Raw genomic sequence first — 72,089 nt, 5'->3', positions numbered from 1 at the left:
CATTCGGAAGTTCTGATGGCTTTTGCTCCTTTATCTCGCTAATGTGGCACATTTCTGCACATAATGGACTTTGAAGCCTGAAATGCATAAAAACACGTAATCAGTATTAACTCTTACTTATTATTCACATAATTGGTCTAACAGTATGATTATTAAGGGGTTAAAACTACAGTTTTGGGCTCTTATCACAACCAAAATAAAAAAAAATATAATAAAAATAGAATACATCACAATAAGAAGACCACCCACGCCCATTGTGAAACACCAATCTTCCACACAATCCAACCGTTTCCACCAAGAAACCACCCCAATTCAAGTTTTCGAACCCGCCAATAACCTACCATAACCACCACTGTTGGTTTAGTTAGTTTTCATCAAACTCGAATCCACCACCATCTACAAACCCCAAATCAGTTCAAACTTCAATGGCTTTTACGACGTAGAATTCTGCGCGGAAAACGCGTTTTTCGCCCGCGGTTTTAGCTCCATTTTATGATGCGGAGATGTTTAAGAGAAATTGGAACGGACTGTGGTATTCGACGAGAGGATTTCTATCACTATGATTTGGTAGAACAGTTTTATAAGAAACGAAGTGGAGGGAAATAGGATTTTCATTAGGATAGCGAGAACGCGGAGGAAGTTACGAGGACGGTTGTTGGTGAGCTATTAGGAATCACGCTGTAACCAACCTAGATATTTGACCATTCGGGAACCCCAATATCTGCAGTTCTGTTTTGATGAAAGATACGGTCATAGAGGGTGAATATAATCACGATATCTCATTCGTTAAGCGGGCGACCACGAGAACCAATCAAGGGTCTTCTCGTTGGATTGGTAAGAACGTCTCGGGAAAGACAAAGTCGGCGACGACATCGGACTTCGGTTTCGCGCGTTCTCTGGATTTTGCAAACGAATGAGTGTAATTTCTGCATCCTTGATTTAATTTTGAATGTGATTAGAGGAGTGGGGAAGAGCACGGCCTCTTCCCGTATTGATCACTAAGATTATGCTCTCATTTAGAGCCGTCGCTAAATCTGCTCCTATTAAGATCAAATTGCATTCTAATGCAAGTATTTATAAGGAATGCATCCAAGAGACTTGGCGTTGTCTGCGCAGAGAATACTGTTGAGTTGAGTCGAATAATGAAGGAAGATATGACATGGTTGGTTGAGGATAATTTCGATAGTCATACTTCTAATTTAGAGAACGAATGATAATGCCGCAAACCGGGTTCGCGATCTGCGGTTATCGTATCTGTGAAGATATCCGACATAGACAAATTGTAATTGAAATAAGCAAAGCGAACTTTCGGGACGAGAGTTGAAATGCTCGAAAAGGGTCGAAGATATCTTGTCTAACTTGGAGATTATCCACCGAATCACCAAGCCCGATTATCGCGATGCTTCAAGATCGAGATGGAAGCACAACGCTTGTTCGGGATAGAGATGCTTTCGGCGCATGCCACTTTCGTGGATGAGTCTGTCTCGGTGAAGTCCGAGAGACATGAGCGTCGTCGCCCATGAGCCAAATGGCTCAAGCCATTCGTCACCACCACAGCCGATCTCCATCTCGGGGACCATCTTCTTCACACGCCTAGGTGTTCACCATCGGTTGTGTCTGTTATTTCATCGTTTTATTGTTTTGTTAGTGGAATTTTATTTCAGTAGTTAGATTTAAATATTAAGTTGTTTGTTTTAGATTGCTTGGATTTCATATTATTTTAATATAATTTATTTTGATCATCTTTAAAGGTAAGGTTGTCTTGGAGTAAAAGTTGAAAATAGTGGTAGCATGATATGTAGGAGAGTTTAGATACCAGGGTTGTTAGGAAATCAAAACTATGGTTAGTTTCCGGTTTCGGGTTTGGCAGTTTTCTATTTCCGGAAATTGCCTTAAAACAATTTGGCAATTTGCCGATTCGTTTTGGAAACCCAGAACCTATTTAAACTTCCATCATACTACACTCACAACCCACACTACACACCACAATCATCTTTCACTTTTCACTCCAACCTTTTTTCTTGTTTTTTTTTTAGAAACTCACTTTCTCGCACCTCTGGCCGCCTAGAAGCAGAGCGCGCTTTCATACTATTACACCGTAAATCGAAAAATCCCTAGAGAAGCGTGCCAGCAAGCGAAGCAGAGCGCGACTCACCCTATTACATCAAAATCGAAAATCCCTAGAGCCAGCGCCAAGTAAAGCGCGACCAGCGCCAAACACCGAAAATCGAAAAAATCACCGAAAAAATCAGCGCCCAGCAAGTAAGCGACCACCCGCTAAAAACAATGTAATTTCAAAAACCTAAGAGCGCGACTCTTCTATAACAGCGCCCCTCTCCGATAATCATAGAAATTTTCGATTTTAAAGGTTCTTCCAGGTTTTAAGCTATTCTACAAGTAGTGTTGAGATGACACCACCTATAGTGATTCCTGAACAGTCTTTTGAAGACTTGATGGGAACCTATACCTATGGAGCATCGTTCCGCGAGCGGATCGTGCAATTAGGATGGCGGCATCTTCTGGTGAGTGATGACGATTCTTTTTCACCTAAGCTAACTGAATTCTTCTATAATAATATTACTTTTTTTGTACCCAAGAAGGAGAACAAAAATTTTCCCTTACTATTGATGGTACGACTATGGAATTCAATAAGCACTTGATAGCTTTGGTTTCGGGATTGCCATTACCTGACCCTATGCACACGTGGGGATATATGACAGATAACTCATACCTATATGAATATGCCTATTTCCATGAGTATTATGGGGGAGGGGTATTTCGTATCATGGACCAAGACCAATATAACATAAATACCTGAGTAGCCTATCACTGAATGTAGGCACAACCATGTTGTTCATCATGATGAACATTCTAGAGAACGGCGGTTTATACGCCAATAATAATACGTGGTGACGTTTTCCTTGCTTTAGGCGAGGGGACGTCGTAGGTATGACATTCCCCGAGTTTTAGTTGCTACTACTGAAGGCGAGCCCATACCTTGAGGCATAAGTACCTTCTTATGCCTGTCTTGGTTTGCCGCATTATGCGGCTTGCCTACCGTATTCTCGTACGCGATGCGCAGATTGGGGAAAGGGTCGAAATCATGAGACCCACCAATCGCGATGGTAAAGATCATTCGAGCCATGACTTGGCGGGATGGCGGTGCAACCACATTTGGTTGCCCCCCACACCCCTTCGGACCAAGTAACCCTAGAGAGGTTAGCACTAGTTGATGATACACCCACGGAAGGCGTGGCAAGTTGTTATGGCATGGCGGGATCTGAAAAAACCTCATATAGAAGAGGAGGATGACGAGTAGATCTTTGGGGTGCGGGTAAGTTTTAGTTAAGTTAGTGTGCGCTTATGTCCCAAGCAATTTAATTATGTTAACCCCATAATGGGTGGAACTCTTATAGAGTTGCGTCAGTATTTTTATTACTATATTTGTATGTTTTAACCTTGTTTTGCAGATGTTCCTGAATTTCACGCGTTTCAATGGTATTTTTCCTACCCTCTTTATTTAAATGCTTTGAGGACAAAGCATGCTTCTTGTTTGGGGGGGGGGGGGGCATAGAAACACGTGTAATTAAGACATCTGTTAGGATATAGATAGGTATAATATGCACTTGTTTTCTAGTTAAAATTTCAAAAACTCAAAAATAAAAATAAAAAGTATGCTATACACTTAGGAATATTGGTATTGTTTTCTTTCTCTATGCTCTTAACAATCTAGAAGTCTCACGTAGCTTTTGCATCAGAATAATAGTTAGGAACTTAGGTTAATATGTAGGTAATAATCTTTGCATCTATCTATAAATATATTACATGAGTATCTATGATTGTTTGGCAAGATAAGTTTACGAAATCTAGGCTAGAGTACTTATTCTACAAATCCTGTGAGAATATAGCCTAAAGCCTTATATGAGTGAAACATTTGAGAAATGACACAAGGGAGAAGTAAAATCGGATAGAGAAATCACACGTCCACTTGCTTGATCACTAAACCATATCCTAAGCGAGAATTTAGGCCCTCTTTGGATCGATATAGCCAGAAATTCAAACCTATGAATTATTGTCCGCTAGTAAAGCCCCTCGAGCCTTTCTTTAGCCTTCCATAAACCACAATTCCTTTACCCCTTTACAAAAACAAAACAAAATAAAAAAATAAATAATAAATCAACCTACCCAATCTAGAATAAGTCCGAGAATAGAATGAGTGAAGAAGAAAAGAAGAGAAAAACACAGTGTAAACAAAAGTTAGTTAATTGCTTGAAAAATAAAGAAAAGAAGTTTCCATCCAAAGAAAAGAAAAAAAAAAAAAAAAAAAAAAACAAAAAAAAAAAAAATGAATAAAAGGAGTCAAAAGCCAAAGAAAAAGAAAAAAAAAATATGGCTAAGGATGGAAACAAAGTGTAGAAGCAAAAGTAAATAACAAGGTTTTCTCTAGTTACATAATATGAAGACTCTATTATCTCAGACTTGTCCTTTTTGAATATCCATTTCCTTCCTTCTTAAACCATCTCCTAATCCCCGCAACACCTAATAAAGACCTCTAGCTCAATTAGGAATAGGTTAGTGGGATAGTAAGTGGCAGATGTGTTTGATCGACCCCGGCTTCCTTGTTGTCATTGAGATTGTAAGGTAAAGTGTGCCCACTACACACTGGAGTAGCGAAACTTGAGTGGAAAAATCAAAGTGGTTTTTGTCTTGACATTTATGTGAGGACCTACTTAAGGACGCTATTCCGAGTTTTCATAAACGGACCTGCTATTACATTTCATAGTATTACTCATTGTTATATGTTTATTTTAGATGATTGATTATTATGCATATATTAGCTTAGGGTGCTGACTGGGTTATTCTTATGTATTTGCTAGTGAGACGTATAGATAGTTGAGACATGAATGAGAAAACAATAGTTTTATTTCTTAGTCGTTGTAGTATAGATGAAGTTTGTGAGTACCTTCACTTTGGAAAACTCTCCGAGAGGCTATAACTCGTCCACTAGGGAAATTCCTAGTGGTTTAAGGCCTTGTTGCATATGGTCAATGCAATCGCACTCAGGGAAACGAGAGTAGTTAGAACTCCATTTTTGGTCACTTATTCTAATTTCTCATATTTGCTTGAGGACAAGCAAAATCTTTGTTTGGGGGAGTAGTTTGATAAGAGCCCAAAACTGTAGTTTTAACCCCTTTAATAATCATCTTGTTAGACCAATTATGTGAATAATAAGTAAGAGTTAATACTGATTACGTGTTTTTATGCATTTCAGGCTTCAAAGTCCATTATGTGCCACATTAGCGAGATAAAGGAGCAAAAGCCAGCAGAACTTCCGAATGCCATATCTTTGGATTCAGACCTCGGAATTGGGCCTACCTTATGTCAAAACGACCGGCTCGGAAAGAGCTTTGCAATGGTCCAAGCCTTGACCCAATCAGAGGAGCAGAAGTGGACGAAAAGTCTGTGGAAGCCAACTGCAGCTGAAGAGGCCTTTTGAATTTGAAAGAATTGGGTTTTGGGCCGATTCTGCAGCCCAAACCATGGCTCCAAGCCCATGCACGAATTTTGGATTTGGATGTATAAAAACAAAAAGCTTAGCTCTTTGTTAATGGTAGCTAGTTAGACCTAAATTAAGATATAGAATTCTAGATCTAGTTTTATTAATTAAATTAAGTTTTAGTTCCATTTAAATTCTTGTTTTAGATTAAATCTCTGAATCATTGTTCTTGATTGATTAGATAAATAAAGTAGTATTTTTATCAAGTTTGAATTTTGTCATTTCCAGTCTAGATCTAATTTCAATTCTTGTTCCTATTTCATTCCACCATTAAGTTAGATTCATTATTGTTCAAATTAAGTAAATCTAAATTTCTTACATTATGTTTTGTTTAGATTCAATGGGAAATGTTAGATTGATGATTCAAGGCTAAACCTCCATTAGAGGGGTTGATGAAGCCTTGATGAAAACTTAGTTGTTTAGTATAGAAACGTTTTAGCATCTATTCCACTCTAGAAGGTGGAGTGTTTAAGCCATGAGAATGGGTGGGCGACCTCACATGCTAGTTAGTACTTGGTAGAAATGCCATGAACACTAGGGATTAGACTCGGAATTCTTGCCGTGAAAACGTAAGAATCGAGATACCACAATCTATACTAGGTGATTAAGTTGGATTCGAGGTGGATTCAATTCCCCTCTAATTCCTTTATCTAGAGTCAAACAATAGTATTTCCATAGCATTTGTAGTTAATTTCTAGTAATCATCTTAATTAAGTATCGTAGTATAATATTTCGTAAAGCTCTCATTGACTTAAGAGCGACTAGTTAGACTTAGAAAACAATCCATGCTAGGGAACTAGGAGTGGAACGAACTTCGTACTCCATTTAGTGCAATTCGCATTGAGAGTAGAAGCTTTGATAATCAACCACGTAAAAGAATAGTTCTAGTTTACTTACGTTGTGAAGTCATAGTTCATTTCGTAGGTAGACTATTCATTTTATAGTTATCATCCCCCTTTCCTTGTCTTTGCCATTACCCCATTGCACTTTCAAATTCTGTGTCATTTGTTCAACTTGCAGTCCGGTCAATCTCAAAGGCTGTTCTCTAAGCTCTTCAGTCTTGTTAAAGGTGTTTGGTCTAGTGTCTATCCTACTAGCATCCGACGAGGCTAAGAATCATCTACTATCTATGTAAGCAAATTTCTGGCCATGTTAGAGTCTCAATGAGGAGGTATTTGGACCACAAATGGGACAAACATATTTGCCATGGGTTTTATAACCAGATATGTTACCTAACACAGGAAAGTCATGGATACTTCATAACAAAACTGTGAGCATATTGAACATCTTGCCTCTGTTGGCGTCCTTCACAGTCACCCCGATATTCCACAAAGATTGTAATTCACGAACTAGAGGCTGTAAATATATGTCGATATTCTTTCCTGGTTATCGTGGCCTTTCAATGAGTAAAGAGAGCATGGTCAATTTGGGTTTCATGGGAAGCCACTGAGGAAGGTTATAGGCAACACACAATATAGGCCAAGAGCTATATAATGTGTCACAAGTTCCAAAAGGATTGAAACTATCTGTCTCTAGTCCTAATCGAACATTACGAACTTCAGATGAAAAGTCGTTATACTTCCGATCAATTAATTTCCAATTAGATGAGTCAACTGGATGCCCCATCTCTCCGCCTTTCAATCGATTTTCCGAGTGCCAACACATTTCCTTTGCCACCCATGGTACGCTATACAACCTCTTCAACCTCTCCATAATTGGAAAGTATCGAAGTATCTTTGCCGGAATCCTAATATTTTTCTGCCTTTGTTCGATATCAACATATTTGTACCTCGATGCTCCACATGTAGTACAAGTATCCCTCCAATCATCATCTCTCCAAAATAGCATGCAATCATTTGAACAAGCATCAATTTTCTCATATTTAAGGCCCAACTCTTTTATTAATTTTTCTGCCCTATAAGTATTCTCTGGAGTCTTGTTGTCACGTGGAAAAGCCACACGAAGTAATTCGAGGAGTCCCATAAAACTCTTGTCTATCCACCCATGTGTAACCTTTAACCGAAACAACATGACGACAAATTTCAAAACTGTAAAGTCCTCACAATCACGATATAAGTGACTCAAAGCCTCACGAAAATTGTCGGACTCAATTGTGTCAGGCTCTTCCTAAACTATTCCTCGAGCACCATCTGTTGAACATTGTTCCATAACAACATCCAAGTTATCACCATCAAGTTCTTCTACGATGGTGTTGAATGCAACATTCTCCTCAAAAAAGGGGAAGTCCCCTCCCACCTTAAAATTAGTGGAATTTGACCTTCCACCCCTTCCAAATGCCACACTTGGTGGTTGACTTGTTTCTCCATGCATTCTCCAAAATGTATATTGTTCGTAGAAACCTTTTTAGTGCTCGACCCCTATTTCTATAGTTATCACATGGACATAGGATCACATCCTTATGGTGACAGTTATCCCTTGCAAATTGTACAAATTGATTAACACCATGAATAAAACGATCGTCCCTTTTTGGTAGATCAATCCAATTTTTATCTATCACCCCAAACCCTTCCATAATGTAGTTCTTGCAATACGAATAAATAAAAAATAGTTAGAGCTGAAAAAACAATGGCAGGTAAACCATACACATAATAGACCACCACATAAGTAAATAACTAACTCCACGTTGGGGAGAGACTAAAATAGCACAAGTACTACATCCAACAATTAATCTAACTTAGTTGCATCCATAAATTCAAATAAATTGGAAGCACATAAAAAAATGGATCGATTGAGGCATGCATACGAGAAGAACAAACTACATTCTCACTTCAAAAAGTAAATTGAAACTAGAAAAAGAACAGTACCAACAAAGATGATATCATATGCAACCAAGTGGGATGTTATCTAGAAGAAATATAATTATACCGCCCACATTAGCAGCGTATTTGACTTAACCCAGTAGTAATATCTTAACTTGCATTCAGTATAATATAGAGTAGGAGCATAAAAATAAAAAGAAGCAAGTAAGGGTTATCCTACTCACTTCTACCAACTACCACACACTTCAACAATAGACTCGATATTAAAACGATTACTTCTTGAGACTGCCATGAACACTAGGCTTTGGTTTAGAAGAAGTATCAATAACAACAGTAACATCCAAGTTACTAATCTTGGTATCGACAAATGGATTCTTAGGATGATTAGAATCATGATGAATTTGTATGTGAGACACTCTCACTTACAATGTAATAAAAAATTAAATATATTAAATTATTTCTTCTAAAATGAATAACAAATCGATATATTTGACCTTACAAAACATTGATTTGAATTCCATAAATGCCCAATACTTAGCTAATCAACACTACAACTTACTGCAATTAACATTCTGAACTACACCTTAGGCACACAGATATAATAAATAGAGAACATAATGCAAGTACGTCAAGTTAACAAGTAGCAAATATCTATCATCTAGTAAGTCATATACCAAACAAATGTGATTTTATTGAACTTAGTTATACCTAAAAAACTCAAACGACCAACACAAACCCATTTCAACTTAGAATCAGGACTAACATATAACAAGAACACAACCCCATTTGGTGATAGAATCAGTACTAACAATATCTATAACCAAGAGAAGTAAAACAAAACAAATTTCAACATTTCTAGAAAAAACCCATTTCAAGTTAACACCAAACCAGAGATGGGAAAAAAACTCACCTTGATGTAAATGAAAAAAACAATAATCCGGACCTATTCACAACAAATATCATAAACCATGAGTGATATTATTTCATTTTAACTAAATTTTAACAAGACAAACCTTACAAACACTACCTTTTCATTGAAATTCGTAAACACTAACCCTTAAAAAGCAATAATTATGAGAGGGGATAGAGAGACATGAGGGGAAAGACGAAAAACAATTACCTAGTGATTAAAGATGAATTTTTTTCTCGAAAAGATGACGATTTAGAGATTTTCAAAGTGAGATTAGCAGAAAAAGAAGAAAAAAAAATAGATAGAGGGTTACCTGAGAGAGAGGGGGTGGCGTGTATGCGTCACTGCGTGAGAGAGGAGTGGGGAAGAAAACTGAGATAGAGAGAGTATTTGTTGGGCGGTTTACATTAGGTAGAATTTTGGGCCAGCTCATTTCGCACTCCATCTAATTTTCATTAAATCAATGGATAAGAAAAACACAGGTCTATATCAACGGTTAATAGAGATAGAAACATTACCGTGGCAAAAAATCCACTTAAACTCAAATTGAACAGAACTTTGGCCACACCTGTCAAAAGTTTTAGCCATGACTAAAGCCCATGGATATTATGCAACAGCCTATGACCGTGGCTAAAGTTAATCTATACCTGTGGCCAAAAGTCATTTTTTTTGTTGTGGTTTTTGTATAAGGTGTTCTCTTCTCTTTTTACCGTTCATCCAATTCTTAACTCGTCAGCTGATCATTCCTTAAATGTGTGTTTAACTACTTTTACAATGCTTCAAATATGCCCTTCTTATGCTTAATAAACAGACAACTCATAGCTTTTGCTACCTTTTGCAGGATACATGCCATTTAGGACTTATACTCCTAGTACATGCATTTTAGCGCAAAAAGGAGTACTATCGACACTGGTTGGGAAGATTCCAGCTTAAGAGAAAAAATGTCGAAAAGTCAAGGTCAAAGTCAACGGTCAACAGTTAGGGACTCAAAACTAAAAGACGGAAGATCATGTCCTTAACGCAAAAGACCAAAGATTATGTCCTCAAGTCAAAAGTGGGCATCCTTAGCAAGCTTGTTCAAGAAGATATCTAAAGCATAAAACAACCCTAATGTAGTGTCTTATTTCTAAAAGATGAGGGCAAAGTTGTAAAGTGTAAAAGGTGTAGTATATAAGCCAAAGTGAGAGGAGAGAGAACTTACCCTAGAATTAATCTTTGGTCATTAGGAGTAGTTTAATATGTTTTAATTAATAATTTAATTGTTATTTACCTTGTTTCCCATTTTCATGTTCTTCCAGCTTTAGTTAATAAACCAAGTTCTTATTTGTCTTCAATACAAAGTTTTCAATCTTGTTTCTACTACTCTTATCTCATTACATCTTTCTAATCTTGCATTCACAACCCCAAACACAAGGTCACTCATTTGAAAAGTTCAAATGAGTGTTGCTTGGTGACTAAGCAATACAAACTTCCTTCCATACTTGTTTTCATATCAACAATCTTAAGTTTTCAAGTTTCCCATTAAATAACTAAGTTTTTACTTTGATAACACCAAAATCAACCCATAGTTTGATTAGAAATGCTTAGAGAGTGAGAGTTTCTATCATCAAAACCATCCTTCTTTACATAGATTTAAGATGAACAACAACACCCAAACCACTACTATCTACAAAACCTCAAATGGCGCCGCCGTCATGGATCTAGAACAAGGAGGAAAATAAAACAAATCAACACTCTCAAACTCTTCTTCTCAATTTAAATTCAATTGTTTTTAAGTTTCTTTCATTCTTCATAACTGATATTTCTTTTTCTTATACTTCCAGTAAACTTCAGAGCAAACGAAGATCGAAAATAGCACGAGATGGTTCACTAGACACTACTGAAGAAAAATGAGCCAAAACGGTGCAGATAGGTGATAGGAATTTAACCGGCCTAAATAAATAGGCTAATTAAATCCTACTTTACTTATACTAATACTCGCAAGCGCACGAGGTCTATGGTAATAGGTGCGCAAGAACGAGGTCGATCCCACAGGGATTGCTGTTTAAAAACAATTGAATACTAAAATATTACCTAACCTAATTCGAACAATATTTGTTAATTTGAATTGATTACTACTAAAACTATTTTACTTAACTACGGTCTAAAATGGAAATAAACTAAATTGGGTTTCTGTTACGTGGAGAGAATACTAGGACTATGACTCCATTTTAAACCATTGATTGTATTTGTATGATTGGATTCTCTATTTCAGTTTTTATACGAGCGGCATGGGCAATGAGTATTGACTGCCCTCTCGATGATATGAACTGTGGTAACTCTTAATCGATAAGTGTCTTCTAATGGTTAAGCACTAAGGTCAAGGTCACATAAATATTCGTCTTCTTACAACACGAATAGTACACAATCTGGACTTAAACAGTAAAAATGTGTTTAACTAATAACAAAAGTGACCAAACAATATCGCATGAATCACATACCATATGAAATGCTAAACCTTTTGCTAATTAATCATGAACAGTGAAGAATTTATATAAATATGAAGCATACTGAAAATTAGAGAACCAATCCCAAACACAAACAACCAGTCCTAGACTTCGTCTGTCCTAGTCTAGAGTTAGCTACGCATGGTATTTCGAATAACCAGGATAGAAGAAAATAAAGTCATTAGTAAAACCAATAACCTGATGTGCTCGTCTAGCTGCGTCTTCGTCTTCGTCTCTTTCGCTCCAAAGCTCTCCGTCCTTCGGTGTTCTCTTCTGGTCCCTACAGCCGCCCTCCAAAACTCCCCTTTTCCTCCGTATTTATCCCTTTTCTTAAGTCATGAAAGTGGTAGAATAGAATTAGGAGTTTCCCTTACGGTCTAGAGATTTTCGGGATTTAATCCCACCAAATTGGAAAGAGACGTGCTGGGGGTTTGTTTTGGTTTTGATTTATTAAAGGAAATACTGGAATTGGAAAGGCTTATATGATCTGGTGGTTTAGTCTATATGGAAGGAATGATTTATGGGTTATGATGGTGTGGGGTTTGATTGGTTTGGTTGATTGGTTCGATTTGGTCGTGGGAATGTGAGAGAAACTTTGCTCCTGTTCCTGAGAAAGAAAGGGTGGATACTGATAAGGTGCTTTAAGATGGACAGTGAATGGTATGGCCTTTGGTTAGTAGGTGTGGGCTTTGCTATTAGTTGGGCTTTGGTATTTGGCCTTTGGTCACTTGGGTGCACTAAGCTAATGGGTCATTTACCTTTTATTCCTTTGTTGCTTAGTTAGGCCCAAAATAACAAAGGCCCAAACCAATAATTCAAGCTGTCTGATGCAATCCAACATATTCTCAACACTAGCCAGCACCTCCACTGAACTCAACAACCAATCTTGCGCCAACCAAACCAGGAACTTACGTATCTCATCAGTTTCGACACTTTTAATCAAGTTAACTCCAATTCCTGCAAAATCACTAAAAACGTACTACTAAATCAAACAGATAAAGTAAATGGGCTAACTGATATAAAATTGGGCGTGAATAATGTAATATTTATGGGCTTATCAAATACCCCCAAACTTACATTTTGCTAGTCCTCGAGCAAAACTAAAATTAAACTAATAACAAAAATAAAAAATTCTAACTCACTTTCATAGGAATCACGATTACACTCAGCATGTGTAGCAAACCTTTTAAACCACTAGGTTACCCCTAGTGGACGAGTTTAGTCTCGTGAGAGTTTTTAGAGAAGATACTCTCAAACTTCATCTATACTATAATGACTAAGAAATAACAGTAATGTTTCCTTAATTTATCATAAATATTCATACTTCTCACTAGCAAGGAATAAAAAAAAATACCCATTTTAAAACCTAAGTTAATACATGCATAATAATCAAATCATCTAAAAATAAACATACATGCAATGAACAATACTATGAAATGCAGTGGCAGGTCCGTTTCTGAAACTTTTGGAATAGCGTCCCTAAGTAGGTCCTCACAAATGTGTCAAGACAAAAATACTCTGACTTTTCCACTCAGGTTTGGCTCACTCCAGTGTGCAGTGGACACACTTTTCCTCTCAATCTTAATGACATCCAAAGGAGCCGAGGTCGATCAAACACATCTACCACTTACTATCACACCAACCTATTCCTAATTGAGCTAAAGGTATTTATTAGGTATTATGTATGGTTTAGGTGATAGTTTAGGAATAAATGGAATGGATAAACAAAATAGACAAGTCTTAGAAAATAAGGTCTTCAAATTATGTTACTAGAGAAAGTCTTGTTCTTACTTTGCTTCTACATTTTGTTTCCATCCTTAGCCCTTTTGTTTTGGCTTTTGACTCCTTTGATTGTGTTTTTGGAGTTCTAAATTTTTATTTTATTATTTTGGAAACTTTCTTTTCTTTTCTATTTCTTTTGAAGCAACTAGCCAATATTTGTTTTTGCACAAGTTTTTCTCTTCTCTAGTTCTTCACTTCATCCTATTTCTCAAACTTACCTGATTGGGTAGGCTATTTTTATTTTTATTCGGTTTTTATAAAGGGTAAAGAATGTGTGGTTTATGAAAAAGCTAATGAAAGGCTCAGTGGGGCAACTAGCAGAAACAATATTCTTTAGGTTTGAATTTCTGGCTATATCGATCCAAAGATGGCCTAAATTCTCTTTTAGGATGTGGTATGGTGATCAAGCAAGTGGACGTGTATTTTCTCTACTCGGAATTAACTTCTCGCTTGTGTCATCACTCAAATATTAACTCGTATGAGGCTTTTAGGCTAGATTCTCATAGGATATATAAAATTAAGCACTCTAACCTAGGTCTCAGAAAAGTACTGCCAACTACACTCATGATGTTCATGTAAGACATTTATGAAAAGATACAGAAACTATTACCTATACATTAACTTAAGTTTCTAATAACTACTCTTAATTCTAATGCTAACTGAGATTTCTAGACTATAATCATCATAGAAAAGAAAACAATACCATTACCCCTAAGTGCATATTATACATAAGTTTTATTTTTCGCTAAACAAAGCATTTGTTTCCACCCCCAAACTTATTTTAGACATTGTCCTAAATGTTGACAGATATGCTCAATTCCAAAAATTAATAACATGGACAAGTAAAAGAATAAGGAAAGAAGTTACCAATAGCTCCATGAACAAAAAATAAAGCTCGAGTCACCTGTAGAAATTAGTACCTCACTAAAGATATAACATTGATAAAATAGAAATGGAACCAATTTACTACGACGACTAACCTGTGGCACATATCTCATTCCATAGAGTTATACGTCTCTAAAAACAAGGAGAAAAGGTGCTAAAGTGGAATGCATGAGATATGCGAAAGGTACACACGACTCAAAAATAAAAACATGGGTTGCCTCCCACAAGCGCTACAGTTAACATCTCTAGTAGACGAATGCTTCACACAACTGATCAGTGCTATGTGGGCTTAGTTTTGAAATTCCCAACTGTTATGGCCATATTCATTGCTCCATCCTGTTCGACGAACTTTTTGTGGTTGCCTTCGCTTGGTTCGGCGGGGTTCGACCTGCCCGGTCAAGTCGCGGGATTCGGGGCAACGCCCCGATTTTTTTCTTTATACCTGAGCGCGCCACACGCTCAGTTTTGCCTAGCATACGGCTCGACCCATGCCCATGCCTATTTTTTTTTGTTTTTTTTAAGAGAAAAATCCATTGCCGTTTCATGCTCTCGACCCTTAATTTTTGCTAAGTATGACGTCAACAACACTTAAAAAGAAATGAAAAGCAATAAAACATACATGATACTCAATCAGTCATGATAAATAGGATCAAGAAGACTTACCTCTTCCACGTCTTGCCCGGCCAAACCGTCAAGGTATGGTTTCTAATGTTGACCATTTACCTTAAACACACGACCATCCGTAGGATCTTCTATCTCAACAACACCATGAGGAAAAACAGTTTTAACAATGAAAGGACCAGCCCACCTAGAATGTAACTTACCAGGAAAAAGACGCAAACGAGAATAATATAGCAAGACTTTTTTATTAGGTTCAAAAGACTTTCGAAGAATAGATTTATCATGAAAAATCTTAGTCCGCTCTTTGTAAATCCTGGCATTCTCATATGCCTCATTCCTTAACTCAGCTAACTCATTCAGCTTGAAGTTTAGTTGTGAACCAGCCTTACGCATATCAAAGTTAAACGTTTTAATGGCCCAAAAAGCACGATGTTCCAATTCTACAGGCAAATGACATGCCTTTCCAAACACAAGCCTATAAAGAGACATACCAATAGGAGTCTTATAAGCAGTTCTATAAGCCCAAAGAGAATCATTAAGACGTTGAGACCAATCCTTACGGCCAGGTCGTACAGTCTTTTCTAAAATCCGCTTAATTTCCCTATTCGATACTTCAACTTGGCCACTAGTTTGAGGATGGTATGGGGTAGCAAGCTTATGAGTAATAGAGTACTTTTTCATTAAAGATTCAAATGCTCGGTGTGTAAAATGAGTACCATTATCACTTATAATTGCACGAGGAGTACCAAAATGAGAAAATATATTATATTTTAAAAAGCTAACTACAACTTTATGATCATTCGTTTTACATGGCACCGCCTCAACCCACTTAGAAACATAGTCTACGGCAACAAGGATATAAAGATAATCGAAGGAAGGAGGAAAAGGACCCATGAAGTCTATACCCCATACATCAAAAAGCTCCACAAATAAAATAGGGGAAAGAGGCATCATGTTCCTATGGGAAATATTACCTGTACCCTGGCATCTATCACAACTCAAACAAAACTCATGTACATCCCTAAATAGAGTAGGCCAATAAAAACCACACTGCGAAACCTTCGCAGCCGTCTTTTTAGGACCAAAGTGACTACCACATGCATGGTCATGGCAAAAAGAGAGAATACTATGAAACTCACACTCAGGGACACATCTCCTAACAATCTGATCAAGGCATGACTTAAACAAATATGGATCATCCCAGAAAAAATTCCTAACCTTAGCAAGAAACTTAGATTTATCCTGTTGTCTCCAATGAGAGGGAAACTGTTTCATTACAAGATAATTAACAATATCCGCATACCAAGGTGACTGGGATATAACAAAAAGTTGCTCATCAAGGAAAGATTCATTCACAGGAAAAATATCAGTAGAAGATTCTACTATAAGTCTAGACAAGTGGTCAGCTACCACGTTCTCTGTACCCTTCTTATCCCTAATCTCTATATCAAACTCTTGCAACAAGAGTACCCAGCGAATCAAACGCGTTTTAGCATCCTTCTTAGTAAGGAGATACTTCAAAGCCGAATGATCAGTAAACACGACAACCTTAGACCCTATGAGGTAAGACCTAAATTTGTCTAAAGCAAACACAACAGCTAACAACTCTTTCTTAGTTGTAATGTAGTTCATCTGTGCATCATTAAGAGTTTGACTAACATAATAAATAACATGTGGTAACTTGTCAAACCGTTGACCTAAAACAACCCCAACTGCATAGTCAGACGCATCACACATTAACTCAAAAGGCTCACTCTAATCCGGCTGGTTGTATGATAGGAGCGGTAGTCAATAAATGCTTAAGCTTCTCAAAAGCTTTCAAACAATCATCATCAAAGACAAAAGCGACGTCCTTACCAAGTAAATTGCATAAGGGACGAGAAATCTTACTAAAGTCTTTAATGAAACGCCTATAAAATCCAACATGACCCAAGAATAACCTAATATCTTTCACAGTCTTAGGTGGTGGAAGACCAGAAATGACATCAACCTTCCTTATAGACCTCAATTCCTTTACTAGAAACAATATGACCAAGAACAATACCCTGTTGAACCATAAACTAACACTTCTCCCAATTCAACACAAGATTTTTCTCTTTACACCTAATTAACACTAATTCTAAATGGTGCAAACCTTCATCAAAGGAATCCCCAAACACTGAGAAGTCATCCATAAACACCTCAAGAAACCTTTCTACCATGTCAGAGAAAATACTAAGCATGCATCGTTGGAAGGTACCAGGTGCATTACATAACCCAAAAGGCATACAACGGTAGGCAAAAGTTCCAAAAGGACAAGTAAAAGTAGTCTTTTCTTGATCCTCAGGTGTAATACATATTTGGTAATAATTGGAATAACCATCAAGAAAACAATAGGACTTATGACCGGCTAACCTCTCGAGCATCTGGTCAATAAATCGAAGGGGAAAATGATCTTTCCTAGTGGCCAAATTTAACTTACGATAGTAAATGCAAAAATGCCACCCAGTAGTCATACGGGTAGTCATAATAACCAGTAAAGAATCATCAAGTCCCAGAAAAACATACTTAAGAGTATCAGGTAATGGTTTTAACTCTAGCTTAGGAGGACTCTCTATAGAAGAGACTAGGGTAGACTCATATGGAGTCAAAGGCTTTATTATGGCTCTCCACGTATCAGTTTCTAAAATTGGGGTTGCATCAAGCAACGTATTAACTTCACAAATGACATCATCTACATCACAACCACTACCAGAATTAGTTAAACAAGACTCAAGAGGGTCATCAGAATAACTCTCCAAGAAAGTCTCGTGAACTAAACTATTAATAAGATTAACATCCCAAAAAGCATCAGGTTTAGGAGGTTCTTGACCCACATTAAACATATTAAGTTCTATAGTTATATTACCAAAAAAAGCTTTAACACTCCATTACGACAGTTAATGATAGCATTAGAAGTGGCTAAATAGGGACGACCTAAAATAACTAGAATATGGTGTTTAGGATCTTGAACAGGTTGTGTATCTAGAACAACAAAATCAACAGAGAAATAAAATTTATCAACCTGAATCAAAACATCCTCAACAACACCACGTGGAATCCTAATAGACCTATCTGCCAATTGAAGAGTAATTGGTGTAGGTTTCAACTTACCAAGACCAAGCTGTAAATAAACCGAATAAGGCAACAAATTAATGCTAGCTCCTAAATCAAGTAATGCCTTCTCAATCATATGATCACCAATAACACAAGAAATAGTAGGGCATCCTGGATCTCTAAACTTAGGTGGGGTTCGGTTTTGGATAATAGAACTCACTTGCTCAGTAAGGAAAGCTTTCTTGTGCACATTCAACTTACGTTTTTGTGTACCCGAATCTTTAAGAAATTTGGCATAGGAAGGAACTTGTTTTATAGCATCAAGTAATGGAAAATTTATTTGAACTTGTTTAAACATCTCCATTATTTCATTAAGATTAGAACCTTTCTTAGCCTGAATCAAATGTTGGGGAAAAGGAGCTTTAGGTATATAAGATGGCACAGGGTTAGTCTCCACATCAGTAGGAGGCTCTACACCCTTCACAGAAGTATTATGACTATTAGATTCACTCACCTCATTCTCCTCCTGCTCACACTCTATAGGATCAGATCTGACCTCAGCATCCTTAGATATCTCAACCCTATTATCAACATGTTTTCCACTCCTAAGAGCAGTGATAGCCTTGGCTAGCTCCTGGTGAGCCTGGTTTAAGTTAGAACAATTAGGATTATATACTAAAAGTATTACTTTTGTATTAACTCTAATTCTTTATATTTTGAATGAGAATCATATGGGCAAATGTTATGCATATTAGTTATATGCATGTGTCTAATACTTTATATTATAGATGATATGATGTGGATACATAAAAAATCATATCATCAGTACCTTATAAAGTATAAGTAATCACAACCTAGATGGATTTGGACAAACCATTGGCACGTGATAAGAGCCCAAAACTGTAGTTTTAACCCCTTAACAATTGTACTTTTAGACCAATTATGTGAATAATAAGTAAGAGTTAATACTGATTACGTATTTTTATACATTTCAGGCTTAAAAGTCCATTATGTGTAGAAATGTGCCATTTTAGCGAGATAAAGGAGCAAAGGTTGGTTACTAAGGAGTTCTGTGATTAAAGGCCAATTTTCAAGAGGACAAAGCCTCTGTAAAGCCCGGTCAAAAGATGAAAAGTCAAAGTCCACGCGGGCAGAAATAGTGCACAAAGTCAGCAGAACTTCCGAAGACCATATCTTTGGAGTCAGATCTCGGAATTGGGCCTACCTTATGTCAAAACGACCGGCTCGGAAAGAGCATTCCAATGGTCTAAGCCTTGACCCAATCAGAGGAGTAGAAGTAGACAAAACGTTTGTCAAAGACAACTCTAACTGAAGAGGGCTTTTTGGACTGAAAGAATTAGGTTTTAGGCCTGATTCTCTGGCCCAAAATATGGCTCCAAGCCCATGCACGATTTTGGATCTGAAACATATAAAAACAAAGAAAAGCTTAGTTCTTAAGTTATCTAGTTATATTTAGAAAACTAGTTCCTTGTAATGGTAGCTAGGGTTAGATTAGAATAGCTTCTAGATCTAGTTTTAATGGTTTTTAATTAAGTTTAGTTCATTTCATTTTTTGTTTTAGAGTAAACCTTTAAAAGTATTGTTCTTCATTGATTAGATAAATAAATTAGTATTATTATTAGTCCTTTCGATTTTGTCATTTAAATTTGTTAGATCTAATTTCATTTATTGTTTGTTATTCATTTTGTAGTTATTGATTCGGGTTGGATTATTGTTTAGTTAAAATCTATAAAGTTAGAATCTTTATATTATGTCGTATTCAATTTCATATCGAAAATGATTGCGTAATGATTCTCGGCTAACCCTCCATTAGAGGGGGTTGAGAAGCCTTGATGAAAGCTTGATTCCGATTATCATAGAGTCATCGTAATTTCTATTCCACTCTAGAAACGATTAATTCACCATGAGAATGGGTTTAATCGTTCACATGCTAGTTATGAATTGGTAGAAGTGCCATGTGTAATTAGGGATTAGGAAGAACCAATTGTTCTGCGTAGTAGTTTAATTCGGATTACGACGATTCATTATTAGTAAGTTAAGTTGAGTTAAGGTGGAATCAATCCCCCCTAATTCCTTATCATAGAATCAACGCAGCATTCCGTAGTTAATTAGTCATATCTTGTGGGTAGTTGCATCGTAGTTTATAATTCGTAAATCTCTCATTAGACTTTAAGTTAAGATTATTTATACTTAGAAAACATTACTATGTGAAAGAACTAGGAGTGAAACGAACTTCCTACTCCACTATATCTGTTCAATAGATAGAAAGTAGAACAATCTTTGATAAACTAGGCACGTAATCTCATTTAGTTTTACTTACGTTTTGAGTTTTATCGTTCACTTCGTAGGTAAACTAGTATTTTTACGTTTATCAGTACGGTTGTAGTATAATCTGGTATTAGTCTATCTTGACTATAGGATTACACTAGTACACTTTGTGTGTATTGAACAGGACCAAGTAAGGTTGTTTTTCTTTATACTGACTATATAAGAGAACAAACACCTCTGTTATTATGGATGCTTGTCCTCTTAATCCGGATATAATAACGGGCACTTATGTGCACTGTACATTGCTTTAAATCATCAATGAGTGAGATTCATTTGTAAATCAACAAACTTGATGGATTGGGTAATGACATTGTATGTAAGGTGTGTTATTGATTATAGAAGGAATCCGTGACCCGCAGAAAGTCGGGTTGATGATGTCCCCTTGAAGAGCTCAAAAAGATTATCATGTAAACCCTGTAGGTAGATTTATTCCAACATGACAATAAGGTTGAGTGGTACTACTTAAGGACATAAGAAGTTGATTAATGTAGTTATCAGTAACTTGACTTAATCAACGGGAATTCGATATCTTAAACACAGGGAAATCAAAGAGCATATAATATAGAGCCCATAAATGCTGACACGTAATTTGGGATTAGGGTGGTAGTGCAACAATGGCCTTTAGTGGAATAAGCCATTTGTTGACGGACTTGGGCCGTGTGTTCTAGGCGAACATGGAAAGCCCAAGCCCGTCTGGAGGCCCAACCCTAATTTTTTCTCATAGTCTTTGTTGTAGCCTATAAATAGAATCCTTTTTCTCTTGGCCAAAATCACTATTCATCAATATTCACTAGATTATAAAAAGAGGCAAGGAAAGATATATCCAAAATTGTATCTAGTTTTGTGAGAAAGAAGGGGGTTGGTAGATCGTTGCCCACACAACGTCCAATCTATTCTAAACACTAGCCGACACCTCCACTGAACTCAACAACCAATCTTGCACCAACAAAACCAGGAACTTACGTATCTCATCAGTTTCGACACGCTTAGTCGAGTTAACTCCAATTCCTGCAAAATCACTAAAAACGTACTACTAAATCAAACAAATAAAGTAAATGGGCTAACTGATATAAAATTGGGCGTGAATAATGTAATATTTATGCGCTTATCAATAGGCCCCCATTTTTTGAATATATGAGAGAGAAGAATAATATATATGTTGGAGATAGATATCCTCACCTCTTAGTTTATGCTAATACCCCTTCATCAAATCAAGCCACGTGTCTTTTTTTTTAGTCTTGACTATCTATGGTGTACACGTGTCCACTAAACCAGTTAGTATATGTTATATATGTATATAGCCCATGCCTATGACACTATTTCAAATTAGGCCCAAAAGAACCACAACTAACCGAATGATAAAAGCCCAGCCCACAAAGGAGCCATTGTTGACCAAATCAATGATGATCTAGTACTCTTTCAAATTAACATTTTAAATTGCACATACCCTATAAGACTTTGGATATGTCATGTCATAATTTATGAGAAATATTTGTAGCCGTCGGATAGGGCCCTACGGGCCCCACACCAAACCTTTTTATTAGATAGATTATATAAAGTAAGATCGAGGAATAATTGTAGGGCTGGTCATCGAGTCAAGTTGTTCATGTGTAACTTGAGCTTGACTCGTCAAAAGCTCGATTCAAACTCGCTCATTCAATAATATGAGTCGAGTTTGAGCACATTTTAAAACTCGAGCTTATTGATATATGTACATGTGTCTATGTACAATCAGCAATGTTTGTTATTAGTTTGTTAAGTTTGTTAGTAGTTAGAACAACTGAAGATTCCCTATAACTGATTTCTGTTTCTCTGTAAATATGGTCTATAAATATGAGTGATGTAACGAGTGAAATCAATCATTGAAATAACAAATTCTTGATCCTCAATTCTTATTCATTAGTTCAACATGGTATCAGAGCATTTGCTCTCAAAGCTTTAAGATCACTTCCGCCATTAATGTCTACTCAAAGCTTCAACAAGCTTTCAAATCTTATTGGTTCTTCATTACATCACTTTTCAATTGAATCAATCAGATTCAATTAGGTAACAAGTATGAAACTCAAATCTTCATTTAGTTTTTTAATTTAGTTCAAAATTACTAGTTATCATCTTCTTTCTTCATTGAGTTCAAATTTGATTCATCAAAAACATGACTACTGATTCAAGTTCGTCATCTTCCACCTCATCCCTTTCAATGAATTATTTAAACAGAACTCATTTTGTTCCTATTAAACTTACAAAAGACAACTATCTGTTATGGAAATTTAAATCACTATTTCTTCCAATACTACGTAGTAATGATTTGTTAGGAATTATTAATGGATCAAATCCTTGTCCAAGAAAGTACATTTTGACTGAGTCTGGAGAAATTGTTTCGAAGGATCCTAAACACTATGCTTGGTTAAAATTAGATCAGAACATACTTATTTGGTTAAATGCCACTATCAGTGAATCTGTGCTCCCATATGTAGTTGGTATTAAAACTTCAAGAGAACTGTACTATGGTCTGCTATAGAAAGAAGGTTTGCAACATGTACAAGGTCTCATGTCATTCAGCTTAAGAATAGACTTTCTCTGTTAAATAAAGGAACAACTACAATTTCTGAGTTTCTACAGCAAATCAAGAAGATTTCTGATGCTCTAGCAACTGCTAGTCATCAAGTACATGACAATGATTAAGTAGCTTAAGTGATGCGAGGTTTACCACCTGAATACAGTCTATTCAATACTTCAATAAGGACTCAGCCTACTGATATCACATTTGAGGAGATGCATTCACTACTTCTAAGTGAAGAGCTGAATATGATTTTAAATAGTAACAATGTGTTTTTAAATTCATCTTAAGCCTCTTCTCTGTCACTAGTCCTCAGTATCATAACAACAGTAGAGGATCTTTTAGAGGCAGAGGCAGAGGAAGGTTATTCTATCAAGGAAGAGGATATTTCCAGAGAGGTTCATATTCAAATCTTTCTCCCTCAACTTCAACCAACTATCCAGTTCAAAACAAATGTGATCCAAATATGCCTCAACGACCACAGTGTCAGATTTGTGGTAAACTTGGTCATATTGCGATTGATTGTTATCATAGAATGAACCACTCATATCAAGGAAGGCATCCACAAGCAAAACTACAAGCTATGGCAGTGAAGTTTTAGTTGTGGGAGTTTCAAAGTTTATTTGAGTGAGGTTCACCATAAATTGTCTGGAGTATGAATGATTTGGGAGTTATAGAAGGAAGTGTAGGAACCGTTATGGTCGTAATTTATAAACCGTGAAAACCATGCGCAGCGGAATAAAGGTTCTCACGATTTTGGTTAGAAATTCATACCTTTAGGTCAGTTGTGATATCTCTGAGAATCCAAGATCTATGAAATCGGTAACCTCTTGATCTTCTGTTATATTCCTATCCTTAGAATGGATGTTGTGTGGGCAACGATCTACCACCCTTTTCTTTCTCTTTGTTTCTCCTTTTCCAACCAAGTGGATAGTGAAATCGGCCAAGAAGAAAAGGTTTCTTTATATAGGCTACAACAGGGACCATGAGGAGAAATTAGGGTTGGGCCTTGATAAGAGCCCAAAACTGTAGTTTTAACAATATTGTTGTTAGATCAATTATGTGATTAATAATATAGGTTTATCACTAATTACGTACTTTTGAGTATTCCAGGCTTTGGAGTTGAATAAATGTAAATTCATTACTAATTAGGTGCTAAAAGGAGCTAAAGGGATTGCTATGAAAGTTCTATAAAGAAAGTCCAAGTTTCATGGAGGAAAAAGCCCTTAAAAAGCCCAAGTCAAAGCTGTTAAGTGAAAGTCAAATCGGATTAGAAAGCTGAAGAAAAGTCAGCAGAACTTCAAAATGTTAGACTCAGACCTCGGATTTGGGCCCATTTTATATCAAAATGACCGGCCCAGAAAGCTATTTCCAATGGTCTAAACCTTGACTCGATCAGAATAGTATAAGTTGGTGAAAACACGTGCTATAGTAACACAACCAGAATGGGAAGTCTTGGATTCAACAAATTGGGTTTTGGGCTCGATTTTTCAGCCCAAAACATGACTCCTCAGCCCATGCACGAATTTGGGGATCTAGCTCTTTTATATCAAGAGACAAAAGCTTAGCTCTTAATCTATCTAGATCTAAACCTAGTTCTAGTTCATAAAATTTAGTTTTGGTATTATAGAATTTGTTTTAATTCATTAAATTAGTTTATATAGATTAATTTAGTTAGTTATCAATTTTATTAGTTGTTAGAACAAGTTTTGAGTTTTAGAATAAAATACTTAGTTATATTTCAATCTTTAATTTCAAATTCAATCTTGCATTCATAGATTTAGTTGTTTTAATTTGATAATTAGTATTCATAATCTTAGTTCTAAATTAGTTTTAATTTCAGTTGTAATCCATTTTGAATCTTAGACTGTTGTTAAATTAGATTAATAAAAGTCAAGTTATTGTTCTTCATTATCTTTTCTTATTATTCATATGTTAATGATAGTCTAATGAATTCTAGTCAAACCTCCATTAGAGGGGTTTGATGAATCTTGGATGAAGACTTGATGTGTTAGTTAGAATTATTACATTTAAGAATTCACTCTAGTATGTTAGTTGATTTGCCATGAGAATGAGTTGAACTTCCTCACATGCTAATTATTAGTTGGCAGAGATTGCCATGAATAATTAGGGATCATAATTAATCTTAATTGGTTATGATTGCAATAATCTACACTAGCATATTAGGAATTTATTTAAGTGAAATCAAATCCCCCTAATCTCTTCTCCATATTCTTCTCGATATTTTATTCAATTCATATTCAATTGCTTAGTTAAATTATTATAAGTAAATTCATATAATTAGTTTCATAGTGTAAATTCATCTCTATAAATATTGCTCTCACCATTGTTCCCTTGTGTTGATTAATTGATTTCTTTATGTCTTGGTAGTTTAGGAGTGGAACGATTTCGTACTATATATATTGCATAAATCTATATGTGAGAGTAGGAAATAAATAATTGATACCGTAAGAATAAGGTTAGAGTAATCTAGTTGAGTTTTTACGGGTTATCAAATGGCGCCGCTGCTATCTTAAACTCTTTCAGGACAAGAATTCAATTGCTTGAATCCAAGGGACAATCCCCCATTCTCTACCCACCCACCCTTTTAATTTTTCTTTCTTGTTTCTCATATTTTCGTTACTATTCATGCTTGAAATTCACTATTTTAATCTGCCCTCCCTTTTGCCTTGCACAAAGCGCGGCCACGCTCCCTTAAGATTGCAGAATCACAGTGACAAATATTGCGGTAAAGGTATTTCTAAATTTTTGAAAATTCTGAAAATGTTCAGGCATAATATTTAATATTTTGTTGGTTTATTGGAATATTTTCAGATTTTTTCTAGTTGGTTTACCTAGTGAACTATTACCATCTTTACACTGCTGTAATTCAGCTTTCACACCGTAAGTGTCGGGAAAAACTGTTGAGTAAGGTTACTTAGGTAGTTCTAAAAATTCTAAAATTTTTATAGGAGTATCTATAATAAGTCAGATGTTTACAGTAAAAGTGTGAAGAGTTTCTGATTTGTTTTGACCACCTAACTAGTGGATTGTTGCCAGTGTGTTTCTGCAGTTTTGCAACACTTAATATATGGAACAATAGCCGATAAGGAGAATTTGTAGAACTCCAATTTCTCTCAAAATTTTACAGAAATACACATGATTTGTCAGATGTCTCCAGTAAAATTTTGGTGATTGTTGGCTCTTTTTTGATTGGTTAACCATTCGGTTGGTTGTATTTTGTCCGAAAACTGTTTTGTAAACTTTGTAGGGCAGTAGAAGGACTTTCATAGCTCTGATTGTTTTGAAATTTTACAAAATACTTACTGAACATCTTAGAAATCTACTGTAAAAATTTCAAATTTTTTGGAGAGCGCAACCTGCGCCCATACAAGGCAAAGTTTGAGCGCGACCTGCGCTCAAAACACTGTAACTCGAGTTCCACCTGAGCGCGACCCGCGCCCTTCACAGGAAAATTCTAAGAGCCCCCCGTGCTCAACTCACTGAAAATTGCATCAGGCATGAGCGCGACCTGCGCCCTTCATAGGCAAATTTTGAGCGAACCTCACGCCCTTTTCTAGAGCAGCCCGATTTTCACAGGTTAGTCCAAACTTCCATTTCTTCAAGTTATTCGATGTTTCTAACTTCTTCAATACACTGAGATTGCCTATACCAGACGTTATTCATACGCGTAGCAAGGAGCCATTCAGCTACTCCTTCCACTCCTCACCTTTTCTGTCAGAGGAGTTTCAATTCTAGTATAATCAGGCTTGTTTATCGTAAACGTCAATGTACATGCCTATCTAGAAATTTATAGTTAGAGTTTTGTTTGCAAATTAATTGTCTTATAATATATTTGTAAAACCAATGTGGCATATCAATATGTAGACCAACAATCATATGATTATTATACAAACCCTTCACCATGTTCATGATGTGGTAGTCCTTACCATTGGGCTTCTCAGTGCCCATCATACCAAGGGTTTGGGCCTACTATAGGATATAATAATAATTATGAACCGCAATTTTCAAACATTTATAGTGACCCATTCAATCAAGAGTTTTCTAGTCATCCAAACTATATAGGGAGTCAAATAGTGTCGTCTACTTCTAGTTCTGTGATGAGTGTGTACAACGAACCAAACACTTTTCTGTGCACAATTTGTTCAGATCTAGATCACACTGACCATTCATGTCCCATATTTATTCAACCTTAACCTATCCCATCACAATACGAGATCAACCAGAGTCACTTAAACGGTAATAACTATAACTATCAAACATCATACCAACAAGACATTTCCACTATACCAGAAATTACCCACCCATCTAGTTCACCACCCTTCCCAGACCGAATTTCTCAAACTATGCTTCAGAACCTAACTATGCTTCAGAACATAGCCCAGATGATTTCCATGATCCCTTCACCTAACAAAGAACTTTCAACCTTGCCAGAGATCGACCCAAAAGTAGAACAACCTATTCCCATAACCACACCATTCAACCTAGTTAAGACCTACCCTAAATTTCATGAACCATTACCTACCCATGACCCTCCCATTAACCATTATGTTGACTCCACACCCTACTTGGATGAGGAAATTCTTGCAGACGACTCTTTAGGACTAGTTTTGGATGACCACTCAAATTTGAACGATGCCTCCGAGGAACCTCCTACTGATCCATCTGAAGATGAATATAAGGATGACACATTAGAAGATATTTATAAAGATGTGACGGAGGAAGAATTTAATAACTATTGACATTCTCTTAATATGAACCCTCCTATTGAGCATGTCTAGGCATTTGAGTTTGCTAACCGCACTCGGCTGGATGATTCCTTGACACATTCGAATGATGCCATTGAGGATACTTATAGTGTTTCAGAGGAAGAAGGTGAGGAAATAGAGATTAACAATTCTAATATAAGGCATGAACAAGGTTGATAAAACATAAAATGAATAGTTTACCTACGAAATGAACGATAAAACTCAAAACGTAAGTAAACTAAACTAAATTATGAGCCTTATATTTATCAAAGATTTCTACTCTCAATCCTATGAGATATAGTGGAGTAGAGTGATTCGTTCCACTCCTAGTCCTTCCGCATGCTGTGTTCTCTACGTATAAGTACTCTTAACTCTAAAGTCTAATGAGAGATTTACGAAGTGGCAACTAAACAACGATGCAACTACCCACAAGATGCAACTAGTCGATTATCAGAACAACTATGGGAATGCTACGTTGATTCTATGATAAGGAGTTAGAGGGGGGATTGATTCCACCTTAACTCGACTTAATCCTATTAACGACGAATCATCGTAATCCAAATTTCAACTGCTTCGCAGAATAATATGGTTTCTCCTAATCCCTAATTAGACATGACATTTCTACCAATTCATAACTAGCATGTGAACGATTAAACCCATTCTCATGGTGAACTAATCGTTTCTAGATTGGAAAGGAAATTACGACGACTCTACGATAATCGGAGTCAAGCTTTCATCAAGGCTTCTCAACCCCCTCAATGGAGGTTTAGCCGAGAATCATTACGCAATCATTTCCGATTAAATTAAAACTAAACATACTATAAAGAATTGAAATTTACTAATCTAAATTAAACAATAATTAAAATCTAATTAATAACTAAGAATTGAATAACAAGTAATAAATAAAATCAGGTCTAACACAATGTAAATGACAAGAATCGAAATTGACAAAATAACTATTTTATTTATCTAATCAATCAAGAATAATGATTCTAAGAGTTTAATCTAAAACAAGAATTGAAATGGAACTAAACTTAATTAATCTACTGAAAACTAGATCTAGAATTCTATATATTTTTAGGTCTAACTAGCTACCATTAACTATCTACCCTATCTACCATTAACCAAGAGTGAAGCTTTTGTTTTTATACATTCAGATCCAAAAATCGTGCATGGGCTTGGAGCCATGTTTTGGGCCAGAGAATCAGGTCCAAAACCCAATTCTTCGATCCAAAAGGCCTCTTCAGCTGCAGTTGGCTTCAACAGACTTTTTGTCCACTTCTGCTCCTCTGATTGGGTCAAGGCTTGGACCATTGGAAAGCTCTTTCCGAGTCGGTCGTTTTGACATAAGGTAGGCCCAATTCCAAGGTCTGAGTCCAAAGATCTGACGCCGGAAGTTCTCTTTAACTTTATGTGTTGTTTTACGCCCATTGCCTTTTTTCAGCTTTTGACCGGGCTTTAGAAAGGCTTTGTCTTCTTCAATCTTGGCCTTTAATTACAGAACTCCTTAGCAACCGACCTTTGTTTCTTTATCTCACTAAAGTGGCACATTTCTACACATAATGGACTTTGAAGCCTGAAATGCATAAAAACACGTAATCAGTGTTAACTCTTAATTATTACTCACATAATTGGTCTAAAAGTATGACTGTTACAGGGTTAAAACTACAGTTTTGGGCTCTTATCAAACCACCCCCAAACAGCATTTTGCTTGTCCTCAAGCAAAGATGAGAAATTAGAATAAGTGACCGAAAATGGAGTTCTAACTACTCTCGTTTCGCTGAGTGCGATTGCATTGACCATATGCAACAAGGCCTTAAACCACTAGGAATTCCCTAGTGGACGAGTTATATCCTCGTGAGAGTTTTTCAGTGAAGGTACTCACAAACTTCATCTATACTACAACGACTAAGAAATAAAACTATTGTTTCCTTATTCATGCTCTAAATTAACTATTCCTCTCACTATCAATGCATATAGAGTAATCAAGTCAAAACCTAAGCTAATATATGCATAATAATCAATCATCTACAATAAACATATATACAATGAGTAATACTATAAAATGCCTAGCAGGTTCGTTTCTGAAACTCGGGATAGCGTCCTTAAGTAGGTTCTCACAATAATAGTCAAGATACAACACTCTGATTTTTCCACTCAAGTTTATTTACTCCGATTGTGCAGTGGGCACACTTTACCTTATAATCTCAATGACAACAAGGAAGCCGGAGTCGATCAAACACATCTGCCACTTACTATCACACTAACCTATTCCAAATTGAGCTAGAGGTCTTTATTAGGTGTTGCGGGGATTAGGAGATGGTTTAAGAAGGAAGGAAATGGATATTCAAAAAGGACAAGTCTGAGATAATAGAGTCTTCAGATTATGTAACTAGAGAAAACCTTGTTATTTACTTTTGCTTCTACACTTTGTCTCCATCCTTAGCCATATATTTTTTTTTCTTTTTTTTTCTTTGGCTTTTGACTCCCTTTTATTCTATTTTTGGAGTTTTTATTTTATTTCTATTTCTATTTTTCTTTTCTTTGGATGGAAACTTCTTTTCTTTATTTTCTGAAGCCATTAACTAACTTTGTTTACACAAGTTTTTCTCTTCTTCTTTCTTCCTCATTCTATTTTCAGACTTATCTAAATTGGGTAGGTTGAATTTTTTATTTTGTTTTGTTTTGTAACAGGGTAAAGGATTTGTGGTTTATGAAAGGCTAAAGAAAGGCTCAGAGGGGCGACTAGCGGAAAATAATTCATAGGTTTGAATTTCTGGCTATATCGATCCAAAGAGGGCCCAAATTCTCGCTTAAGATATGGCATAGTGATCAAGCAAGTGGACGTGTGATTTCTCTATCCGGTTTTACTTCTCCCTTGTGTCATTTCTCAAATGTTTAATTTCATATAAGGCTTTTAGGCTATATTCTCACAGGATTTGTAGAATAAGTACTCTAGCCTAGAGTTAAGAAACTTACTGCTAACAATCATAGATACTCATGTAATATATTTATAGATAGATGCAAAGATTATTACCTACATATTAACCTAAGTTTTTAAAAATTATTCTAATGCAAAAGCTACGTGAGACTTCTAGATTATTAAGAGCATAGAGAAGGAAAACAATACCACTATTCCTAAGTGTATAGCATTAACTTATTTATTTATATTTTTGAATTTTTGAAATTTTAACTAGAAAACAAATGCATATTATACATATCTATATCCTAACAGATGCCTTAATTACACGTGTTTCTATGCCCCCTCAAACAAGAAGCATGCTTTGTCCTCAAAGCATATAAATAAAGAGGGTAGGAAAATTACCATTGAAGCGCGTGAAATTCAGGAACATCTGCAAAACAAAGTTAGAACGTACTAATATAGGAAATAAAAACTGACTCAACTCTATAAGAGTTCTACCTATTATGGGGTTAACAAGAATGAAATTGCTTGGGACATAAGCAGACACTAAATAGAATGAAAACTTACCTTATCTCCGGCATTACTCATCATCTTCCTCATCCTCTTCTTCCATAAAGAAGTGTGGTTCCTTCGCGTCCTGCCATGCCATGATAATTTGCCAGGCTTCCCGCCATTTATCATCTATTATTGCTAACCTATTAAGAGCCACTTGGTCTGACAGGGTGTAGGGTGCAACCTGATGAGGTTGTATCCTCCACCCTTGCCAAGTCATTGCACGGAAAGATCGAATAATACTATTGGTGGGTCGATGCGATTCGAATCGTAATCCAATCCGTGAAACGTGTACAAAAAATAGGAAAGAAACATAGCATAATACGGGAAATTAAAACAGGCATAAGAAGATACTTATGCCTCATGCTATGGGATCGAGCTAAACTAGACATCAAGGTTCGGGGAAGGTCATGACACATACGTCCCGTGGCTAAAGCAAGGAAGACGCTACAAGTGGCATCATTCACAGAAGAAAAATGCCATTCCCCTAAAATGTTTAGCATGATCCAAAACATAACAGTTCCTATGTTCATGGACAGGCTACCAAAGGCGATGTTATATTCCCCTTGGTCCTCGATACGGAAAATGCCCGCGCCATACGACTCATGCAAAAAACTTCGTAAGTGTAGATATACATATTATCTACCCAATAGCACCATGGGTCTTGTATTTCAGCGGGCATAGCAAGTCCAAGAACAAATGCTAGCAAGAACCTGGTAATTTCCATTGGTTTATTATCAATGTTGATGGAGAACACTTGTTCTCCATCTGGTCTTTCAAAGAAAATGCAGTTATCGTAAAAATAAGATGCTAGTGTTAGAGAATAAAGTGCATCGAGTCTTACCATAAGCGGTTCCGGCCTACATATGTGATAAACCCGCTTCGAAACCAAGCACCGTAAGTAGTGCTTTGGAACAAATCTTTGAAAGACTGTTCCGGTATCAATGCTGGAGATGTCATCTCAAAATTACGCTCTGGAATAGCTGCGAATGATCCGGAAACTACCCGTAGAAAACTAGAATTTTTCAGGTCCACGGAAGTCAGGGTGCGAGTGCGCTCTGAAGATTTGGAATTCCAGTGTTTGGCCGCGGTCGCTCACCTTGAAGCGAGTGTGCTCTGACAAAAAATCTGAAAAAAAATTGCAGAGTCGCGAGTGCGCTCGGAGTTGCTGAAACTCGGAAAATGAGACAAAACATGGGAATCGTGGGAGTGAAAGGTGAGTGATGGAGGTTAGGTGTAGTGTGAGTTGTGAGTGTTGAATGTATGAAGTTTATATAGGTTTTAAGTTGCTAAACCGGATCGGGAAGTTGCCAAAAGGTTTTTACGGCAGTTTCCGGAAATACCAAATTTTCCAAACCCGAAAACGGAAACAACTCATTTTCTTGATTCTAAAACAAACTTAGTATCTTTTAGGTTGAATTTATGATAGAATCTACCTATTTAATCGAGATTTCATCCTACCATTATACTTATTCATAGATATGCCTAAACGACCATATTTTCACCTTGACTCCGCAATAAATTCTAAGACGAGGGTCATATAAAAATCATGCTGGAATAGATAAAACCACCCCCAAACAATTTGGGAAGGTGGGATCAATATTAAACAACCACGCATAATGAAAATAACCGCATTATATTAAAATTTTCATTCGAAGTACATTTCACTACAAAATTCAAATTACGGAAATAAAACTTACATTAAAATAAATGGCAATAATGAAACTACAAATAAAAATAGAAACATCAAACGATACTATCCCTAATCACTCCGGTACTGGTAGCGGAGGGCACACGGTCCGGGGATGGCTCCTGAGCTCCCGATGGGCCAGCACCATTCGTCTTTCGGCGACGACGCTCGTGCCTCGATGGTGTGTTCTCAGAAGGAGAATCCCCGTGAGGTGGGAATTGTGCAAGCATGTCGGCCTGGAAGTGACGCTGAGCTTCTAGCTCGGCCCTCATCTGTTCCCACCTCTCATCCTCTCTCTGGGTACGGATCTCGAAGTTATGATGGATAGTTGCTTGTCGAGTCCGGAGGTCTTCGCAGATAGTGTTGAGCGAACGCATGCCACGATGAATTACGGCCATGCGTTCTGCATCTGACCAACACCTCTCCGGGCATCCGCATCAAAACAAGTCAAGTCCTCCTCATCCTCCGAGGCATTCTCATTTCCACCATCCTCCTCGGCATTCTCGTTTCCCCCATCCTCCTCGTCCTCTACCCTATCCTCAGGCAACCTCCAAACTCATTGGACACACTCCTTATAGATGCGAGGATTTCGGTGTAGGGTGATGTAAGACCTATCGACGCTTTGAAGTGCTCTCAACTTCAAAGATGATCTTGGTTATCAACCGCGGGGGAGAGGTGCAACAGACTTCCATACTCCCCTAATCATGCTAAGCAAAACTCCAAGATACTGAGAACTTCGTGCTTTCTGCTCCTAGAGTATCCATAAAATGTGGAGGCAGTTCAGACCGATGTCGCTGACCTTCTCCTTCCCCAGGACGTTCCGACCAATCCACTGAGCTGCAGCCAGCTGGTTGGTTCTTAGGGATGCCTGGCGAACACAATGCGATCTCGCATTGTAGTTCCCTTCGGTAACTGTCACGTTCATCAGTGGCTCTACCCCATTATATTGGGACTCCTGCAACGTGACATCCAGATGGATTCTAGGCGGAATGCCTAGAATCTCCGCCAACAACCCAGTAGTTACTTCCTTTCTTCTCTTCGCCACCATTACAAAAATTCTAGTCCCCTCCACCTCCTTCGTGTTGTAAAACCATCGGACTAAGTCTTCATGGTAAAAGGCTTCAGTCGGGTACCACAAGCTATTCCAGTCTCTACTGATCATTTCATCACTGTAAAACGGCGCGAAGTGGTCGCCAGTAAAAGCTTGCTCCAGCAAAATTCGACGTTGTTGAGCCATTTTAGTGTTTGGAATGTAGTGGGGGTTTAAATGGGATGTGGTGTTGGAATTTGAATTGATGGACTTAAACAAACTGTGGTGGTGGCGCGGCAGTTCAAAATTTGAAATTTTCGGTGGTTTTTGGTTATTTAATTTGGTGGAGGTGGTGGTGGAAAACTTTTAGATTAGATTGGAAGTAGATTTGAACTGTGGGCGTGGGTTAATTTGGTTTTATTTTTTTATTTTTTTTAGGTTTTTGGAGCTTTGGTAGGCGTTAATGGCAGTTTTGAAAAGATGAACGCGACTGTTGGGCGAAGGTAAGGTAAGGGCGCTATGCGGTCGTTAGGCGGGTTGGTTGGGCCCAAGCCCAATTAGAAATTTTGAATTTTCGATTTTTTGCGAAACTTCAAATCACAATTGCCGCTTCGTTACCGGTCCGATTTTTGCGAATGAGATATGGAAATGATCAGGAGAGAATTTCCAATCCAATAATCCATAAAACACTCTATTCCGACCGTGGATGACATATAAGATAGTGGAAAATGCCTCGAAGTGCATGCATAACGTACGTTATGCGAACGAATGAACTCTAAATTCATAGAGTATGTCAACCCGAATCGAAATACAATTAAACGGCCTACGCAACTCTAATGGGACATAAAACATTCTAGGACGGAAATACGAACACCCCACCCCCAAACAAATTTTTTACAACAAAGCTTAGAAAATTTGTTTTTTAGCAGTGGGTCTTTTTAAAGTCAGATTTCCGAGACTTCCTAGATTTCTATGTTTATTTATTTTTTAATATATATATATATATATATATATATATATATATATATATATATATATATATATATATATTGTTACTTTTTAAAAAGAAAAACAATAAACAAGAAACACATAATTCACCCCATAGAGAAACATGACTCAAAAATCCGAGAAAACATGCAAGAGTGGAAAACGTGAATTATGTCAAACGTGGACTTAAGATCCGGTACTTACAGCCACACACTCCGTAGGGAGGGCCCGGTTACCTTAATGGTGCACTCACCAATATATGGAAATGAAAGGAAATGCACCAAACACAAAAGTTGAGTCGTTTATAGGCAGATACTTGAGACTTTATCTAAACATATGTATGAACATGCAGTTTATCATATATCAACAACCGAAATAGTTGTGGATCATTCCATAAATAAATATCACAGAAAACATATCCAAACACAATCAAGGACCAAGATTTCCTATGACGCAACCTAGTGAAATGAAAGCGAAGTCGGATAACCCTATTACGTAACCTAGCATGCACCTTCTTTTTTATTTTTGAACGAGTGGGTGTTCTAGTAATTAAGTGTGGAAAAGTGAATGGTTGTGGAGAATATGGTGGATATGGATAAGCTGTAGAAGGACAGCATGTAAACAATGAGGATGTGGGTTTAGCACAAAACTCATTCATGGTGTGTGTAGGGACTGTTTCAAGTCTGAAAATGAAGGTGTCAAATGCTTTTGTCTTCTGAATTATTTGTTTACTAGGTGGATTTAAAAAATTCTAAAGCACAGAAGAAACAAAAGGATCGAGTGCAAACTCGAGATTCCTTTGAAAGGGCGGAAGGAGGGAAGTCGAGGTGTATGTTATGCAAAGTAGTTCTTGATAGGGTGATTCATCACCTGCTCTAAGAAACTCATTGAATTCCTCATCTAGATTGGTCATATCCTCATTACTATGATAGTCCTCTACATCTTTGAGAAATCATCTATCTCATCCTCATCCGTAATATGTGTATCGACTAGTGTAGGGATGGAAATGTTGGAGTCTGAACTTCCAAAGAAAAGAAATTTGGGCATATGATTATCATGGAATGTGTTGTTGAAATAATCTCGAGCAAAGCTCTTGATCATGCTAACCTCTCCATCCGTAGACGAATCGGGTAACTGTGTCTTTGTTTTAAAAACATTGACTTCAACAGCAAGATGGCCAAAAGACATGGACATTGAACCATCGCGGCAATTAATGAGCGCATTGGCAGTTGCCAGGAAAGGACGCCCTAAGATGATCGGGACAGAGTCGTTAACGACTTCTGTATCAAGTATGACAAAATCAGCCGGATAATAAAAATCCTGAACTTTTACCAGAACATTTTCGACGACACTCTTAGGATACTTAATAGACCGATTAGCTAATTGCAACGTCATTTTAGTGGGTTGCATCTCGTCTAGACCTATTTGTCTATACAAATAAAATGGGAGTAAGTTAACACTAGCCCCCAAGTCTAATAATGCGGTCGTCGTATAAGAATCTCCTAAGGTGCATTGTACAGTAGGACGACCAGGGTCCTTGTACTTAACAATTCCATTATGTTCAGATAGAGTTGGGAATTGTTCTATTAAAAAGGCGTCTTTTGGTATATTGGTCTTACGCCTAGTAGTACACAACTCCTTAAGAAACTTAGCATGGTGTGGTAGCTTTTTAATAGCTTCGAGGAAAGGAAGGTTTATAGTTAGATTCTTGAAAACGTCCCTAATCTCTTCATAATTAGTATCCCTAGTTAACACGGCTAATTTTTGTGGAAACGGTGGTTTCTTTCTATATTTAGCAATAGTATCACCTGGATGTTTAACCGTGGCTTTCTGTTTCTTAGGTTGTGTTGTAACTGGTACCTCTACAGTGGTAGGCTCTTCAGTTTCTATTTCGGTATCTAGTAAAATAGCAGGTGTAGGGGCTACTGGTGGGGTACCTATAGGCATAGTTACTTTGTTATCAACCACTCTGCCGAGCGAGAGTGGTGATGGCCTTTAGCTCACCTACATTTTCATATTCATTACTAGTATTATCGGTTATCTCAAAGGTCGTACTTGTTGTTTTAGGATTAGGTATTTTGTGACACTGAAACACACCTTTGGGTTGGGCTTTATCTTGAGCCAACTGTTGGGTTAAATTATTAACGGATTGTAGAAGTTGTTGGTTAGATTGAGCCATGGTTTGGAAAAGTTTTTAGCTCACTTGTATGAAGGTGTCAAGACAATCCGGTTGTGTGGGCGTAGTAGTCACAGGTGGTGTGACTGGAACTATTTCACGTGAATTATTTATGGGTGGATTTTGATAGTTATTATTTACCGGAACGATACCTCTATTAGCATTATAATTATTATAACTACCTTGACCTTGTGCTTGACCTTGTCGAGGTTGCACTTGGTTGTTATAATTATTAAAATTACCACGACCACATCGCCTTGTCGTGGTGGAGCTTGGTTAAAACTTTGTGTTGGCCTAACATATTGATTATTGTACCCTGGAGGTGTGACGTGTTGGTTATTTCTCCAACCGAAGTTGGGATTTTGTCTCCGAGGGGCATTAGGTTCACTATTAATGGAACAAGCCTGTTCATAGGCTATAGGACAGTGGAAGTCGGGATGCTCAGGGCTCCAATAGAAACTACATGGATTTGAATTTACATTCATGATGGGGATAGGCTTTTGTTGAACCGAAATGGCCTCTACCTTTTTAGTGAGTGATTCAATTAGAGTTTTAAGCTCGGGATCGTGTTTAATTTCAAACATACCGGCGGCCTTAACTGTATTAGAAGAACTAGCGGAGCGGTGGATATCGTCACTACCCCCCGAGTTGTTATTTCGCTTTAGTTTGATCCTCTAAAAATTTATAAGCCTCCGAGGCTCCTTTGCTTAAGAAACTACCCCCATTCTTATGTCTAGGACTTCTTTATGGTGGTGTAGAAGTCCTTTGAAAAAGGCACGAACTAACGTGTCTTTCGCTAAGTTATGATGTGGACACTCTATAAGGAGATCGGTGAAACGATTCCAAGCCTCTAAAAATGATTCACGAGGATTTTGTCGAAAGAAATGAATCTTGGAAAGCATCTCATCCATCTTTAGGGGTGGGTAAAAATGTTCCATAAACAGCTGAACAAGTTTAGCCCACGAGTCCACAGAATTAGGCGCTTGGGCAGTTAATCAAGACACCGCCTTATCGGCTAAGGTGAAAGGGAATACCCTTAGTTTAATTTGTTCCGCACCAACCGTAGGATAGTGGAATGTTGTTAGGACTTGTTCAATCCTACGCATGTGCTGATAAGGTTTTTCATGGTCTAATCCATGAAAAACGGGTAACAAATTAAAAATATTTGGGGGGATTCGGAAATCCCCCACAGGGTCTGCTAGAACGATGCAAGATTTGGGGCTATCACTCAAGGCTTTATAAAAGTCCAAGAGAGGAGTTTCTCCTTCGTCGGGCATTGTGTCAGGTGGTGTGTGTGAAATAGTAGCTAGAGGTGTAGTGGGTGGTATACTAGATAGACTTGTTTGTTGACGTTGTTGTGTAATTACGTTCGGTGTTTTTGTTCAGCCATACCTTAATCTCATACAAGGCTAAAACCAACCTTAGCTAAACACATCAACACTCCAAACAATTCTAATATACTAGTATAAACCTCTAACAGGAGATGCGAGGTGTGGAAGAAAGGAATACCTGATTGCGTCCTTCCTTCGCTTATGAATAGCGTCTTGTTTTACGATGTTCGTGTATATAACAAGTTAGAACACTGAAAAACTTGAAAAATCAAAGTTCAATCAAAATTGTAGAAATCTGAAAAATCTAGCTTAGGGCGCTGCCGCGCCAGATAGGCGCTGTCGGCTCCGTGTAACTTCAAGTTACAGTGATTTAGGGCGGTTCGCGCTCCACATGGGGGCGGTCGCTCGCTTCGTGCTTATGGGCTAGGTTAAGCTCCTTACGAGCCGGGTGGGCTCAGTGTAATTTCTTGCGGGACTTTTCAACAATGAAACGGAAAACCACAGTATGAATCAAACAAGGGTGGGTGGGTTTAATGGGACTTTAAGAAAATTACTTGTACTATAAAAACAATGCGAAAGTGAAACTAAGATGGCAGTGGCGCCATTTGATAAAACATAAAATGAATAGTTTACCTACGAAATGAACGATAAAACTCAAAACGTAAGTAAACTAAACTATCTTATATGCCTATATTTTATCAAATGGTTTCTACTCTCAATCCTATGAGATATAGTGGAGTAGAGTGATTCGTTCCACTCCTAGTCCTTCCGCATACTGTGTTCTCTACGTATAAGTACTCTTAAGTCTAAAGTCTAATGAGAGATTTACGAAGTGGCAACTAGACTACGATACAACTACCCACAAGATGCAACTAGTCGATTATCAGAACAACTATGGGAATGCTACGCTGATTCTATGATAAGGAGTTAGAGGGGGGATTGATTCCACCTTAACTCGACTTAATCCTATTAACAACGAATCGTCGTAATCCGAATTTCAACTGCTTCGCAGAACAATATGGTTTCTCCTAATCCCTAATTACACATGGCATTTCTACCAATTCATAACTAGCATGTGAACGATTAAACCCATTCTCATGGTGAACTAATCGTTTCTAGATTGGAAAGGAAATTACGACGACTCTACGATAATCGGAGTCAAGCTTTCATCAAGGCTTCTCAACCCCTCAATGGAGGTTTAGCCGAGAATCATTACTGTAATCATTTCGATTAAATTAAAACTAAACATACTATAAAGAATTGAAATTTACTAATCTAAATTAAACAATAATTAAAATGTAATTAATAACTAAGAATTGAATAACAAGTAATAAATGAAATTAGGTCTAACACAATGTAAATGACAAGAATCGAAATTGACAAAATAACTATTTTATTTATCTAATCAATCAAGAATAATGATTCTAAGAGTTTAATCTAAAACAAGAATTGAAATGGAACTAAACTTAATTAATCTACTGAAAACTAGATCTAGAATTTTATATATTTTTTGGTCTAACTAGCTACCATTAACTATCTACCCTATCTACCATTAACCAAGAGTGAAGCTTTTGTTTTTATACATTTAGATCCAAAAATCGTGCATGGGCTTGGAGCCATGTTTTGGGCCAGAGAATCAGGCCCAAAACCCAATTCTTTCAGTCCAAAAAGGCCTCTTCAGCTGCAGTTGGCTTCAACAGAATTTTTGTCCACTTCTGCTCCTCTGATTGGGTCAAGGCTTGGACCATTGGAAAGCTCTTTCCGAGTCAGTCGTTTTGACATAAGGTAGGCCCAATTCCGAGGTCTGAGTCCAAAGATACGGCCTTCGGAAGTTCTGCTGACTTTGTGTGTTGTTTCTACCCGCGTCGACTTTTCAGCTTTTGACCGGGCTTTAGAAAGGCTTTGTCTTCTTCAATCTTGGCCTTTAATTACAGAACTCCTTAGCAACCGACCTTTGCTTCTTTATCTCACTAAAGTGGCACATTTCTACACATAATGGACTTTGAAGCCTGAAATGCATAAAAACACGTAATCAGTGTTAACTCTTAATTATTACTCACATAATTGGTCTAAAAGTATGACTGTTACAGGGTTAAAACTACAGTTTTGGGCTCTTATCAAAGGTCATGTGCAGGAATTAAAGGAAGTAACTTCTTTATCGCAATGTGAATCTCAATCTGGTTTGGCAGCTGAGGAAATAACAATGGAAGAAATAGATGAATTTCTTAAAGATAAAGCCATAAACCACAACTTTATAGATTCAACTAAGCTAGATGAAGAATTCTATGATTTAATAAGAGTATGTGAGGATCTACCAACTGAGGAACTACCAACCACCTAATATCCACCTGAGTTACCACCTCCTAAAATCCAACCATCTATCACAACTAAACCATCCATTCACCCACCATTTCAGAGGAACCTCGAATTTGCGCTTGAGCCTATTGCCTCAAAGACCCTCTATAATTTTTTCAACCCTCACAGTGAAGAGTGTTTGCCTAGCACACAATCCCATGAGTACACCATTCTTGTAGTTGAGAAGCAAGCTTTGAACGACTGTAGTGCGAAACCTAGTTTGTCTTATTTTTCCTCATCGAAGCCTCATGAAAGACATCAGGATCCATACTTCATTCTTTTCTCACTTAAAGTATCACTAATTTATCTTTTTGGTCATTCTAACTCTTTAAAACAGCTACAACATGATGGTTTGTATATATTCTTTGATGGGTTGCATAAGTTTTCTTTCATTCTTCTACATGATTGCTTCCAATTATACAACTTCATTCTGTTTGGAGGTGCATATAGTATCATGTTTTTATGGCTAGACCCCAACTCTTTCAACTATTAGTTTATAGTTGACCACGCATCATCTATTTTGTGCCACCCCAGTTTCTTGCTTGTTTAGGGGGTGTGCACAGTCTAGGGGAATCTGACTTAAAATGACCCCACATTAAGTCTAATGGAATCTTACTTTAAAAGACCCGCATTTAAAACAAATTTTCTAAACTCTGTTCTATAAAATTTGTTTGGGGGTGGGGTGTTTGGTTTTTCCATTCTTGATCACTCAACTTCCTATTCTTATCCCTTCCTCATCTCGTAGCTAGATTTCTTGTTGTTTGTTGTTTTGATGTTGTTTTTATTATTTTTAGTAGATTGGATGTTAAGTTCTTAAATTCAGTAGTTAAATTTGAATTCAAAAGTTAATTGTATTTGAATTTCGATTTTAATTTAATTTGGTTCTTTTCAAATTATGCGTTGATTTTACTGTTAATCCCACCTTCCTGAATTGTTTGGGGGTGGTATTATTTCTTTTAGTATGGTTTTTATATGATCCACAATTTTAGAAATAATTTTGCGATGATTGTTAGGAATGTTGCCGATATTAGCATGTCTATAATTAGATATTATGGTAGGATGAAATGTCAATGAGTTAGGAAGTTACTATGCTAAATACAACCTAAAAGATATTAGGTTGGTTTTAGAATAATGAATTTGGGTTGTTTCCGTTTTATGTTATGGAAATATTTTGTTTTCGGCAATTGCCTTAAATTTTTTTTTGGCAACTTGTTAATTCGTTTAGAAACCAAAACCCTATATATACTTCCTTCATTCTCCACACAAAACCCACACATCTCACTTTCATCTCTCACCTTTCACTCCCATTTTATTCCTCTTTTCTTCTTCACTTTAGCACTCAAGGTGCACGGAGCGCGACCTGCGCCTCAGTTGAGCGTCACCTGCTCTTGAACCACCTGTGACTTGATTTAGTGTGGAGCACGACCCACGCCCTACCCAGACTAAATCTGAGTTCGCCCCGCACCCAAAACATTGTAACTCAATTTGCTTTTGAGCGCGACCCGCGCCCATACAAGGCATAGTTGAGTGCCACCTGCGCCTTTACCTCCATAGGCACGAAAAATTCCAATTTTTTGTGGGTTGTTCCAGGATCATTTGCAGCTGTTTGAGAGAGTTGTTTTGTGATGACATCCCCTCGTCTTATACCGGAGGAGTCTTTTGAAGACTTGTTCCAAAGTGACACCTATGGTGCGTGGTTTCGCGAGGTAATTATACAAGTAGGCTGGGAACCGCTAATGGTAAGACCTGATGAACTTTATTCTCCTGCACTTACATCTTATTTTTATGATAATTGTAAGTTCTTTGATAGACCGGATGGAGAACAAGTGTTCTCCATCACCATTGAGAATGAACCAATGGAAATTACGAGGTTCTTGCTAGCCTTTGTTCTTGGACTTGCTATGCCCACTGAAATACAAGACTCATGGGCCTATTTGGTAGATAATATGTACATCTATAACTATGAGGATTTGCATGAGCATTATGGGGCAGGAATCTTTAGGATAGAGGTCCAAGGGAAATATAACGTCGCCCTTGGTAGCCTGTCCATGAACGTGGGAACTGTTATATTTTGGATCATGCTAAACATTAGAGGGGAATGGCGTTATTCTTCTGCGAATGACGAAACTTGTGATATTTTCCTTGCTTTAGCTGGGGGACGTATTCTCTATGATATTCCCCAGAACCTAATGTCTAGTTTAGCACGAGCCCATAGCATGAGGCATAAATACCTTCTTATGCCTATTTTAGTTTGTCGTATTATGCTATGTTTTTTTCTTATTTTTTGTACCCGTTTCACGGATTGGGTTGGGGTCGACATTGTGAGATCCACAAATTGTATTATTCGATCCTTCCGTGCAATGACTTGGCCGGGGTGGAAGCTACAACCTCATCTGGTTGCCCCATACACCCCATCTGACCAAGTGGCGCTTAACAGGTTAGCAATCATAGATGATAAATGGCGTGAAGCCTGGCAAATCATCATGGCATGGCAGGATGCGAAGAAACCTTATTTCTTTATAAAAGAGGAGGAGGATGATGATTAAATGGGATAGGAGGTAAGTTTTTAATTTCAGTTAGTGTCTGCTTATGTCCCAAGCAATTTAATTCTTGTTAACCCCATAACAGGTGGAACTCATATAGAGTTGCGTCAGTTTTTATTTTCTATATTAGTATGTTTTAACCTTGTTTTGCAAATGTTCCAGAATTTCATGTGTTTCCATGGTATTTTTCTACCCTTTTTATTTAAATACTTTGATGACAAAGCATGCTTCTTGTTTGGGGTGGCATAGAAACACGTGTAATTAAGGCATCTGTTAGGATATAGATATGTATAATATGCACTTGTTTTCTAGTAAAAATTTCAAAAATTTAAAAATATAAATAAAAAGTTATGCTATACACTTAGGAATATTGGTATTGTTTTCTTTCTATATGCTCTTAATAATCTAGAAGTCTCACATAGCTTTTGCATTAGAATAGTTTTAGAAACTTACGTTAATATATAGGTAATAATCTTTGCATCTATCTATAAATATATTACATGAGTATCTATGATTGTTTGGCAGTAAGTTTCTGAAATCTAGGCTAGAGTACTTATTCTACAAATCCTGTGAGAATATAGCCTAAAGCCTTATATGAGTGAAACATTTGAGAAATGACACAAGGGAGAAGTAAAATCCGGATAGAGAAATCACACGTCCACTTGCTTGATCACTATACCATATCCTAAGCGAGAATTTAAGCCCTCTTTGGATCGATATAGCCAGAAATTCAAACCTTATTTTCCGCTAGTCGCCCCTCTGAGCCTTTCTATAGCCTTTCATAAACCATAATTCCTTTATCCTCTTACAAAACAAAATAAAAATAAAAATCAGCCTACCCATTCTTTGAATGAGTCTGAGAATAGAGATAAAGAATAGAAAAGAGAAAGACCTTTGAAATCAAGAATTTGTTAGTCGCTTCAAATAAGAAAAGAAAATTTCCATCCAAATAAAAATAAATAAAAGAAAATAAAGAGTTAGAACTCCAAAAATAGAATCAAAGTAGTCAAAAACTAAAGAAAAAGAAAAATATGGCTAAGGATGGAAACAAAGTGTAGTAGCAAAAGTAAAGAACAAGGTTTTCTCTAGTTACATAATATAAAAACTCTATTATCTCAGACTTGTGTTTTTTAAATATCCATTTCCTTCTTTCTTAAATCATCTCCTAATCCCCACAACACCTAATAAAGACCTCTAGCTCAATTAGGAATATGTTAGTGTGGTAGTAAGTGACAGATGTGTTTGATCGACTCCGGCTTCCTTGTGTGTCATTGAGATTGTAAGGTAAAGTGTGCCCACCGCATTAACCTTGAGTAGATGTAAACTTGAGCGGAAAAATCAGAGTGGTTTTTGTCTTGACATTTATGTGAGAACCTACTTAAGGATGCTATTCCGAGTTTTCATAAATGGACTTGTTAATGCATTTCATAGTATTACTCATTATATATATGTTTATTTGTAGATGATTGATTATTATGCATATATTAGCTAGGTCTCGACTCGGTTATTCTGTATCCATTGCTAGTGAGATGTATAGATAATTGAGACATAAATAAGGAAATAATAGTTTTATTTCTTAGTCGTCGTAGTATAGATGAAGTTTGTGAGTACCTTCACTAGAAAACTCTCACGAGGCTATAACTCGTCCACGAGGGAATTCCTAGTGGTTTAAGGCCTTGTTGCATATGGTCAATGCAATCGCACTCGGCGAAATGAGACTAGTTAGAACTCCATTTTTAGTCACTTATTCTAATTTCTCATATTTGCTTTAGGACAAGCAAAATGTTGTTTGGGGGTGGTTTGATAAGAGCCCAAAGCTGTAGTTTTAACCCCTTAACAATATTGCTGTTAGACCAATTATGTGATTAATAATATCGGTTTATCACTAATTACGTGCTTTTGAGTATTTCATGCTTTGGAGTTGAATAAATGTAAATTCGTTACTAATTAGGCGCTAAAAGGAGCTAAAGGGATTGCTATGAAAGTTCCATGAAGAAAACCCAAGTTTCATGGAGAAAAATCCTTAAAAAGGTCCAGTCAAAGCTGTTAAGTGAAAGTCAAACCGGATTAGAAAGTTGAAGAAAAGTTAACATAACTTCAAAATGCCATATCTTTGGACTCAGACCTCGGATTTGGGCCCATTTTATATCAAAATGATCAGCTCAGAAAGCTCTTTCCAATGGCCCAGACTTTGACTCGATCAAAGTAGCATAAGTTGGTGAAAACATGCACTATAGCAATACGACCAGAATGGGAAGTCTTGGATTCAACAAATTGGGTTTTGGACTCGATTTTTCTGCCCAAAACATAACTCCTCAGCCCATGCACAAATTTGGGGATCTAGCTCTTCTATATCAAGAGACAAAATTTTAGCTCTTAATCTATCTAGATCTAAACCTAGTTCTAGTTCATAAAATTTAGTTTTGGTAATATAGAATTAGTTTTAATTCATTAAATTAGTTTATATAGATTAATCTAGTTAGTTGTCATTTTTATTAGTTGTTAGAACAAGTTTTGAGTTTTAGAATAAAATAATTAGTTATATTTCAATCTTGCATTCATAGATTTAGTTGTTTTAATTTAATAATTAGTATTCATAATCTTAGTTCTAAATTAGTTTTAATTTAAGTTGTAATCCATTTTGAATCTTAGACTATTGTTAAATTAGATTAATAAAAGTTAAGTTATTATTCTTCATTATGTTTTCTTATTATTCATATGTTAATGATAGTCTAATGAATTCTAGCTAAACCTCCATTAGAGGAGTTTAATGAATCTTGGATGAAGACTTGATGTGTTAGTTAGAATTATTGCATTTAAGAGTTTACTCTAGTAGGTTAGTTGATTTTCCATGAGAATGGGTTGAACTTCCTCACATGCTAATTATTAGTTGGTAGAGAATGACATGAATAATTAGGGATCATAATTAATCTTAATTGGTTATGATTGCAATAATCTACACTAGCATATTAGGAATTTATTTAAGTGAAATAAAATCCCCCTAATCTCTTCTCCATATTCTTCTCTATATTTTATTCAATTCATATTCAATTGCTTAGTTAAATTATTATAAGTAAATTCATATAATTAGTTTTATAGTATAAATTCATCTCTATAAATATTGCTTCCATCATTGTTCCCTTGTGTTGATTAATTGATTTCTTTATGTCTTGGTAGTTTTGGAGCGGAACGATTCCGTACTCTATATATTGCATGAATGTATATGTGCTAGTAGGAAATAAATAATTGATACCATAAGAATAAGGTTGGAGTAATCTAGTTGAGTTTTTACCAGTTATCAGGCGTCCTGACGGGCTTGGGCTTCCCATGTTCGCCCAGAACACACGGCCCAAGTCCGTCGATAATAAAAGGGAAAACGATAGTTTTACCTATGAATCAGCGATGAAACTCAAACGTAAGTAAAACTAAAGGTAATTCCTATTATATATATCAAAGTTCTACACTCTCGATGCTATTGCAATAAGTAGAGTAGAGAATTCGTTACACTCCTAGTTCTTTGGATTTAACGTTAACGACAATTATCAGTTCTATCAAAGTCAATGAGAGTACGGATTAATGTAATTATGCTAACAACGAGGGGAATAACGTAATCGAAATGTTCTAAATAATAAGATGGCAATTAAAATACTAAGGTTCGAATCTAGATAAAGAATTAGGGGAATTTGATTCTACCTTAATTGGACTTAATCAACTAGTGAGGAATTGTCGTAATTCGAATTTCAATGCGTTCGCATAGCAGTTGGGTCTTTCTAATCCCTAATTGTTCTTGGTAATCTCTACCAACTAACAACTAGCATGTGAAGAAATCAAACCCATTCTCATGGTGAACTAATTACTTTCTAGAATGGAATAGATTATTACAAACAATTCTACGCTAACAACAATCAAGTTTCATCAAAGCTTCCTCAAACCCCTCTAATGGAGGTTTTAGCCTTGAATCATTGATAAGAGCCCAAAACTATAGTTCTAACCCCTTAACAATCATACTTTTAGACCAATTATGCGAGTAATAAATAAGAGTTATTTATGTATTTCAGGCATTGAAGTCAATTATGTACAGAAATATGCCACTTTGGCGAGATAAAGAAGCAAGAGTTGGTTGCTAAGAAGTTCTGTGATTAAAGGGCAAGATTCAAGGTGAAAAAACCTTTGTAAAGCCCGGTCAAAAGCTGAAAAGTCAACGCGGGCAGAAATAGTGCACAAGTAAGCAGAACTTCCGAAAACCATAACTTTGGACTCAGGCCTCGGAATTGGATCTACCTTATGTCAAAACGACCAACTCAGAAAGATCTTTCCAATGGTCTAAGTCTTGACCCAATCAAAGAAGCAAAAGTGGACAAAAAGTCTGCTGAAGTAAAAACCAGCTGAAATGGGCTCTGTGGACTGAAGAAATTGGGCTTTGGGCTCGATTTTCCGGCCCAAAACATAGCTCCTCAACCCATGCACGAAAATGTGGATCTGGTCTCCTCCATTTACACACATAAGACTTAGCTCTTAAGCATTAGATAGTGTAGGTAGAAAGTAGCCATTAAACCTTAGTTCTAGATCTAGTTTTAAATTAATAAAGTAGTTTTGATTCTTGTTTTAAATTCGGTATTGATATTAGCCATTAATTATTAGCTTAAATTCTTAGATTCAATTATTTGTCATTATTAGTTTAAATAAATTCTTGCAAGATTAATGTCCATTTGAGTTAAAATAAGCAAAGTTCAAATCTTTATTCCATGACTTGTGTAATTTCATATGGAAATGATAGCATGATGATTCTAGGCTAAACCTCCATTAGAGGGGATTGAAAAAGCCTTGATGAAGCTTGATTTGTGTTAGCATAGAGTAGTCGTAATTTCCATTCCATTCTAGAAATGATTAATTCACCATGAGAATGGGTTTGATCGTTCACATGCTAGATGTTAGTTGGTAGAGATTACCATTAAAAACTAGGGATTAGAAAGAACCAATTGTTCTGCTGAAGCAGTTCAATTCAGATTACGACAATTCATCGTTAGTAAATTAAGTCGAGTTAAGGTGGACTCAATCCCCCCTAATTACTTATAATTGAATCAACCCGTAGCCTTTCATAGTTGAATCTCATTATCTTGTTAGTATAAATTGCATCGTAGTATAGTTTGTAAACCTCTCATTGACTTTGGTAGGATTTGTAAAACACAAAAACAACGAGTGCTAAAGAACTAGGAGTGGAACGAATCTTCTATTCCAACTCTATTTCAATAGTATCGAGAGTAGAAATCTTTGATAAATAATCGAGCATCAAGTTCAGTTTTAGTTTTACTAGCGTTTAGAGTTTCTTAGCTTTATTCATTAGTAAAACTATTCAATTTTACTTTTATCAATCATCATACTATCATTTCTCACACAAGAACAAATAGAACAACTTATTATTGAATAAATGATTAACCCTTATAAATCTAAAGTTACAAGAGTCTAAGAATTCAACTGAATTTAAAACTGAATTTATGAAATGAAAGTAAGACAAACTAATTATGAATTTAGGACAAACTAAAGCTAAATAAAAATTGAATTATAAACTAACTTGAATGAAAAACTAATTCTTTATTATAAAACTAAATCTGATTCTAAATAAAACTCATTCTTTGTTCTAAAACTAATTTTAATACTAATTAACTAGATCTAAACTAAGTTATTGGATACAGACCAAGAAAAAACTAAGTTGCTTAAGAGCTAAGTCTTTGTCTCTCATATGGAGGAGACAAGATCCACAAATAAGTGCATGGGCTAAGGAACCATGTTTTGGGTTGAAAAATCGAGCCCAAAACCTCATTACTTCAGTCCACAAAGGGGGTTTCAGCTGGAAATGACTTCAACAGCCTTTTAGTCCACTTCTACTCCTTTGATTAGGTCAAGGCTTAGACTATTAGAAAGCTCGTTCCGAGCCGGTCATTTTGACATAAGGTAGGCCTAATTCCGAGGTCTAAGTCCGAAGGTACGGCCTTAGGAAGTTCTATTGACTTTTGTGCCCTATTTCTGCCCATGTTGACTTTGACTTTTCAGCTTTGACCGGGTTTTAAAAAGGCTTTTTCTCCTTGAACCTTGACCTTTAATCATAGAAATTCTTTGCAACCAACCTTTGCTTCTTTATCTCACAAAAGGGATGCATTTCATATTCGACTCTAATGCCTGAAATACATAAAAACACGATAATAGTACTAACTCTTACTTATTAATCATATAATTGGTCTAAAAGTAATATTGTTAAGGGGTTAAAACTACAGTTTTGGGCTCTTATCAAACCACCCCCAAACAGTATTTTGCTTGTCGTCAAGAAATATGAGAAATTAGAATAAGTGACCAAAAATAGAGTTCTAACTAATCTCGTTTCGCCTAGTGCGATTGAATTGACCATATGCAACAAAGCCTTAAACCACTAGGAATTCCCTAGTGGACGAGTTATAGCCTTGTGAGAGTTTTCTAGTGAAGGTACTCACAAACTTCATCTATACTACAACGACTAAGAAATAAAACTATTGTTTCCTTATTTATGTCTCAATTATCTATACATCTCACTAGCAATGGATACAGAATAACCGAGTCGAGACCTAGCTAATATATGCATAATAATCAATCATCTACGAATAAACATATATATAATGAGTAATACTATGAAATGCATTAACAAGTCCATTTCTGAAAACTCGGAATAGCATCCTTAAGTAGGTTCTCACATAAATGTCAAGACAAAAACCAATCTGATGGGGTTCTCACATAAAACTATTGTTTCCCGTGCTAACCTGTGAAGTGTTACTCGGTCTGATGGGGTGTAAGGAGCAACCAAATGAGGTTGCACCTGCCATCCCAGCCAAGTCATAACTCAAAATTGGTGGGTCTCATGATTTGGCCCTAAACCAATCCGTGAACTAGGTACAGAATTTAGGTAAACAACCGCGCATGATGCGACAAACCAAAACAGACATAAGAAGATACTTATGCCTCATGTTATGGGCTCTCTTTAGACTAGCCACTAAAACTCTGGGAATGTCATATAGGCGACATCCCTCAGCTAAAGCAAGGAAAACGTCGCCAGCGGTACTATTTACAGAAGTAAACTGCCACTCCCCTAAAATATTCATCAGGATGAATAACATGGTGGTGCCTACATCTAGGGACACCAAGGGCTATGTTATATCGCCCTTGGTCCATTACACGAAACACCCCTCCCCGATAATACTAGTGGAAATACGCGTAGTCATAGAGGTATGCATTATCAGTCATATATCCCCATATGTTTGAAGGATCAGGCAAAGGCAATCCCGAAACCAACGCTACCAAAGACTTACTAAATTCCATTGTCGTGCCATTAATTACAACGGAGAATTTTTGTTCTCCATTAGGTTGACAAAATAAATTAACATTATTGTAGAAATATGCAGTAAGCTGAGGTGAATATGAGTCATCATCACTTACCAATAGATGTCGCCATCCTAACTGCACGATCCTCTCGTGGAACGATCATCCATAGGTCTCGCTTCCCAACAAGTCTTTGAAAGACTGCTTAGGTATGACTGTAGGAAATGTCATCACCATAACTACTCTTTAGAAGAGCTGCAAACAACCCTGAGAAACTCACCAAAAATCAGAAATTTATAGTGGCTGCAAAGGTCAAGGCGCGGAGTGCGCTCCGAAATGGCCTGTCAAGGGCACGCGGCGCGCTCTGGTCTTGCTAGAGTTCCAGGCGTTTCAGCGCTAGGCGCACTCAGAAGTAGACTATATAGGGCGCGAGGTGCGCTCCGTGTGCTCTGAGCAGGATGAAGTGAAAAACAAAAGGAAAAATTTAGAGGTTCAAGGTGAGAGATGCAAGTGAGATGTGAAGGTTGTGAGTGTAGAATGAATCAAGTATATATAGGGTTTTAGTTTCTAAAATGAATATCAACAAGTTGCCAAAAATTTTAAAGTAATTGCTGGAAACAAAATATTTCCAAAACCTAAAACGGAAACAACCCAGATTCATTATCCCAAAACAAACCTAATATCTTTTAGATTGAATTTATAATAACAACTTCCTAACTCATTGAAATTTCATCCAACCACAATATCTAATCCCAGCCATACCAATATTGGCAACATTCTCAACCAACTCATTGCAAAATTACTTCTAAAATGGTGGATCAGATAAAAGCAATGCTAAAAATAATAATACCACCCCCAAACAATTCAGGAAGGTGGGATTTATGCAAAACTCATCGCATGCTTAGACAAAACAACATCAAAACAACAAATTTCCTAAACTACTAGCCACGAGATAAAGATGGGCTCGAGCCATCCGTCTTTCGACGACGACGCTCATGCCTCATAGGCTCCTCTGAGGAAAAACCCCCCATGAGTGGCATGCGTTCTGAAATTTCCACTTGGAACCGGTGTTGTGCCTCCATAAATGCCTTCATTTCTACCCAACGCTCATCCTCACGCTGGACGATAGTCTCCATGTTAGCCTGGAGATCCATTTGACCATCGTTGAGCAATTCAAAATTTGTTTGAAGGTTCCTTTGGTTAAGTTGAATGTTAACCTGCTTAGTCCGTAAGTCTTCACAAATATTATTAAGCGAACGCAAGCCACGATGAAGCACTGACATGCGTTCTACATCAGAAATACACATCTCCAAGGAGTTGGCATCAAAACATGTCGTATCCTCCTCCTCATCATATGAATCAACTACCCTATCCTCCGACAACCTCCAAGTCTTCTGGATACAATATGTATAAATAGTTGCATTTGAATGCAACTTTAACATAATACGATCAGATTTTGTAACAGCCCCAAAAGACATCATGATCTTAGTGATCAATACAGGGAAGGGTGCAATACTTTTTCCAACTCCTCTAATCATATTTAATATAAAATCGAGGATGCAGAATTTATACCTCTTCTCCTGCAATATCCAGAGAACGTGCAGATAGTTCAAACCGATGTCGCTGACTTTCTCTTTCCCAATGACGTTCTTACCAATCCACTGAGCTACAGCTAGCTGGTTGGTTCGCAAAGATGACTGTCGGACACAATGTGAATTCGGATTGTACTGTCCCTCTATGATAGTGTCTCTCATCAATGCAGGAACTCCACCATACTGGGATTCCTGCAAGGTGGTTTCGAGATGGCGTTCTGGCGTAATGCCTAAAATATCAGCCAACAACTCTCTAGAAACTTCTCTCCTCTTCCCAGTCACTTTCACAAAAATTTTCTGACCCTCCAACTCCCTCTTCTTATAGAATTGTTCGACCAAATCGGAGTGATAAAAGTCGTTATCTGAATACCACAAACCTTTCCAATTCTGCTGAATCATTTTGTTATTGTAAAACAGCGCAAAGTGGTCGGCTTTAAAAGCTTGTTCTAGCAAAATTCCTCGTTTTTGAGCCATTGAAGTTTAGAGTCGATTTGTGGGCTTAAGTGCATTGTGGGTAATGAGTTTCAATCAAACTCACTAAAAAATTTGGAGTGGGCGCGGTGGTGTTTGAATTTGTTGGTTTTTTTTCTATATTTTTGGTGGTTAAATTGTTGATAATGGTGGTGGTGATGTGGAGAAGATTTGGAGTGGGGGAAACCTTTTTTTTTTGGGGGGGGGGGGGGGTGGTATTTAGATTTTTTTTTGGTTAGGGTTTAGTTGGTGTTAATGGCAGAATGTAGTAGATGAAATCGCGATCTGTTTTTGTGTTTGAGGAAGGAGACACACGTGCGCAGCACATGCGTGATTTGGGCCCAAGCACAATCAATTTCAAAAATTTCCATTTTGTCCTTATATGCGCAAACTTCAAACTAAAATTGTTGATTCGTTAACGGTCCGATTTTTGCGAATGAGTTATGAAAACGATCAGGAGAGAATTTCCAATCCAATGATCCATAAAACACTCCATTCTAACTATGGTTGACATGTAAAAAGGTGGAAAATGCCTCAAAGTGCGTGAATGTCGTAAGTTATGCGATTAAACGACATAAGCAAAAAAAATGGAAACAATCAGAATGGAAGACCTTCACCCCACCCCCAAACAAATTTTATAGAACAGAGTTTAAAAAATTTGTTTTAAACATGGGTCTTTTAATGTCAGATTCCCAAGACTAACTAGATTACTATTTTTATGGTTTTAAAATTTTTTTCTGTTATGAATACGTATTAATATAAGAAAAATGAAAAGCAATAAAGACATAATTCACACCATAGAGGAACATTACTCAAAAACTGAAAAACATGCAAGAGTGGAAAACGTGAATTATGTTAAATGTGGTCTTAGGATCCGGTACTTATAGCCACACACTCCATATGGAGGGCTCGGTTACCTTAATGGTGCACGTACCAATATATGGAAGTGTAAGGAAGTACACCAAACAACAAAGATCAATCCTCATAGACGGGGTCCTGTAAAAAGACTTCTTCCACATCAGGGGACATTAACTCGTGAAAATATTTTAACCATTGGCCATTGACTTGAAAGGTACTGTTGTCCTTGGGATTTACCAAGGTGATTGCCCCGTAAGGGGTGAATTCAGTAACAAGAAAAGGACCAGACCAACTGGTTTTTAATTTCCTGGGAAAAATGTGCAAACGAGAGTTGTAAAGCAAGACCTTTTGACCAACCACAAACTCTTTGCGCAAGATTTGCTTATCATGAACACGTTTCATGTTAGCTTTATAATCCTTTGCAAGATCATAAGAATCGCTACGGATTTCTTCAAGCTCATTTAATTGCAAATTGCGCTTGACACCCGCCTCATCAAAATTGAAGTTAAGGCTTTTTATAGCCCACATAGCACGGTGCTCCAATTCAACGGGAAAATGACAAGGTTTCCCAAATACAAGTCAGAAAAGAGACATACCTATAGGAGTTTTAAAAGTAGTTCTATATACCCATAAGGCATTAGTTAGACGCTTAGACTAATCTTTCCTATCAGGATTTACAATTGTTTCTAAGATTTTTTTTATTTCCCTATTAGAAACTTCTACTTGGCCGCTAGTTTGTAGATGATAAGGAGTTGCCACTTTATGTGTAACTCTGTACTTTTTAACTAGAGATGCAACAACGCTGTTGCAAAAATATGTTCCACCATCACTAATGATGGCTTTAGGAATGCCAAACCGACAGAAAATGTATTCCTTTACAAAAAATACAACTGTCTTATGGTCATTGCTACGGCAAGTCATGACTTCTATCCATTAAGACACGTAGTCCACGACAACTAGAATATATTTAAAACCATGGGAAACATGAAAAGGACCCATGAAATTAATGCCCCATACATCAAAAATTTCAACCACTATGATTGGATTTAATGGCATCATATTAGTTCTTTAGAATTAACGTTAATGACGATTATCAGTTCTATCAAAGTCAATGAAAGTACAAATTAATGTAATTATGCTAACAACGAGAGAAATAACGTAATCAAAATGTTCTAAATAATAAGATGACAATTAAAATACTACGGTTCGAATTTAGATAAATAATTAGGGGAATTTGATTCCACCTTAATTCGATTTAATCAACTAGTGAGGAATTGTCGTAATCCGAATTGCAATGCGTTCGCATAGCAATTGGGTCTTTCTAATCCCTAATTGTTCATGATAATCTCTACTAACTAACAACTAGCATGTGAAGCAATCAAACTCATTCTCATGGTGAACTAATTACTTTCTAGAATGGAATAGATTATTACAAACAATTCTACGCTAACAATAATCAAGTTTCATCAAGGCTTCCTCAAACCCCTCTAATAGAGGTTTTAGCCTTGAATCATCATACTATCATTTCTCACACAAGAACAAATAGAACAACTCATTATTGAATAAATAATTAAACTTTATAAATCTAAAGTTACAAGAGTCTAAGAATTCAACTGAATTTATGAAATGAAAGTAAGACAAACTAATTATGAATTTAGGACAAACTAAAGCTAAATAAAAATTGAATCATAAACTAACTTGAATGAAAAACTAATTCTTTATTGGAAAACTAAATCTGATTCTAAATAAAACTCATTCTTTCTTCTAAAACTAATTTTAATGCTAATTAACTAGATCTAAACTAAGTTATTGGATACAAACCAAGAAAAAACTAAGTTGCTTAAGATCTAAGTCTTTGTCTCTTATATGGAGGAGACAAGATCCACAAATTCGTGCATGGGCTGAGGATCCATGTTTTGGGCCTAAAAATCGAGCCCATAACCTCATTACTTCAGTTCACAAAAGGGTTTTCAGTTGAAAATGACTTAAACAGCCTTTTTGTCCACTTTTGCTCCTCCGATTCGGTCAAAGCTGAGACCATTAGAAATCTTATTCCGAGTTGGTCGTTTTGACATAAGGTAGGCCCAATTCCGAGTATGAGTCTAAAGATACGGCCTTAGGAAGTTCTGCTAACTTTTGTGCGCAATTTCTACCCACGTTGACTTTGACTTTTCAGCTTTGACCGGGCTTTAAAAAGGCTTTTTCTCCTTGAACCTTGGCCTCTAATCATAGAACTTCTTAGCAACCAACCTTTGCTTCTTTATCTCGCAAAAGGGACGCATTTCTGCACATATTCGACTCCAATGCCTGAAATACATAAGAACACGATAACAGTACTAACTCTTACTTATTAATCACATAATTGGTCTAAAAGTAATATTGTTAAGGGGTTAAAACTACAGTTTTGGGCTGTTATCAGTCAATAAATGGCTTATTCCACTAAAGGCCATTGTTGCACTACCACCTTAATCCCAAATTATGTTTATGGGCTCCATATTATGTGCTCATTGATCTCCCTGTGTTTAAAATATTGAATGCCCGTTGATTAAGTCAAGTTACTGACAACTACATTAATAAACTTCTTATGTCCTTGAGTAGTACCACTCAACCTCATTGTCTTGTCGGATTAAATGCACCTGTAGGGTTTACATGGCAATCCTTATAAGCTCTTCAAGTGGACATCATCAACCCGACTTCCTGTGGGTCACGGATTCCTTCTATAATTAACAACACACCTTACATACAATGTCATTACCTAATCCATCGAGTTTGTTGATTCACAAATGAATCTCACACTTTGATGATTTAAAGCAATGTATAATACACGTAAGTGCTCATTATTATATCCGAATTAAGAGGACAAGCATTCATAATAACAGAGGTGTTTGTTCTCTTATATAGTCAGTATAAAGAGAAACAACCTCACTTGGCCCTGTTCAATACACACAAAGTGTACTAGTGTAATCCTGTAGTCAAGATAGACTAATACCAGATTATACTACAACCATACTAATGGTTTGTCCAAATCCATCTAGGTTGTGAACGTTTACTTATACTTTATAAGGTACTGATGATATGATCTCATGTGTGTCACCACACACCATATTATCTACGACATAAAGTATTAGTCGCATGCATATAACTAATAAGATATATAATATGCATAACATTTGCTCATATGATTCTCATTCAAAATATAAGAATTGGAGTTAATACAAAAGTAATGCTTTTAGAATATAACCCTATCAAGAAGGAAGGTAGGTTTCTTTTAGGACTTGTTTAGTTAACTCTAGTTGTATAAAGAATATTAGAAATACTTGTTGAATGAAGGATAGAAAGCATAAACATTGGAAGGGAGAAATAACTTGAAGAAATGAGAACAACTTTAAGGAAATAACTTGATTGAAATGAAGAACAAAGAAAGAAATAACTTGATTGAATTGAATAACAAAAAGTAAAGAACTTGAATGTAAATGACTTGAAAAATAAAATCATACACTACTCCTACATGACACTAGATTTAGTTTAGGTGCATTCTCTTATCCTACTTTTGAGTTCTTATAAACCTACTTTTACGGAAGACTGATTTGCCCTCTCCCTCTACAATCAAGACACCTCACCAAGTTTGCTTTATGCTTTTCCTTTTTCCTTTTTCCTTTTTCCTTTTTCCTTTTTCCTTTTTGTTTTATTCTTGATCAAGTTAGGTTTTAGAGAAAACCTTATTTTATGTTAATGACATCTATCTCTGGTCTTTTGAGTTAAATACTTGACTTTCAGCTCTTTGGTTTGGAGTCATTGACCTTTGACATTTAACTTTGACTTTTTCAGCACTTTTTCATAGCAACTTCGAGTCTTCATAATATATAAGCATAAATAAGGCTCCTTTTGATGCTAAGACGCAACTTTTATGATAAGTGGTATGAATTGCTCTGTCGGAAAAAAAGAAAATAAAAGTTATGAGTTATCTTTTCATTATGCGTAAGAAGGGTTGTAATGTAGTAATGTAAGGGTAATAAAATGCACATTTTGGAGCTGATCACCACCCCCAAATAGCATTTTTCTTGTCCTCAAGGAAAGATGAGAGAAAAAACTAAGATCACAAATGAGTGATTTATTATTAATTATACTAATCGTTTCACAGAGTGCGATTGCATTGACCATATGCAATAAGGCTTTAAAACACTAAGAATTCCCTAGTGGATGAGTTTTAAGCCTCGTGAGAGTTTTTCAGAAAATGTACTCACATACTTATTCTATCTAGTACAAAAAGCTTTGTCTCCTTATTTATTCTTAGAAGTCTATACATGTAATTAGCGGGGAATAAAGACAAGCACCTTTGAACTTAGAATAACATATGTATAGTAATTTAATCATCTAAAGATAAATGTCCAAAACATGAGTAATGAAATGCAAAAGCAGAGTCATTTCTGAAACTTTTGGAGAGCATCTTGAAGGTAGGTTCTCACAGGGGTGTGTTGCAATCACAACTCTCTGATAAATTTAATCAAGTTTCATTCTCTCAAGTGATGCGGGCACTTATATTCGTCTTATACTCCAATGACGTCCAAAGAAACCATGGTCGATTGATCACACTTACCACTTACTATTACACCATCCTATTCCTAATTGAGCTAGATGTATTTTATTAGGAGTTACAGGGCTAAGGTGATGGTTTAGAAAGAAAAAGGAAGGGAAAAACAAAAATCTGATAAGTTGAGAAATTGGGTCTTCAAGATACTTGTAACCAGAGAAGATCCTCGTTTTGTTCTTTTCTTCTGAATTGTGATTCATTCTTTAGCCCTTTGGCTTTGTGACTCCATATGATTTTAAATTTTGGGAGTCCTAACTTTGGTTTTGTTTATTTTTGCTTTTGTTTATGGTATCGTCTCCTTTTTTATTTTGAACTTTTGGGAGATTCAATTTTTGACTCCTTTGATTTTTTTTTGAGTTTTGGTTTTTGGTGGTTATTTATTTTCTTTTCTTTTCTTTTTGAAGTAATTAACTGATCAATTTTTGTACAAAGTCTTTTTTTCTTTTTCATGATATCCATCTAATTCTCAACTTGTCACCTGGGTAAGCTTTTTATTGTGTGTAGTAACGGGTCAGGAATTTTTGGTGAAGAATAAAAGGCATTTACAAATAGGTGAAGGCTCAAAATGGGTGATTAGAGGAAAAACTATATTTTTGGGTTTTTAACATTTATTTGGATATATTGATCCAAAGAGGGCCTAAATTCTCTCTTAGGATATGTCGTGGTGATCAAGCAAGTAGAGGTGTGGCCTTTCTATCAGGTCATCCTTTATGTCATCACTCAATAATCATTCAGATAAGGCTTTTGGCTAGATTCTCACAAGATATGGAACTCAATTGTTCTAACCTTGGTCTCTGAAATTCACTGCTATATACAATCAAATGCTTATGCATGTTATTCATGAAAAAATATAGAAACTATTGTAAGTATATTAGTCTAAGTTCAAAGAACAAGTCCTTACTCTATTGCTATGATGAGACTTGTAAACTTTTTATTCATCATAGAAAAGGAAACAACACTTTTTAATACTAAATAGAAAAATATTTCTGGTCTTTTTCGAATTTTTTTATAGAAAGGGAATAGATATATTACTAAGAAAGAAATATACTACTATATCTATTATAAAAAATGCCTAGTTTTTGTAAAATGTTTCTATACCACCCCCAAAAAGAAATATGTTTTGTCATCAAAGTATGAAGAAATAAGGAAAGAGGTTACCATAGAAACATGAGCAAAAACGGTGATACACCTGTATTATGTTCTTCATGATGAAAATATGTCACCCTCAAATAAGTTTGGGGCGTGGGTTGTTTGACATAGAACGAGAAATACATGGTTTATTGTGCTTGGGATAATTATTCTACTATGAATAGTATTTTTGGGTTTTTGTATTTTTGAAAACATATGCAAATGCAGAAAAGAAAAAATTAGGAAAATTTTGGCATGATGTATTTGTATTACCTTCTACTGATATACCAAAGTCCACAAGAAAAACAACTAAAACAAGCAGACAATATTAAAATTACACTACTAGTTATAATTATACATAAATGCTGAAAATAAAACAAACTAAGAATAAAACATAAACTATAAACTATCTATACGGGCAATAGGGAGTTGCCTAGTCAGAATCCATGCATGACTCGTCACGATGTCGAGAAAATCCTTCTCCTTGATGACATCGGGTCCTAGTGTGTCTATCACTATGCGGGAGCACATCTCTAATGCTTTGCAGTGTTCTAGTGACACTGTGCTAGAAATGTCGTTGCTCCTATTAGAGATTCTGCTACTCCTCTCTGAAGGTTTAATGTGCCGCTATAATGACTCCCTGTGTTTGCCTGATCTGGTGGATGTGCTGGTGCAGAATCCTCTGGCCTCCATGGAGGAAGTGAATTCTATCAATGGGCTGAGTGAACTGTCAAGTGGCACCTTCAGCGAAGTAGTCCACTTGCTCAGTAGGGCGTGCTTGCTCGGCGGCTCTGGCTGCAGGTGGGTGCCAGAAGTTTTAGATGCAGTGGGCATAGATAGGACTTGTGGTAGCGTCCTTGATCTACACTAGAGCGTCTATAGGCTCGAACCCCCATTGCTGCATGATCCTAGTGACCAGAATTGGTAGAGGGACGGTGGACTTCCTGGGTTTGCAGAGTTGCTCCCAAATGAAAGTGACAATGCAGAAGTTGTTCTTATGCTATTGAAGAATCCATAGAATATGGAGCATCACCTTACCGATATCAGAAGGCTTGGTTGAGTCTATCAAGTTGTAGGTTATCCATTGAGATACAGCCAACTGATTCTTACGTAGCAAACTCTAAAACGAGCAGTATGACTTGTGGTTTTTCACCTTCTCGAGAAGCATTTCTGCCATCAACACATTGATGGTCTTCTTGTCTGGGGACAATTCCATTTGAACATAAGCCTTCAAAGGAATCCCCAGAACCTCACTCACCACCTCCTTAGTGAGCTCGAGCGTGCGACTATCCTTGACAACCATGATGCGGTCATCCTCCCCTCACTGCATATGGTTATAAAACAAAAGAGTGAGAGAGGGAGAATAGGCCGCACCTTCTAACAAAACCAAAGGTTCCCATCCTCTTCTTCTAATCTCAGCCTTGAAGTGCACTTCAAATAGATCATAATTGAAGATGGGTTCAAAATTTTGCTCTGGCACAATTTTTAGAGCTCGAGCTAGTTGGAGTAGGAATTGATAAAATTAGGATTTTTAGTTGGAATGGGGGTTGAAAATGGAGCAGGCTGTGAAAAATTAGAGTGGTGGTGGTTGGGGTGAGCGGGTGGTCGCGATTTGAAGAGAGGCAGTCGCGCTCGTAGTTAAGAGTTGCTATGGTTGGGAGTTTTGGGGAAGAAGAGGGATGGTTGGGCGGTCGTGTGGCTTAATTAGGTTTGATGGCACGTGCCTTTTTAGGTTAAAACAAACTTTTAGCCCAAGGCTAAATGAAATCAGGTAATTTTGATCATGTCCTCAGTGCCTTGCCAACTTCAAAAGCCGATCCGTACTTCATTACTCGTCCAATCTTGAACCGTGAGGTACCAAAACGTTCAGCATTGAAATGCTATGGAACGGTATATGGTACATGATAAGAGTGAAATGAATAGTTTACCTACGAAATGAACGATGAATTCACAACGTAAGTTAACTAAACTATCTTTTGTTGCTTGTTTATCAAAGTTTTCTTCTTCTACTCTCAATCCTATGAGATATAGTGGAGTAGAGTGATTCGTTCCACTCTTAGTCCTTCCGTATGCTTGTTTTCTAGTCTCAATACTCTACTTAAAGTCAATGAGAGCTTTTACGAAAAGGGGACTAGACTACGATGCAACTACCCGCGAAATGCAACTAGTCGGTTATCGAATATTAAAGGGAATGCTACGTTGATTCGATGTTAAGGAGTTAGAGGGGATTGATTCCACCTTAACTCAACTTAATCCACTAGCGGCAGTCGTCGTAATCCGAATTGAACTGCTACGAGAACAATGGGTTCTTCCTAATCCCTAATTACACATGGCATTTCTACCAATTTATAACTAGCATGTGAACAATTAAACCCATTCTCATGGTGAACTAATTATTTACGGGCGGGAATAGAAATTACGGCGACTCTCTAATAAAATGGAATCAAGCTTTCATCAAGGCTTCTCAACCCCCTCTAATGGAGGTTTAGCCTTGAATCATTCCAATCATTTCCATTTAGATTAAAACTAAACATAATATAAAGCATTAAAATTTACTTAATTAAACAATAATAAAATCTAAATTAATGACTAAAATGAAATAAGAACAAGAATTGAAATTAGATCTAGAAATGGAAATGACAAAAATCGAAATTGATAAAGAATACTACTTTATTGATCTAATCAAATTGAAGAGCAAGATTCCAAGGTTTAATCTAATACGATTTGAAACTAATTAAATAAAACAATTAAATCTAGATCTAGAAGCGATTCTAATGGCTACTTTCTATTCTAAGCTATCTACCTAACCTAACTGCCATTAACAATGAGTTAAGCTTTTGTTCTTATACATTCAGATCCAAAAATCGTGCATGGGCTTGGAGCCATGTTTTGGGCGAGAGAATCAGGCCCAAAACCCAATTCTTCGATCCAAAAGGCCTCTTCAGCTGCAGTTGGCTTCCACAGACTTTTCGTCCACTTCTGCTCCTCTGATTGGGTCAAGGCTTGGACCATTGCAAAGCTCTTTCGAGCCGGTCGTTTTGACATAAGGTAGGCCTCAATCCGAGGTCTGAGTCCAAAAGATATGGCATTCGGAAGTTCTCACGACTTTTGCTCCTTTATCTCGCTAAAGTGGCACATTTACTGCATAATGGACTTTGAAGCCTGAAATGCATAAAAACACGTAATCAGTATTAACTCTTACTTATTATTCACATAATTGGTCTAACAGTATGATTATTAAGGGGTTAAAACTACAATTTTGGGCTCTTATCAAACCACCCCCAAACAGCATTTTGCTTGTCCTCAAGCAAAGATGAGAAATTAGAATAAGTGACCAAAAATGGAGTTCTACCTAATCTCGTTTCGCTGAGTGTGATTGCATTGACCATATGCAACAAGGCCTTAAACCACTAGGAATTCCCTAGTGGACGAGTTATAGCCTTGTGAGAGTTTTCCAGTGAAGGTACTCACAAACTTCATCTATACTACAACAACTAAGAAAATAAAACTATTGTTTCCTTATTCATGCTCCAAATTATCTATACGTCTCACTAGCTATGAACAAGAATAACCAAGTCAAAAACCTAAGCTAATATATGCATAATAATCTATCATCTACAATAAACATATACACGATGAGTAGTACTATAAAATGTTTAGCGGGTTTGTTTTAGAACTTCGGAATAAGCGTCCTTAAGTAGGTTCTCACAATAATAGTCAAGAAACAACACTCTGATTTTTTTCCACTCAAGTTTAAGCTACTCCGATTAATACGGTGGGCACACTTTACCTTACAATCTCAATGACACACAGGAAGCCGGAGTCGATCAAACACATCTGCCACTTACTATCACACTAACCTATTCCTAATTGAGCTAGAGGTCTTTATTAGGTGTTACGGGGATTAGGAGATGGTTTAAGAAGGAAGGAAATGGATATTCTAAAGGACAAGTCTGAGATAATAGAGTCTTCATATTATGTAACTACTAGAAAACCTTGTTATTTACTTTTGCTTCTACACTTTGTTTCCATCCTTAGCCATATTTTTCTTTTTCTTTTCTTTGGCTTTTGACTCCCTTTTATTCTATTTTTGGAGTTTTTATTTTATTTCTATTTTTTTTCTTTTCCTTGGATGGAAACTTATTTTCTTTATTTTCTGAAGCACTAACTAATTTTTGTTTACACAGGTTTTTCTCTTCTTCTTTCTTCATTCATTCTATTCTCAGACTTATTCTAAATTGGGTAGGTTGATTTATTATATATATATATATATATTTTTTATTATTTTTTTTTTTTTTTGTTTTTAGCGAGGGTAAAGGAATTGTGGTTTATGGAAGGGCTAATGAAAGGCTCGATTAGGGCTTACTAGCGGAAAATAATTCATAGGTTTGAATTTCTAGCTATATCGATCCAAAAAGGGCCTAAATTCTAAGCTTAGGATATGGTTTAGTGATCAAGCAAGTGGGACGTGTGATTTCTCTATCCGGATTTTACTTCTCCCTTGTGTCATTTCTCAATTGTTTCACTCATATAAGGCTTTAGGCTATATTCTCACAGGATTTGTAGAATAAGTACTCTAGCCTAGATTTGAAAACTTCTTGCCAAACAATCATAGATACTCATGTAATATATTTATAGATAGATGCAAAGATTATTACCTACATATTAACCTAAGTTTCTAACAATTATTACGATGCAAAAGCTATGTGAGACTTCTAGATTGTTAAGAGCATAAAGAAAGAAACAATACCAATATTCCTAAGTGTATAGCATAACTTATTTATTTATATTTTTAAATTTTTGAAATTTTAACTAGAAAACAAATGCATATTATACATATTTATATCCTAGCGGATGTCTTAATTACCGTGTTTCTATGCCCCCCAAACAAGAAGCATGCTTTGTCCTCAAAGCATTTAAATAAAATGGGTAGGAAAAATACCATTGAAGCGTGAAATTCGGGAACATCTGTAAAAGAAGGTTAGAACGTACTAATATAGGAAATAAAAGCTGACTCAACTCTATACGAGTTCTACCCATTATGGGGTTAAAAGAATGAAATTGCTTGGGACATAAGCAGACACTAATAGAAAATAAAACTTACCTCCACTCCCCGCTGTTATTAGTCATCTTAGGTCATCCTCCACTTCTATAAAGAAGTGAGGCTCCTTCAGCGTCTGCCATGCTATGATAATTTGCGGGGCTTCACGCCATTTATCATCTATGGTTTCTAACCTATTAAGTGCCACTTGGTCTGATGGGGTGTAGGGTGCAACTTGGTGAGGTTGTATCCGCCACCCTTGCCAAGTCATTGCGCGGAAAGATCGAATAAGACTATTGGTGGGTCGCACCGTGTCTACCCTAATCCAATCCGTGAAGCGTGTACAAAAACAGGGAAAGAAACATAGCATAATCGTGAAATTAGAACAGGCATAAGAAGGTACTTATGTCGCATGGTATAGGCTCGTGCTAAACTAGACATCAAAGTTTTGGGAAGGTCATAGAACCGGCGTCCCGTGGCTAAAGCAAGGAAAACGCTGCAAGTGGCGTCATTCACAGAAGAAAAACGCCATTCCCCTAAAATGTTTAGCATAATCCAAAACATAACGGTTCCTATGTTCATGGACCGGGCTACCAAGGGCAACGTTATAGTCCCCTTGGTCCTCAATCTGGAAAATGCACTGCCCCATAAGCCTCGTGCAAAACTCATAAGTGTAGACATGCATATTATCGACCCAATAGCACCATGGGTCTTGTATCTCAGCGGGCATAGCAAGTCCAAGAACAAATGCTAGCAAGAACCTGGTAATTTCCATTGGTTCTTCGTCAATGTTGATGGAGAACACTTGTTCTCCATCCGGTCTCTCAAAGAAAATGCAGTTATTATAAAAATAAGATGCAAGTCTTTGGAGAATAAAGTTCAGCCGGTCTTACCATAAGAGGTTCCCAATAACGTATGTGATCACCTCACGAAACCAAGCACCGTAAGTAGTGCTTTGGAACAAATCTTGAAAGACTGTTCGGTATCAATGTTGGAGATGTCATCTCAAAATTACGCTTTGGAATAGCTCGCGAAGATCCGGATACTCTGTAAAAAACTGGAAAAATTTCTGGTCCACGGAAGTCGAAGTGGCTGGCGTTCAACTAGAGGCGAGTCGCTCTTTGTATTTTGGAATTCCGGTAACTAGAGCGGGTCGCTTGACTTGGCAGGCGGGCTCTTAGTATTTTGGAATTCCAGTGTTTTAGCGAAGTCGCTATGGGGGAAGCCTTCCTCGAAAGTAAAATTTTACGTCGAGGTGTGTAGCTGCAGCTGCTACTCAGAGCGGCGCTCCGAGTTCTTGATTTGCAAAAATGAAGTCCAAACGTGGGAATCGCGGGTGTGAAGGGTGAGTGATGGAGTTTAGGTGTAGTGTGAGTTGTGAGAATAGTTTGTATCAAGTTTATATAGGTTTAAAGTTGCTAAAAGGATCGGAAAGTTGCCAAAACTAATTCACGGTTCGGAAATCCTAAAATTTCCAAACTTCAAAACGGAAACAACTCATAACACGGATTCTAATTCAAACCCGGTTATCTTTTAGGTTGATTTTATGATAGAATGTACCTATTTAATCTAGATTTCATCCTACAATGATACTTGATCATATTTCTGCCTAAACAACCATATTTTCACCTTGACTCCGCAATTAATTCTAATATGAGGGTTATACAAAAATCATGCTTGAATTGATAAAACCACCCCCAAACAAGTTGGGAAGGTGGGGTCAATATGAAACGACCATGCATAATGAAAATAAGCCCTTATATTAAAATTTCATTCGAGTACCACTACAAAATTCAAATTACGAAATAAAAGTTACATTACAATAAAAACAACAAAATAAATAAAACAACAACCACTATCAATCCTCGGACTCTCTAAACACCTGCGCCATTTGGTGGCGGAGGGCACACTCTCTAGTGGTGGCTCACGGGCTCCGAAGGTCCAGCCAGCGGTCGATCCTTCATCGGCGGCGCTCATGCCTTGTAGTAGCTTTGTGTCCTCGAGCGAGTCTGTATGAGGTGGGAAGCGTGCAAGCATATCCACTCTAAAACTGGGCTTCCATCTCTCATCCCTCGCTGCTCCCATCTCTCATCCTCTCTCGGGTGCGGATCTCGAAGTTGTGATGAATAGTCGCTGTCGAGTCCGGAGGTCTGTCTTGAGATAGTGTTTAGTGAGCGCGTGCCCCTATGAAGCATAGCCATGCGTTACGCATCGGAACCAACACCTCTGGAAGGCATCTGCATCAAAGCGGTCCGTCCTCCTCATCCCGGAGGCATCCCGATATCCCCGACCTCCTCTTCATTCCCAGCTCCACCATCCTCTTCTTCTTCTTCTCTATCCTCAGCCCTCCTCCAAACTTGTTGGACACACTCCCTATAGATCTGCGCGTGTTACGGTGCGGGGTAATGTAAATCCTCTCGCATTAACGGAGCTTTCATCTTCGGCATGATCTTGGTGATTAACACAGGGAAGAGGTGCCAAACCTTCCGACCCCTAATCATGCTCAAGCAAAAACTCCGGGATACAGAAATCGTGCTTCTCGCTCTGGAGTACCCATAGGACGATGGAGGCAGGTCGGACCGATGTCGTGACCTTGTCCTTCCCTAGGACATTCGACCAATCCATCGGGCCGTAGCCCGGCTGGTTGGTCTGAGTGATGCCCGGCGAACACAATGGGAGTTTGTATTGTAGCTCCCATTGATGACGATGCGCCCATCAATGGCTCTACCCGTCAAAACCGGGGCTCTGTAGAGTGGCAACCAGATGGATTCTAGGCGGAATGCCTAGAATCTCGACCAACAATCCGTAGTCAACTCCTCCCTCTTCTTCCTTACCATCACAAAAATCCTACTCCCTCCAACTCCACGGTGTTGTAGAACCGTCGGACCAAGTCTTAGTGGTAGAAGGCTTCGTCGAAACCCGAAGACTATTCCAGTCTCTACTAGCCATTCGTCACCGTAAAACGGCGCGAAATGGTCGGCAGTGAAAACTTGCTCCGGTATAATTCGGCGTTGTTGAGCCATCTAGTGTTTGAATACGGTTTGGGGTTTGTAGAGGGTGTAGGAATAATGAGGAAAGACCTTAGTGATAAAAAAAACGATGGTGGTGGTGATGTGGTGGCGTGGCAGCACCAAATTTTGATTTTTTGGTGGTTTTGTTGGGTTAAATTGGTGGAGGTGGTTTGGTTTTAGTTTTAGAGGAGATTTGAATTGGAAATTTGATGGTTGGCGTGAGTTATTTTGGTTTTCTTTTTAATTTTTATTTTTGTTAGGGTTTTGAGCTTTGTTAATGGCGGTGGAAGATGAAAAAGCGATGAACTTTGCTAAAAAGAAGTTAAAAGGCGCTGCTGCCAGGTCGTGGGCGGGTTGGGTTGGGTTGGGCCAAGCCCAAAATCGAAAAATTGATTTTTTCGATTTTTTTTTTTTTGCGAAACTTCAAATCAAAATTCCCGCCGTTACCGGTCCGATTTTTTTGCGAATGAGATATGGAAATGATCAGGAGAATTTCCTATCCAATGATCCATAAAACACTCTATTCCGACTTCAGATGATATACGAGATAGTGGAAAACGCCTCGAAGTGCGTGCATGGCGTAAGTTATCTTGAGCGAATGAACTCTAAATTAATAGATTATGTCAATCCGAATCGTAATACAATAAAACGGCCTAAGCAACTGTAATGGGACATAAACATTTAGTACGGAAACACGAACACCCCACCCCCAAACAAATTTTTTTACAACGAAGCTTAGAAAATTTGTTTTTAGTAGTGGGTCTTTTAAAGTCAGATTCCCGAGACTTCCTAGATTACTATGTTTATTTTTATTTTTTTTTTTTTTTATTTTTTTTTATTTTTAAGGAAAAGCGATAAGCAATAAAGACATAATTCACACCATAGAGAAACATGACTCAAAAAATCCGAGAAAAACATGCAAGAGTGGAAAACGTGAACTATGTGAACCGTGGACTTAGGATCCGGTACTTACAGCCACACACTCCATAGGGAGGGCCCGGTTACCTTAATGGTGCACTCACCAATATATTAAAGTGAAAGGAAGTGCACCAAACACAGAAATTAAGTCGTTTATAGTCAGATACTCGAGACTTTATCTAAAACATATGTATGAACATGAAGTTGATCATATATCAACAACCTAAATAGTTGTGGATCATTCCATAAATAAATATCACATAAAACATATCCAAACACAATGAAACACCAATTTTCCCTATGACTCAACCTAGTGAAATGAAAGCGAAGTCGGATTACCCTATTGTGTAACCTATCATGCACCTTATTTTTCATTTTGAATGAGTGGGTGTTCTAGTAAATAAGTGTGGAAAAGTGAATGGTTGTGGAGAATATGGTAGATATGGATAAGTTCTAGAAAGACAGCTTGTACACAATGAGGATGTGGTTTTAGCACCGAACTCATTCATTGTGTGTGTGTAGGGACTGCCTCAATTCTGAAAATGAAGGTGTCAAATAGTTTGTCCTTCCGAAGTATATCATTTTGCTAGGAGGATTTAAAAATTATGAAGCACAGGGAGAAACAAAAGGATCGAGTGCAAACTCGAGATTCCTTTGAAAGGGTGGAAGGAGGGAATCGAGGTGGATGTTGTGCAAGTTAGTTCTTGATAGGGTGAATTGTCACCTACTCGAAAAACTCATGAATTCCTCATCTAGATTGGTCATATCCACATTACTATGGTAGTCCTCTACATCTTTGAGAAAATCCTCTATCCCTTCCTCATCAATAATAATGTGTATCGACTAGTGTAGGAATGAAAATGTTGGAGTCCGACTTTCCAAAGGAAAGAATTTTGGGCATATGACTATTAGGGAACGTGTTGTTGAAATAATCTCGAGCAAAGCTCTCGATCATGCTAACCTCTCCATCCATAGATCGAATCGGGTAATGGCGTGTCCTTGTTTTAAAAACATTGACTTCAACAACAAGATGGCCAAAAGACATGGACATTGAACCATCCGCGGCAATTAATGGCGCATTGGCGGTTGCCGGAAAGGGCGCCCTAGAATGATCGGGACCCAGTCGTTAGCGACTTACGTATCGAGGACTACAAAATCAGCCCCGGATAGTAGAAATCCTGAACTTTTACCAAAGACATTTTCGACTACACCCTTAGGATACTTAATAGACCGATCGACTAATTGCAACGTCATTTTAGTGGGTTGCATCTTGTCTAGACCTATTTGTCTATACAAATAAAATGGGAGTAAGTTAACACTAGCCCCCTAATCTAATAACGGTGCGTCGTATATAAGAATCTCCTAAGGTGCATTTTACTGATGGGGCGACCGGGGTCCTTGTACTTAACAATTCCATTATGTTCGGATAAGGTTGGGAATTGTTACATTAAAAGGCGTCTTTTGGTATATTTGTCTTCGCCTAGTAGTACACAATTCCTTAAGAAACTTAGCATGATGTGGTAGCTTTTTAATATCTTCGAGGAAGGGAAGGTTTATAGTTAGATTCTTGAAAACGTCCCTAATCTCCTCGTAATTTTTGTATCCCTAGTTAACATGGCTAATTTTTTGTGGAAACGGTGGTTTACATCTATATTTAGCTATGGTATCACCGGATGTTTAACCGTGGCTTTACGTTTCTTAGGTTGTGTTTATGGCCGGTACCTCTACACGTGGTAGGCTCTTGGTTCTATTTGGTTATCTAGTAAAATAGTAGGTGTAGGTTAGGATCTTGGTGGGGGGTAACTATAGGCATAGTTACCTTGTTATCAACCACTCTGCCGAGCAGTGGTGATGGCATTTATCTCCCTACATTTTCAAATTCATTACTAGTATTATCCGTTACCTCAAAAGCTGTGTTTGTTGTTTTTTAGGATTAGGTATTGCGTGACACGGCAACACACCTTTGGTTTGGGCTTTATCTTGAGCCAATTGTTGGGTTAAATTATTAACGGATTGTAGAAGGCTGTTGGTTAGATTGATCCATAGTTTGGAAAAGTTTTTGGCTCACTTGTATGAAAGTGTCAAAGGCGATCCGGTTGTGTGGGTGTAGTAGTCACGGGTGGTGGTGTGGATTGGAACTATTTCCGTGAATTATTTATAGGTGGATTCGATAATTATTATTTACCTAACGATACCTCTATTAGCATTATAATTATTATAATTACCTTGACCTTGTGCTTGACCTTGTCGAGGTTGCACTTGGTTGTTATAATTATTAAAATTACCACGACCACATCCTTGTCGTAGTGGAGCTTGGTTAAAGGCGTGCGTTGGCTAACATATTGATTATTGTACCCTTGAGGTGTGACTTGTTGGTTATTTCTCCAACCGAAGTTGGGATTTTGTCTCCAAGGGGTTAGGTTCACTATTAATGGAAGAAGCTGTTCATAGGCTATAGGGCCGATGAAGTCGGGATGTTCGGGACTCAAAATCAAAACTACATGGGTTTGAATTTACATTCATGACGGGGATAGGCTTTTGTTGTACAGAAATGGCCTCTACCTTTTAGTGAGTGATTCGATTAGAGTTTTAAGCTCGAATCGTGTTTAATTTCAAACATACCGTGCGCCTTAATCGTATTAGTAGAACTAGCGGGCCGGGGGGATATCATCACTACCCCCAATTATTATTTAAGCTTAGTTTGGTCCTCTAAAATTTATAAGCCTCCAAAGCTCCTTTACTTAAGAAACTACCCCATTCATTATGTCAAGGACTTCTTTATGGTGATGTTGAAGTCCTTTGAAAAGGCCGCGAACTAACGTGTCTTTTGCTAGGTTATGGTGTGGACACTCTATAAGCGGTCGGTGAAAGCGATTCCAAGCCTCTGAAAATGATTCATGAGGATTTTGTCGAAAAAATGAATCTTGGAAAGCATCTCATCCGTCTTTAGGGGTGGGTAAAATGTTCCATAAACAATTGAACAAGTTTAGCCCACGAAGTCCACGAGAATTAGGCGCCAGGCAGTTAACCAAGACGCCTTATCAACTAAGGTGAAAGGGAATACCCTTAATTTAATTTGTTCAGGTACCAACCGTAGGATGGTGGAATGTTGTTAAGACTTGTTCAATCCTACGCGTGTCTTGATAAGGTTTTTCATGGTCTAAACCATGAAAAAAAGGGGTAACAAATTAAAAATATTTGGAGGGATTCTCAAATCCCCTTTGGTCTGCTAGAACGATGCAAGATTTGGGGCTATCGCTCAAGGCTTTGTAGAAGTCCGAGAGAGGAGTCTCTCTTTCTTCCCCATTATATCGGTGGTGTGTGTAAAATAGTAGCTAGAGGTGTAGTGTGTGGTATACTAGATAGATTTGTTTGTTCTTTGTTGTTGTGTATTTCGTTAGGTGTTTTGTTCTACCGGACCTTAATCTCATGCAAGACTAAGTCGAGCTTAACTAAACATGCAACACTCCAAACAATTCGATATACTAGTATAAAACCTCTAACGGGGAGATCACGAGGTTTGGAAGAAAGGAATACCTGATTAAGGCCCTTGCTTCGCTTATGAATAGCGTCTTGTTTACGCTTGTTCAATGTATATAGCGAGTTAGAACACTGAAAAATATGAAAGATCAAAGTTTGAATCAAAACCGGCCGAAATCCGAAAAATTTAACCGCGGCTTCGCTCGGTATTTTCAAATTACGGTGTTTTAGGGCGGTGGCTCCATATGTCGTCGATAACAATAGGATAACATAGGGCTGGTCTCAAGGAGGAGAAGC

At 37.2% G+C, this 72,089-nt stretch overlaps 1 pseudogene; it reads left to right on the top strand.

The window, feature by feature from the left end:
• Positions 1-37,927: 37,927 nt before the first annotated feature.
• LOC147487629 (small nucleolar RNA R71) lies at positions 37,928-38,021 on the top strand (annotated as a pseudogene).
• The last annotated feature ends 34,068 nt before the right edge of the window (positions 38,022-72,089 follow it).

This window comes from Coptis chinensis, chromosome 7 (genome assembly GCF_015680905.1).
Source record: "Coptis chinensis isolate HL-2020 chromosome 7, ASM1568090v1, whole genome shotgun sequence".
Lineage (NCBI taxonomy): Eukaryota > Viridiplantae > Streptophyta > Magnoliopsida > Ranunculales > Ranunculaceae > Coptis > Coptis chinensis.
Note: the sequence above shows the minus strand (reverse complement) of the source record. Positions and strands in the feature narration are given on the sequence as shown.